At 40.9% G+C, this 72089-nt stretch overlaps 2 protein-coding genes across 10 annotated transcripts in view; both read left to right on the top strand.

Annotated features, from left to right (window-relative positions):
* The window catches only part of LOC102933568 (toll-like receptor 13), a 5282-nt gene extending 1193 nt beyond the window's left edge, over positions 1–4089 (top strand). The window contains exon 1 of the mRNA XM_007062372.4: positions 1–4089. This exon is cut by the window's left edge and continues 1193 nt beyond it. Coding sequence (XP_007062434.3) covers positions 1–1728 — 1728 coding nt within the window. The 3' untranslated portion in view covers positions 1729–4089.
* Positions 4090–15327: 11238 nt separating this feature from the next.
* On the top strand, positions 15328–66898 carry CSNK1A1 (casein kinase 1 alpha 1). 9 transcript variants are annotated; one of them, XM_037907551.2, is made up of 11 exons: positions 15344–15971; positions 16762–16868; positions 35701–35827; positions 37748–37846; positions 40370–40453; positions 44454–44593; positions 48165–48243; positions 49268–49342; positions 50789–50895; positions 51869–52017; positions 65412–66898. In XM_037907551.2, the coding sequence occupies exons 1-11, from the start codon at positions 15849–15851 to the stop codon at positions 65417–65419; spliced, it is 1098 nt and encodes a 365-aa protein (XP_037763479.1). In that variant the 5' UTR covers positions 15344–15848; the 3' UTR covers positions 65420–66898. The 9 variants fall into 9 exon arrangements, with proteins under 9 accessions (XP_043408921.1, XP_043408919.1, XP_037763479.1 ...); XM_027824732.3 differs by having other exon boundaries at positions 15390–15971; positions 51869–51981; XM_037907553.2 differs by lacking the exon at positions 65412–66898 and adding an exon at positions 58537–60488 and having other exon boundaries at positions 15390–15971; positions 51869–51981.
* Positions 66899–72089: the final 5191 nt, after the last annotated feature.

Raw genomic sequence — 72089 nt, 5'->3', positions numbered from 1 at the left:
CTGAAAAGTCTGGATCTCAGCTTTAACCAAATTAGGAAAATTGTCCCAAATGACTTTGCCAATCTAAAGAACCTGGAGCACCTCAATCTAACTGGAAACAAAATCACTAAGATCAGCTCAGATTTGTTTTCGGATCTACACAATTTGTTGGAATTAAATATCAGAATGAACCTCCTTTTGGAAATCTCACAACCTTTTTCAGATAGTTTAGGGAAGCTGGAAAAAATGGAACTAACAGGAAATAAGATGAGCTCCATCAAGAAAGAAACTTTTAGGAATCTGACTTCTCTGCAGTTTCTCAGCCTGCTGGACAACCAAATTAGCACAATAGAACCCGGAGCCTTTGAAGGTCTGAGCCACCTTCAGACACTGCTTCTTGCCACAAATAAGATCACCAAGCAAACCTTCCAGAAAGGCATCTTCCAGGGACTAACCTCATTGGTTGACCTTCAGCTTTTTGGAAATTACATCTCCTATGAGACATCTGGAGAACTTGACAACCCTCCCTTCATTCTCCTGAAGTCCTTAAAATACCTCTCTCTGAACAGCCAACGTCGGAATGGGCTTCTGAATTTCCCATCTAACTTCTTGCAAGGGTTGGAATCAATAGTGAGAATCCATGCTGGCAACTTGCCCGTCACTAATTTGGATCCAGCCACCTTTAGTTACACCCCTATGCTTGAAGAACTGGATTTGAGCAACAATCCTATCAGTCCCATTAGCCCAGCTCTGTTCCAGCCTGTACCGAAGCTGAGAGAGCTACATCTCAATAAAATAGGGCTGCAGTCCCTTGATTTTGTTCTCCAGGTAAACTTTTCTAAGCTGGTCATACTCAGAGTGTCTGGAAACAAACTAAATGTAATTGAACTTAAGCACATAAGGGCTTTATCTTACCTTACTTTTTTGGATCTTAGACAAAATCCTTTCACTTGTTCTTGTGATAACCAAGCGTTCCTCAATTGGTCTCTTCATGACTTAAAAACTCAGGTGATCTATTTCTACCAGTACACATGTGCTTTCCCACTTACCAGTAAGGGAAGGAAACTGTGGGCCTTCCACACCTCCTCCTGCACAGTCGACAATGAGTTTATTCTGTTTGTTACGAATACAATCACAATTATTTTACTGATGATAGTCTGCATCTGTTTTCGCCGGAGGTGGCAGGGGATTTATGCTTACCACCTGCTCCTTGCCTATATTCATGACAAGAGGTACAAAAGGATGAGGCAACATAAAAAATACGAGTATGACGCGTTTGTCTCCTACAACACGCATGACCAGGAGTGGGTGGTCAATGAGCTCCTTCCCACACTGGAAGACAAATACCACTGGAGGCTATGTCTGCACCACCGTGACTTTGAACCAGGGAAGTGCATCCTGAAGAACATTGTGGAGAACATCTATGCCAGCAGGAAGACCATTTGTGTCATAACCCGCCATTACCTGGAAAGTGAGTGGTGCTCTAAGGAGATGCAGGTGGCCAGCTTTCGCCTCTTTGATGAACACATGGATGTCCTGGTCCTAATTTTCCTGGAACACATCCCCAGTGATAGTCTATCACCCTACCACAGAATGAGAAAGCTGGTGAAGAAGAAAACATACCTCACGTGGCCCCAGGAGGAGAAGGAGATTCCGCTGTTTTGGCATAAACTCAACATGGCCTTGAAGACAAGTGAGGGGAAAGAGGATGAAGATCCTATTTTGTCTTCTGGTCTCCATCTGGAATGACCCCAAACACAGTGGCCTGCAGTGACTCTCTCTGTCTGCTTATGACATTTCTGATGGGCCCATCTCTGCGATTTCTAGATATCAGCCTGGATATTGAAGACATTTGTGTCCAGTATTTGAAAATATTTGGCTTCCCCTCACTGAAGGGGACTATGACAATGGCACTTGCATTACAAAGAGGTCAGTCCTAAAACCACCTGCACATTGCCAAGCCACGGCTGAGGCTTATAGACTGGGCTAGTGACCGTATGTGAGTGAAGCTTGTTTGACTCTATGTGCTCCTTTACCTGTTCTGTGGCTAAACAGAAGCCTTGAGTCTGCGAGGCCATCAAGCTTAATTTGATGAAATTTGTTAATTGGGTTTTAATGTGCTTTAAAAATGTAAAAAAGGAAAAAGAAAAGAAAGAAAGAAAGAAAGAAAGAAAGAAAGAAAGAAAGAAAGAAAGAAAGAAGAGCTCAGTAGCAAAGCTAAGTAATTGTGAACCAAGGAGAGCAAACCTGGGGTAGAAAAGAATGATGGAAACAACCTTTGCAAACCCAAAACGAAAACTTAACAAAATTATGAATGCCTTCCTGTCTGCAGCTGTTTGGCACAGTGAACATATGACCTTTATTGTGAAACTATTTTAAAACAATTTGCAAATCACCTTTAAGAAAAGGTAAGGTGCAAACTTTCATTTTCAAACTCCCTGAAATTATGTAAATCCAGCTTTGAGGCAATTAAAGAGAACAACTGCATGGAGAAAAAGCTCTACTATGAACTTTTAATTATCTTTACACTTGTTAAAATCTAATGTTTAGATTAATTTCTACATTTCATTTTTTAATGTTTAAGAACTTTAAATGTTTAGGTTAATTTCTAGATTTCATCTTTAGAACAAGAGATTGATTACCAGTGTCAATCTGGACAGGGAGAAAATATCCACACTAAGTTCTGTTCTATACACTCTTTATACTGGTAGAACCATGTTGGCTGGTTTGTAATTTTTAATGAAATAATTATACTGGTACAACCCCTAGAGTGGATGCAGTTATAACCGTGTAAAAGTGCTTGTATCACTATTGCTTATTGTGCTTCCCATTCAGGAATACCAGGATATATATATAAGGATATACCAATATAGCACTGTTTTATAGATATATGGCTCTGTCCACATTAGAGGGATTGTACCGCTTTAGTTACAGCGGTGTCATTAAAATGGTACAACTTTTGTGTGTACATAAGACCTAAGGCTTAAATGCAGTAAAGCATTTAAGCACATGCTTAACTTTAAGCAAGTGTTCAGATACTATGGTGATTAGCGAGATCGGAGAACCAATATAGAATAGAAGCATGTGAGTAGTCCCACTGAACTAAAGCTGGATTTTTCAACAAAACGGTTTCCTTGGAAAATGCCAATTTGTTGAACTTGAAATATTTCACAAAAACATGAACCACACACGGGCAGGGCTCTATCAGAAATCCACCAGCTCTGGGGCCTGCAGCTCTGAGCAGTCTCACTATGCGGACTGCCCTATGGCTTCCAGGTCTCTGCTCCGGACCCAAGAGCCTGAAAGGCTTTGGGGGCTCTCAAGGCTTCCAGGCTCCCAGCCACAGAACTGGAAGACTGAGCGCCCCGGCTCCTCAGCAGCCTGATGGGGAGTCAGGATCCTAGAAGCCCTGGGAACCACAGTTGAGCCGGAAGCTCAGGCTCAATTTCACTTAGAAGTTTTTTAAACAACATGTTTTGATTATTTCAAACTGATTTTTTTTCCAGATTTTCCCTTTTGCAGGGAATTTCGAAATTCTATTTGCATTTCTAAACAGAACTTTATTTTTTATTTTGGAATTTCCCACAGAATGAAAATTCCGACTTTCAACCAGCTCTAGTCTTAATGGCTTTGCTAGATTGGGCCCTTACTTCCTACTCGGGCATAAGCAAATGGATTGAGAGGGATTCTCTGTTGTTACAAGAAGACACCTTGTGATAAATGAAGGGGTGGGGTAGCTCCCTTTTATGGACACCCACCCAGCCAGTAGCTATAAAATCCCTCACAGTAGCTGTTCTCTAATTGCTCTACCTGTAAAGCATTAAAGAGTCTCACTGTTATGCATAGGTAAAAGGAAGTGAGTGGGCACCTAGCCAAAAGAGTCAATGGAAGGCTAGAACTTTTTAAAATTGAAACAAGACTCCCCTTTGTCTGTCTGTTGTTGTTCTCCTGGGGAGAGGCAAACAAAACAGAGCTCTGCTGTAAGAGTTTGGGCCAGGTATGAAAAAACCATCAGTATCATACCTAGAAACTACTCATTTAAAACCTGAGATATGTAAGTAGATCAGGAAATGTCTAGGAAGACGCAATTAGGTTTATTCCTTGTGTTTCTTTATGGCTTGTGGACTCCTCTATGCTAAACCCAGGTCCTTTTGTTTTGCTTGTAACCTTTAAACTGGACCTCAAGAAAGCTATTCTAGATGCTTAATCCTTGTAGTTTTTTTTTTTAAATCTAGCAAATGCCTAAATTCCCAGGTGTATTGTTTTTTATTAATAAAATTTACTTTTTTTAAAAACAGAATTGTTTTTTTGTGTCTTAAGAGGTTTCTGCACATGTTGTTTAATTATCTGGTGACCACAGCTGATTTCTTCTTCTTTTTTTTTTTCTTTCTCAGCCCTTCCCAGCAGGGGTGTGTGCGTGTGTGTGAAAGGGCTTGAGGGTACCCCACAGGAAGGAATTCCCAAGTGTGCCTTCCTGAGTTCTCAAAGGGGTTCTGCATTTGGGTGATGGCAGTATCTACCAGTCCAAGGTCAGAGAAAAGCTGTCAGCTTGGGAGTTTAATACAAGCCTGGAGTGGCCACTATTAATTGTTGGAATCCTTGCAGGCCTCCACCTTCTGCACTCGAAGCGCCAGAGTGGGGAATTAGCCTTGACACACCTAGACAGACAGTGTGAGTTAACTGGATGGTTTTGGTAGTCTAATTTGGTGATATACAGTAGTGGAATCTTTGTGGATATCCTCGCTATAGCTCAGCATTTAAGAATCACTACAGGATGTTTTAAATGAGCACATTCTGTTGCATTTTGCTGAGCATATTTAGTAGCTGCTGTCTTAATTCTTTAGTATATGTTAGAAGGGAATTTTTTAATAAAACAAGGTGGATGATGCAGTGTTTATGAAAAGATGAATGAATAACACTCTGGGTCACATCCACCACTGCAGTGACTTCCGTGGAGCTGTTCCCATACTCTGATACTTGGCTCTTGGCCTTAGTGATCTGTTGTGACAGTGAGCTCCACAGATTACTATGGGTTGTGTAAAATGATTTTCTTGTATTAGTTTTAAGTTTGCTGCCTTTTCCTTCCATTGAACATCACTTTGTTTTTATATTGAGAAGGCAACAAATTTGCCTTCTCTCTTCCAGTCCTTATTTTGATGCTCCCTGTTCTTTGTTTCCTCTCAAAAATAGTCCCAGAGTTGTCAATTTATTTTCTTACGGAAGCCTCTCCAGGCATTTAGTTACTACTCCCTGCCTCTGAACCCGCTCTATTTCTGCCATATCTTTTTTAAGATGGGCTGATCAGAACTAACACGCTATTCCAGCCGGGGGAAGGTGTACCCTGGATTTATCCAATAGCATTAGAATATCTCAAGCAGTATTTCCTGTCCCCTTCCTCATGCACCCTGACACTTTCTTTTTTACTGCCATTTCACACTGGCAGAGGCTTTCATTGAGCTGTTCACAGTGATATCCAGACCTTTTTCCTGGTTAGAATTAGGGTCTGATTCTTCCACCTTTACTCATGCTGAATGGCTCCTCACACCATGAATAGGATCACTAGAAACTGCCATCACAGTGGCACCAGTTGACACCTTTGCTGACTGTCTCAGTAGATAGCCCAGTGACTGAATGGGCCACAGATACTGAACTCCCCTTACTCTAGCAGGGATCTGTTGTATTAATCTCCAGGTCAGGGTTGAGGCACATGGATCAGAAGCAGAATTTGGCCCATTGAATGTAACAGCCATTGTATGGGGGCGATTGCTGAACTTTACATCCTGTCAATAACTTCAGCAGCCCAATATTCTGGGTGTCTGAGCCCTGCTAGTGGCTATCAGAGCAATAATGCTACCTCTGGTTATATCCCGGTGTCTTGCCCTTGGCTGATGTTTGTCTGATTTGGCCCCTAGCAGCACAAGATTCTTGTCTACAGCAGCAGCCCAAAAAGCTGTGAGCAGCTCTAAAAATAGACCAGTAAATGGCCTACTCTGTGCTGTAAAAAGCCCCCAGCTGAAGGTCATAGAAAAGCTACAGACCTGGCCACCCTGCTCAGAAGGGTGCCCTTGGAAGTTGTGCCCTTGTCTCAATGACATGCTCCTGACATAACAGCATGGGCAGTTGGGAAAGCACTGAGATGCTGAGGCAGAATGGGTGTCCTGAAATGAATATCCCAGTGAGTCTGCAAAACCATTCATCCAGATCTAATTTGATGCATAAATATTGTAGCAGTGCCAATAACACAGGAGCTGGCCCGTCTCTAATGCAGAAGCACGTAGATGTTAGCCATGTTACTGTTCTTGTATCAACAACCTTTCCTAACTGCATCAAATAGGCTGTGCTGCCCGTGATTGGGTATATGCTATTTCATAGGTCTCTGCAACCTGATATTTAACCCACCAGTCAGACGGAGAGGCAGTGTTATTTAATAACTAGACCAAGGTACTTGAAGTCTGGTGATCTGAGATTTATACCCAACTTTGCCAATGACTTCCCGTGTGACTTTGGGCAAATCACATAAGGCTTAGGCTCCCTTTGTGCCTTTGAAAATCTTTCCCCTCAAATGCTGGGGCCCGCAGGTTCTGTGAAATGAGGTATTGCTACTTTTCTAGTTCATAAAGTTGTTGTGGAGTTAAATTCATGAAAAGTCATAATGTGATTGGAGATCCTCAAATAGCAGGAGCAATACAAGGACAAAAGGGCAGATCCTGATCTCATTTACATCAGTGTAAACCTTGAGTAATTCACTGGACTTGCATCAGGTTTACGTTGACATACCTGAGATCAGATTCTGTCCCAAAGTCTTTGTAATCGTTATGCTATTTGTGAAGTGCTCCACCCTAGCTCTGATGTTAAAATTGAAATTTGAATTGAATCTAGACTCTCCTCTCTGACACTGGGTCCCAGCCCCCTATTGCCAACAGCAGCAAGCAGAGTGAATCCCAGTAGGGGGCTCAGAAATTAAACACCCAATTATCAGCACTCACAGGCCACCCATGAGGAGATGTGCTTGACACTCTGACCTTTCAGATCACTGCATGGTGTAGCTTGTCAATGAAAGGCTTCCCCCCCAGTGCTGTTTGGCAAGAGTAGGGGATATCCCTGCTGTCCAGGAGGATCTGTTCCCTCTCTCTCTGACTTCACAGTGACAGATTCACCGGCACTACTGCAAGTATGCTGCTAGATCTGTACTGTATAGAACAGCTGTTTCATTATGGTGTGCACAGCCCCCCTCCCTACCCTGGGATCAAATTAAAAGCTTTGGGGACATTCAGTTGCATAGGAAGAACAACTGAAGTGTGAGCAGTGCTGGGATCAAGGTGATATTGAGCTAATTGTATGAGAACGGTTCTCAACAAAGCAGGAAGTTCAGTGTATGTAATGGAGAGAGAAGAAAGGGGATTTATTCCTTTTGCTTTATCTGGTGATACAGATGTAAACATCTCTTCCTTGCTTCATTGCCCCTCACAAAACAATGAAATGCACGAGACTTAGAGCATCTCAGAGCCTTTAAACAGAGAAAATATTAAAGGGCTGAGGCTAAAAAGTGTGGTGTATTGAAAAGTGCGTTAAAATTATAAATTTTTACATTCTCAGTAGTTTACCTTACCGGTGCTGCTTGCTGACAAGGGTACTCTGTAGGGAAGCGTGCAGTAGTAGCCAGTCTGCAAAGATCCATCCTAGAGCAAGGTGGGGTGACTTGAAGAAGATGGGGTGACTGCTTAAATTGCAGAAAGAGAAGTTTAGGTTGGACATTAGGAAAAACTTCCTGTCAGGGTGGTTGAGCACTGGAATAAATTGCCTAGGGAGGTTGTGGAATCTCCATCCCTGGAGGTTTTTAAGAGCAGGTTGGACAAACACCTGTCAGGGATGGTCTAGATAATACTTAGTCCTGCCTTGAGTGCAGGCGATTGGACTAGAAGACCTCTCGAGGTCCCTTCCAGTCCTACACTTCTAGGGTTCCATCCGATTGATTTGTCTCAGGCAATTTTTTTATCGTATTTTGTTGATGGGGGTGTGTAGGCTGATAGTTTCCAGTTTTACGTTTGAATTAAGCAATTACTTTTTTTCTCTCAGTTGTTTGCAAAACCACCTTTGAAGCTGGGAATGCAGGCTTCTTTTGCTGATCAGACTTGTCCATCTTCCTCTGACACACAGTACAAATCACCTTGCAACTCATATTTACAATGCCGCTAATGCTCCCTGTGGTTTCAAAAAGAAATCCAAAGCCAGAAGTTTTCATCAATTCATTTTCTTTCTGATACTGACAGGCTGTGCAAATGTTATTAACATTTGTGTAACTCGCAATTTTTCTCAAAGTCGCAGAATGAGAACATGGATGTAGAGGCTGTGGCTGCATTTCTGAAAGGCCTGGATGGATTTTTGACTGTCAATATCACTCACAGCTCTGTAAACTAAAGTGAGCTGGTATGGGCCGATACAGCATACCGTTAAGAAGCCGGTACCGGCCCATACACAGCCCATGTTAAAGCACTGCCGTGGCAGTGCCTGAACGTTGCTGCCCCTTCCCCCATCCGTCGGGGCCCTTCCGGTAGGGACCCTAGCGGCAGGGCTGCCGATGGGGGAGGCAAAAAGGGCAACGACGTTAAAGCGCTGCTTGCCCCTTTTGCCCCCCCCGGGTGACCGACGGGGGGTGTCAAGTTTCCTTCCCCACTCTGAACTCTAGGGTACAGATGTGGGGACCTGTATGAAAGACCCCCTAAGCTTATTCTTACCAGCTTAGGTTAAAAGTTGCCACCACCAAAGTGTTACACAAAGAATAACAGGGGAAGTGTCCACTTGGAAACATCTCCCCCCAAAAATATCCCCGTCAAGCACTACAACCCCTTTCCTAGGGAAGGCTTGATAAAAATCCTCACCAATTTGCATAGGTGAACACAGACCCAAACCCTTGGATCTTAAGAACAATGAAAAAACAATCAGGTTCTTAAAAGAAGAATTTTAATAGAAGAAAAAGTAAAAGAATCACCTCTGTAAAATCAGGATGGTAAATACCTTACAGGGTAATCAGATTCAAAACATAGAGAATCCCTCTAGGCAAAACCTTAAGTTACAAAAAGACACAAAAACAGGAATATACATTCCATTCAGCACAACTTATTTTATCAGCCATTTAAACAAAACAGAATCTAACGCATACCTAACTAGATTGCTTACTAACTCTTTACAGGAGTTCTGACCTGCATTCCTGCTCTGGTCCCGGCAAAAGCATCACACAGACAGAGAGAGCCTTTGTTTCCCCCCAGCCCCTCCAGCTTTGAAAGTAACTTGTCTCCTCATTGGTCATTTTGATCAGGTGCCAGCGAGGTTATCCTAGTTTCTTAATCCTTTACAGCTGAAAGGGTTTTTCCTCTGGCCAGGAGGGATTTAAAGGTGTTTACCCTTCCCTTTATATTTATGACAGGGGGGCAAAAGGGCAGCTGCCCCAGGGCTGGCAATTTAAAAGGGCTCGGAGCTCCCGGGCATGGCTGCTGCTACCGCAGCAGCGGCCGGATAGCTAGGCCCTTTTAAATCGCCACCGGAGCCCCGGCCAGCGGGGTCCAGGCAGCGTAGATGGGCTAGCTGGCAGAGGCTGACCTGCAGCCCTGCCCCTTTTGCCAGAGGCCCCGCCCCTTCCGGGGGCCAGAGCCGGCCCCCGTACTGGTATGAATTTATGATTACTTTCATCCCTGGCCATGTTTATCCATGGAAAAGCTGGAAAGAGACTATTTCTCCTATTGGGCATGACAGCTGGAAAGGTGCATTATCAAGAGTGTTCATCTTCCTCTGAGGTACCAGATATTGGTCACTACTAGAGGTAGGATTCCAGAATAGATGGATCTATGGGTCTAATCCAGTATGGCAGAAGGTAGGGTACCATACTAGACGTACCTGTGGATCTGATTTTATATGGCAAGGGGCAGAATACCAGCTTAGGCCTTTGAGTCTGATACATTGTGCCAGAGCTGGATACAGGACTGTATGGACCTGTGGATCTGATCTGATATGGGTAAGGCGTGGGATACCTGAATGGATAGCTCTATGATTTTCATTCAGCTCCTATGTCCTTACTAATCCCATTCACTTAATGTGTTGAACTCCTGCCCATCCAGAAATTAATTTCTCTTTCTTGTTCTTGAGAAAAATATTACCTTCTTGCTATTGTAGAAAGATACATACACAAGTACAGCTCATAAACTGCCACGACCCAAATCTGAAAACTGGCATTTAAAATGTGAACAGAACAGTAGTAGAAACAGGAAATGAGCCAAGGTCATTTCAGTATCATACATCTAGACTTGGAAGAATTATATATTTTTTAAAATAATTTTGATGGCTAATATTGATTTTTAAGCATTTTTTCCAATTTGTATCAATTTAAATCTTCAGTTGTGCAAAATTATGGGATTTAAACATTTTTTTATTGTTATCGATTTCCATTTTCACAGCTGTAGGAAAGTTGGGGGGAATCAGAAAGTAATTGTTTAAGACAGTAGACATTGAGATTTAAAAGGTTAAAGCTTTGTAACTGTTAAAAACCAACTGCCAGAATCACATGTCAAAATACACAATATAAATATCCGTAAATCAAATTCTAATAAGTTCTCAGGCAGCATTTTTCTTCCTTTGCCTATTTGTAAATTTCAGTTATTATCTATGGAAATATTTTTGCAGCTGTGTGTGTGTGTGTGTGTATAGAGAAATTGACATTCCCTGATAAAAGTTGAATCCTTCCAAGCCTACATACATTCTGCGATGTTCCTTGAGCCTCATGCACATGAGTGACATGGTGGAATTGTCCCTGTGATCTTGTGTGCACATGTGCATTGAAAGCGTGTGTGTGTGCATGTGTATGTTTAAATAGTGGGCAATGCATATGTTTGTGTGTGTATGGAATCAAAAGGTTACCTGGGGAGATGATTGTATTGATGTTGATGCCTTTGCTAACTAGAAGCATAGACAGATAAATAGATCTATTTTCTTTCTGTCCAGATAGCCAAAACTCCCATTCAGCTTTCATCATATCCCATCTTCGCTATTGTGGCCTCCCTAACACCCATATCACCGTACAAAATGCAGCTGTTAAGATCATCTTCTTTGTTTTGACCAAGTCCCTTTGAATCTCCTCACTGGCTCCCTTGGTTTCATGGCACCAAGTTTAACCTTCTTGTCCTCACCTTCAAGGCCTTTCAGAGCTCTATTCACCAAATGTATCTGCTCTTGTCTCTTCTTGCATGACTCTTCCTCCATTCCAGCATGTTCGTCAGCTTCTCACACACATCTCCGTGCCTTCTTCCTGGCTGCCCTCTATGCCCAGAACATCCTTCCTGAACTGATCCTCTTTCAAATCTTTCAAAACCTCTCTCTGCTGTGATACCTGTAAGAAGTTAGCTTGAGGGACAGATGGGGATAACTGGCATTTACCTTATATATTTAAAATTATCAAGAGAAAAAATAACAAATGTCTATATGTATATTACAAATTGTGTATGTTTCATCATATCCCCCTTCGTATGATACTTGTCTTCTTAGATTGTAAGCTCTTCAGGGCAGACACAGTGTCTTCATGGGATTCCAATCCTGATTGGAGTCTCTGGGTGCCACTGTAATATAAATATTCAGGGGTGCTGGAACAATTTTTATAGTGAGGGTGCTGAGAGCCATTGAACCAAACTGTAAACTCTGTGTATAATGGAAACCACTTCAACCAGGGGCTGTGGCAGCGCCCCTCAGCACCCAAGTTCCAGCACCTATGTAAGTGTTAGTTTTAAACAGTAATAATAACAGTAACTTTTCAGGTTTCAGAGTAACAGCCGTGTTAGTCTGTATTCGCAAAAAGAAAAGGAGTACTTGTGGCACCTTAGAGACTAACCAATTTATCTGAGCATGAGCTTTCGTGAGCTACAGCTCACTTCATCGGATGAAACGACGAAAAGCTCATGACGAAAAGCTCATGACGAAAGCTCATGACGAAAGCTCATGCTCAAATAAATTACCAGCAAGAGAGTGAGTTTGTTTGTGGGGGGGCGGAGGGTGAGAAAACCTGGATTTGTGCTGGAAATGGCCCAACTTGATGATCACTTTAGATAAGCTATTACCAGCAGAAGAGTGGGGTGGGAGGAGGTATTGTTTCATGGTGTCTGTGTATATAATGTCTTCTGCGATTTCCACAGTATGCATCCGATGAAGTGAGCTGTAGCTCACGAAAGCTTATGCTCAAATAAATTGGTTAGTCTCTAAGGTGCCACAAGTCCTCCTTTTCTTTTTGTCAAATAAATTGGTTAGTCTCTAAGGTGCCACAAGTACTCCTTTTCTTTTAGTAACTTTTCAGCCATCAGATGGCAGCATTGCACAATTTTGCAGATCTAGAGCAGAGAGGTCAGTAGCACTCAGATACACCCATATATGGTCTATTTATCAGACAACCTGTTTTTCCAGCTCTTCCAAATAAATGTGACTCAAGCCAAACAACTTCCCAACTGCTCAAATCCCTTCAAGAGCAGTTATTAAAAATCCTGTAGAGCTTTAAGTGCTTCTCAGTCCTCCTGAGCTGTTTGCACATCATGATCAACAGTAACAGCACTGGCAATAGGGGACACAAAGCTCCTTATTTAGAAATGAGTTGAGGGAGTTGTTCTGAGACATCTCAAGTGCCCTTGAAAGTCCAGTTCCCTCCTCCTGTGATATGTATCCGTACTCCTTGGTACAAGATCAATATTCACTTTCAGTGAGAGACCAGTGCAGATATTCTTAATTATGCAAAGAATCAATTACAGAATTTACATGGGAATGAGTTTTGGGTTGACTCTAACTTTGGGCATCCTTACTGATTCTAAAGTATGTGGATTAGTCCAGAATGTGATCAGTGTTGGTTAAGATCAGTTTTATTTTCATTGCAGGGAGAGATGGGACCAAAGCAGATCCAAATACCCTGAAGCACAAGAAAGTTTGGAGCTGAACTTTGCCGTTCAGGATCATTGCTAACTGCAAGCTTCATCCCCTACTTGGACTTTGCATTCCTCTTGGTTTCCTGCTTTGCAGCCACCTTATAGATAACAAGGGGAGACCAAATGAATTTAGGCAAGTCTCAGAGTTATCACATAGTCACAGCCAATACTTAGGGCTTGTTAACAGAGAGTTCTTCTACCACTATAACTAAACCAATATACAACTCCTAGTGTGATTGCAGATATATCAGGGGAAAAAGCTTTACCGGTATAAGCACCTTTATACTGGTATAATTGCATACACACTAGGGGTTGTACCACTTTAACCATATCAGTATAAAGTCACAGTCCTAACCAAAGTGGTTAAATCGATACATAAACTGTGTGTAGAAAAGGCCTTAAATTAGGCTCCTTATCATTCATAAGCATGTGGTTAGCAACCCCACCAGCTGAGCTGAAAGGGAGCTTCTGTGGCTGATCCAGTTAGCAAGAGACATGCCAAGCTGGCATCTAATGTATGCTGCTCTTATAATTTGGCTGCATTTCTCTAGGTACTTTCTCAACAGGGCTGGAGGCCTAAATCTTCTCCCAAATTTAGTCTTGCGCGATGGAGCCCATCCTGACAGTGAGTAATAATGAGTCACAAGGAATTCTCAGTTTCATACTCTTGCAAAAGAACAATGCAGAGAATGGATCGAGAGGACAAAGAAGGAAAGAACATTTAAAAAGGCAGAAAGAAACAGCAGACCCAGAATATATCTGGCTGACACAAAGCAGCTGGTTAAAGAACTCCCAGCAGAAATCTGCAAGGCATCTCCAGGAATTAGTGCTACACACTTTACAATCCAAAAAGACTCATAGCTGAACCAAGGTTACGAGGTAAATCAAATCATGTCAGACCTACCAAAGAAGGATGATAAAACAGAGGTTGTGTATGCACAAAAGCACAAGACAGCTCCACTCCATTCTTAATTCACCCCTATTGTGCTTCTGGGCCTGAGATACTGCAGCAAGGATCTCAGAATAGCAGGGGGACCTTAGGTGCCACATGTTACTCTGAATTTATTTTTCTATACAATGAAGTCAAGCACTTAACATTAATGTACCAAAGGTTTTCGGATTTGATTTGGGATCTGATAAGTTGTCAGCAGAGCTTGGATACAATCCACTTTGGGCAATACTCAGAGCTGATGTAAAAGGTGATGTGAATTACAGGTCATGTGTGTACTGGTCAGAAAGATGGTGTAATTGACACACTGAAGATCAAGAAGGGGGTATGTAGCAGGAAAATTGACTAAGAGGATGGGTACAAGAATCAGATCTATGAATACTGCATTTAAGCACAATGTAACATTACTGCTGCTTTCCTCAATGTGACCCCAAAGCATTAATTATTATTTATAACGCACCTAAGTCAGGTACCTGCTCCAAAGAGGTTCTAGAGGAGATCCATCCACTTATAAAAAGGGCCAAATGTAAGCTGTTGCAACTCCTTTGACTTCAGTGGGAGTGGACCCATTTACACCTGGTCTGACTTTTAGGCCCTTTATATCTTCAAAGTATTCTTCACCTAGGGTCCTCTCAGCCACTTTACAAAGAGCCAACCAACCAGCAATATTTAGCAGGCATTGGTTTTTTTTCTAAAGCCCCAGCACCCAGAGTCACGTGATTAATTGAAGATCTCAGCTTACATTTAAAAAATTGTCTCTATCCTTCATGTCTGCAGAGACAACTTGGAAATATTAACCTTAGAGGCTCAAAAAACAGATGCCAAACAAAAAAGGACTCAAAATTTAGACTTTTTAAAATCTCATCATTTTTAAGCCAAACTTGTGATTTTTCTGGGGCTTGACTCATGATTTTTGAATACTCAGCATGAGGAATACTGCCAGCTAGAGACATCGTGGGCCCAATTTTCCAGTGCTGAGTACCAATTGAGAAGCTGCCCCTAACTGCACTGAATGCTGCAACAGATGCTGAAGATCTCTGAAAATCAGGCTCCAGCTGTCACAAGCTGGGAACCAAAAACGGAAGCACCCACAATCAGATGGCCCCCTCTGAAAGTGACTGATTTCTAAGATTACTAGCCCAGGACCATGGCTCTGCTTTCCCCCAAACAAGGTTGGCTGCCAGAAACAGGCTGCAAAGCCCCACGTGCCCCTCCCTAGCCCCATTCCCACCAAGTTGGCCATGTCAAGTGACAGAGGCCCCTTGTGATTTTGAAAGGCCACTGGCCCTTTAAGGATGGAGGGGGGGGAAACAGGTGAGGGAGGACGGGCGAGCATGCACCTTTTCCTTTTCACCCTTCCGCCTGGTTTCCGAATAGGGTTGTGCGCATGTGCACTTGCGGAAACTGACGCTGCGTGAAGAGCCGAGCTACTCATTGAATTTGAGTCAACTCCGTCTACGCATGCGCGCTGGCTCAACGTCCTCGCCTGCCCTCTTAGCTTGCACTTGCGCGTTTTGTGTCCTGTCGAACATGCGCAGTAGCTGCCCCGCCCAGTTCCCAGGGTGCCCTGCGCGGTGAAGAAGCGGCGGCCGCAGAGTGGAGGCATTTTGTGTCCGTGATAGCAGCCGCGCGATATACAAGATGGCGGCGGCTGCTGAGTGAAGTACCAGCGGCGGCGGCCGGGATCCGGCGGTGCCAGCTGCGCTTGGACCCCCAGAGCCTCCCGGTGCCACTCCCGTATCTCTGGAGCGGGCAGAGAGTGTAGTGGCGCCCGGCCGGGGAGTAAGGCAGAGCCGCGGAGGAGGACGCCCGCCGCAGGGGCCTGGCCTAAGCTGAGCGGCGGGGACCAGATTCCTCCTCCGCTGCTGCCTCCTCCCGGGCGGCGTAGAGCCCCCCCCCGGCCCGTTGTGCCAGCGTAGGGCCCCCACCTCACTTCCCCTCAGCGCCGGGAGGGCCGCGAGCCGCCCCTCACCATGGCGAGCAGCAGCGGCTCCAAGGCCGAGTTCATCGTCGGGGGTAAATACAAGCTGGTGCGGAAGATCGGGTCGGGCTCGTTCGGGGACATCTATCTGGCCATCAACATCACCAACGGGGAGGTAAGGGCGCCACGTAGCCCCGCAGGGAGCCCCGGGACTCATCCCTTCAGGGAGTCCCCGCCCCAGTGACCCTCTTCGAGCCGGCGTCTTGTCAGCACAGGGAGCCCAGGGCCCTGTGGTTGGCTTCACCAAGAGATTGGGCGACCCGCGTACCCGCTGCGGTGGTTAGGCCGCTACCAGAGGGAGGCTGGCCGGCCCTTCGCAGGAGAAACTTACCGGGTGATAGCACATCGATTCGGGGGATCTCCACTTACCCTGGGGATGGGTGGTAGAGTTAGGAACTCCCCCCCCCCCCCCCCCAATGGGGATATGTCCCTTGCCATCAGTAGCGCAGGGGACCATCTTCCCCTCCCCCAGTCATCTATTCTTTTCTGCTTTGAGGGGGCACACACTTACATGGCACTCAACATATGGTGAGACACACGGAAGGACCCCCCCCCCCCCTTACCCCCACTCTTCGGTTTTCTTCTTTTTCCTCTCTCCATCCCACATTTTTGTGAGCCAAGAAGAAACAATTCCCATCTCGATTAGTCGTATGGATCTGAAGACTAAACATTTCTAGTCCTATTTCCCTTCCAGGATGGATATTTATGCACAGATCAGCACCGTGTGGATTTTATTTGCAGAGCCTGCTGTTTCTCCATATTATGGATATTGAGCTAGTGTTGTGAGCACTAGAAAATTTTCCCAAAATTTACTGCAGCAGAGCTCTGAGTGGGAGTGGAGTGCTGTGTCCTCCTAAACCCCTGTGCTTGGTGGATGCTCTGATCCCTGTTCCCTCTCACTGCAGGAAGTGGCTGTGAAGTTGGAGTCTCAGAAGGCCAGGCATCCCCAGTTGCTGTATGAGAGCAAATTGTACAAGATTCTGCAAGGGGGAGTTGGCATCCCACACATAAGGTAAGAGTCAAGCAAGCTGTGAGACACCAGTATGGACTCTTGTCCGGTGCATCAGTTTGTGATGGGGCTCCATGGTTAGAAAAAGGGTGAGTGTTTTTACTCAGGGTTGATTTAGGAGGTGGAAAAGTGTGTATTCGGTAGAATTAGCAGGATCTCTCCAACCCAGCCTTCCCCATTCCCCCTTACTGCCCTGTAGATTTCAGCCCTTTATGCAGCAATCCCTGAGGAGGGGGAATTCCTGCAGGATTTGTGTTTGGGAGTGTAGGCTGGCTTCCGGGGAGGCAGCATTGGAAATGGCTGCTCTCTTTTGTTGTGTTTTTGTTCCAACATGTCTTCCTTCTCTGCTCAGAAAATGGCGGATGGACGTGACTAACCCTTCCCCCATCTTCTGTTGGGACATGGGACATGCTCTGGCATGTACCTCTCCCTTCCATCACATTTGTGTGTCTGGAAGGCTCAGGCCTGCAGAGAACCTCCAGGGGGAATGAAATGGCAGCCCCTTTCTGTTGCCCACAACAGATGCGTCACTGAGCCCCCTAGAGATACAGTGCCAAGATTATTCCTCCCCCTTCTATTTGCTTGTTATGCAGTCTCCGTGTTTCAGGCTAGTTATGAAAACATGTTTTAATACATCAGGGGAGGCTTAGTCAGAACTATTTTTAAATTTTCTTAGTAGTGAAGCATACTTGAGAATTGGATTAATTTACTAATACTGGTAGGTCAGCCAGGTGAGCAAGAATAAAGCAAAAACTGGTGGGTTCCCCTTACTTCAGTATAGAGATGAATGGAAATGTAACTATCTTTATACAAAAACTTTTTATAAAAAGTTGTCACTTTTCAAGAGCCTTCATTAGAAGCTTATCGCATTTAAAATTCTGTGAATTGTGTTTAACATCTGTTGTGTGGTGAGAGTGAAGAAAATCAAAGCTATGTTGTTGGAGTCAGTGGCTACATAAACAAAACTTAGGGGTTTACAAAGGATAGGGTATTAGTAATAGTTAGGATTGGAAGGATTAGATTATTATCGGGCAATTTTGATAAACATCAATTTCACAGTGTACACACAAACCAAGGAAAAAATATTTCCATCAATAATAGAAATTTACAAATAGACAAAGTAAGAAAAATGCTTCTTGAGAATGTAATTTGATTTAAAGATATTTACGTTGTATATTTTGAGGTGATGTTTTAATGATTTTGAAGCTTTAACTTTTTGAATCTCAGCGTCTGCTCTCATTAAATTATTATTGTCTGATCCCCTAAAATTTCCCGCAACTGTTAAAATTTAAATTGATAAATATAGAAAATGTTTAAAATTCAATATTAGCCATCAGTTGTAAAAAAATGAAAATTGAACTCTGACAAGCCTAGCTATAGTACATGCTGACAAGCCTAGCTATAGTACCTATTCTTTTCCTTGTTTTTATAATACGTAATGGGTATAACCCAACAGATTTTGTAGGACATTGTGACTCGCCGCTGTTATTGTAGGACATGTTTTGTAAATCTTATTGAATACTAATTTAATGCTTTCCTTCATTTAAAATAAGGACATTTGTGTGTGCCCCCAGTTATGAGCAGTAATATCCCCTGCACACATGCCATAACTATATTGCCATAGGCTGTGTTGTCCTATATATTTAAACCCTTTGTAAAATCAGTATAGTCTTATGTAAGGATAGAGCAAATATACCTGGATGAAGCAAAAAACCTCTAGCTATAAGTGTGAAATCAGAGCTGCACAGATTACGCAGTTTCAATATCCTTTTCAGTTTTAAAAATGAAAGCCTTCCATTGAAGAAATACTTGACGTGGTCTATTGAAATGCCACTACTGAAATAGTTGAACATTAAAATGATAACTTGGAAAAAGTGCCAAAGTGAACAGGTACTTAATATTTCACTACCAGTCTGAAAAAACAGGTATTTTTAGGTAAATGTAAATTGTTATTCTTTAAGTGAAAAACATACCTGTTATGCTACCAACAAATCCTTAATTTAGTATTCTTTCCATGTAGCAGAAGTGAATTACAGTTCAAAGAGATGTCGTCAGGCTTGATCAGTGATAAACAATTTATTACTGTTTTTTACAAGCTGAGATGCTGAAAGTCGACTTAAATAAGATTCTTGTATAAAGCTTACCTACTGTTTGAAGATAACAAGATTGATATCACTGAAAGAAAAAACTTGTTTTTAATATTTAGTTTTTTCTTTGTGCATTGGACAGTATTTTATATATCCCATTTCACTTTGTATATAGTGAGCAATTTCCCCTTTGCTTGTTTTAAATGTTTTTTTTCCACACAACAATAGGGAAATGAACAACTGTTTTAAAGAACAGGAAATGATGGGTAATACCACAAAAAATTGATTGGGAGATTTGGCAACTGATATGGTATCTGAAACTACTCAACTCACTACTTTTTTAAACTGAGGAAAGTTCAGGTTGAGCAATCCCTTAGATTATGTGACTGAAACAATCTCTGGTCAATTTCACTTTCAGGTTCTCACAGTGCTAGTCCTGCCATACAGTGTTCTGCAAAATGCTACCTTTCAGAACATCTGCCCTCATTCGAAATTCTTCCAGAGCACTTCTGCTGGGTTTAAATCTTGCGTGGGGGGGTGTATTCTACTTTTGGCTGGCATCCTGCTCGATGATATCTGGTGACAGTTGCAGTGAGAACCTAAAATAAAGTGCTTCTTATTTTGCGTTTTCTACTTTAACATCAGAGAAGGGCAATAACAATTTGTTCAAGAAAGTTCTTGTCCACAAACATTAAGATGATGGAATTTGATTCAGGCCAAATACTTGTTTCTGTGAATGAAGATGAATAACCTGACCATGGAATGTGTCACTAGAACACCCATCAAGGATACGTACATTGTACAAAGAATTAATTTGTAACTTTGATCCTGGTGATGTCCATAGAGTGTGCATATTGTGCTTGATTTTCCAGTATATCTCTTTAGACGCATGTGATCTGATACTCTTTAAATGCACTCTTGTCTGGAAAATGTTTGACTTTTATATTTAGTGTAGTTTTCGGTTAAATATTCTGACAGTACACCACATCAGCACTATGACAGAATGTGTGTATCTGAACAGTTGGAATAGAATTGAGTTGTGCTCTGCTGGAGGAGAATGTTAAGGAAAATTTAATCCTTTTTTTTTCTTCATAAGTCAGGCAAGCTTTAAAACTGTTATAAAACCTTACAGCTGCACTCTATTAAAGTAGTCATAGCAGGAGGCATTGTGATCCAGTGGATAGGGCACTTGACAGGGAATCGAGAGCTCATTCCTGGCTTTGCCACTGGCTTGTCGTATAACCTTGGAAATGTCACTTTATCGTTCTGTACTTCAGTTTCCCCATCTGTAAAACCGAGGTAATACTTTACAAAAGAATGCAAGATTACATTCGACAAACTGAGGAAAGGCCAGAGGAGTGCTACAGAAACAATTAAAGTTTTAGAAAACATGACCTATGAGAAAACATTGGGGGGAAAAAAAATGGGGATGTTATATCTGGAGAAGAGAAGATGGGAGGGGGGGAGGACATAAGTCTTCAAGAATGTAGAAGGTTGTTGCAAAGAGGAGGGGGATAAATTGTTCTCCTTACACACTGAGGACAGGGCAAGAAATGATGAGCTTAAATTGCAGCAAGGGAGATTTAGATTAGACGTTAGGAAAAGCTTCCTAACTGTAAGGGTAGTCAAGCACTGGAACAAATTATGTGGGGAGGTTGTGGAATCTCCGGCAGTTGGAGACTTTTTTAAGAACAGGTTAGTCAAACATATTGGGGTGGGCAGACTATGGCCTCGGGACCGCATCTGGCCCTTCAGATGTTTTAATCCGGCCCTTGAGCTCCTGGCGGGGAGCGGGATCCAGGGCTTGCCCCGCTCCATGCGTGCTGTGGCTCCGTGCGTCTCCCGGAAACAGCAACATGTTCGCCCTCCGTCTCCTACGCATGGGGCAGCCAGAGAGCTCTGCTAGTTGCTCCCACCCCAAGCACCAGCCCCGCAGCTCCCGTTGGCTGGCAACCGCAGTCAATGGGAGCTGCAGGGGTGGCGCTTGTGGACGGAGCAGCGTGCCGAGCCGCTTGGCCGCGCCTCCGCGAAGGAGCCAGAGGGGAGATGTACCGCTGCTTCTGGGAGCTGCTTGTGGTAAGCGCTGCTCGGAGCCTGCACCCCTGACCCCCTCCATCATCCCTTCCCTAGCCCTGATTTCCTTCCGAACCCCTCAGTCCCACTGTCCTGGACCCCAGAGCCTGCACCACCAGCCAGAGCCCTCACTCCCCCACCTGCACCCCAACCCCCTGCTCCAGCCCGGAGCCCCCTCCAGCACCCTGAACTCCTCATTTCTGGCCCCACCCCAGGGCCCGCACCCCAATCCCAATTTTGTGAGCATTCGTGGCTCGCTATACAATTTCCATGCCCAGATGTGGCCCTCGGGCCAAAAAAGTTTGCCCACCCGGTCTAGATAATACTTGGTCCTGCCTCAGTGCAGCAGCCTGGACTAGATAACCTATCGAGGTCCCTTCCAGTCCTGTGTTTCTATGAATCAGTGTTGAGACCTGTGTATAAAAAACACTAGATAAGACCTTTGTTATGCTTATACAAGAAATAAAATGGTACGTCTGAGTTACTAATGTAAAGACTGTGCAGGCTAGTTTCTGAAAAACATGTTGGGCTTTCTTAGGCCTAGCCTACAGTAGAAAATTCGGTTGATTTAACTGTGTCCATTGGGGTGAAAAATCCAAACCCTGGAGCGGCATTGTTAAGCCAACCTATGTGCCTGTGTAGACAGCTAGGTTGATGGAAAAATTCTTCTTTTGACCTACCTACCACCTGGGGTGGTGGACTACCTGTATTGACAGGAGAACCCTTCCTGTTGCCGTAGGTAATGTTACACTGAAGTGCTACACTTAAGTGTAGATAAACCCTACATAGATCAAAGCAGTAAACACGGAAGTGCAGTTATTAATACTTTTGCAATAAGAGGAAGTCTCTGTTTAATATTCAACTCTCTTGCACCTTAGATGCAAGCGCAGAAACATGCTTAGATACATCCAGTAAAACCAAGATGACTAGACTTGGTCTTCCAGATATGTTAAGATAAATTAGCAAAAAAAAACCCCTTACATGCGTTCATAATGTATAAAGAAGCAAAAGGGCAAAATCCAATTTTAAAATACATTTTTGAATGTCACCTCAAAGAGCTGAGAAAGCTGACAGTACATGAATCCTCAGCCATCACTATAAACAGGACAGGTTGGAGATTTTGCAATCCTTATGTTTAAGATAAAAAAAACAGTCAGATTTGGGCAGGAAAGGTTTTGCTTTATGGTGTAAAAGAAATCTTGAAAAAAGGGCACAGCTGTTATTCCATACTCCCACCATGCAGACCCCTTCAAATTCTTAAGAATTTGAAACTAGTTCAGAGTGCAAGGAACTATATAAATGCGCTAGTAGTTAAACAGTGTAATGTGTGTTATTTACATTTATTGTGCAACATGAATTTCATTTTTGGTTGACAGAACTTGAATCAAGGTCACACTTCTTTAACTGATTTTGTGCCCTAAAGCAGCTCTGATGGACTGAATGAAATGAAAAGGCCACATTCTTCTGGCAGGTTTATCCAGATGGTTCTAGGGCATTGTCAGTCTGCTTCTTGTACTGGCAGTGCATTTTCATCTGTTACTTTCTTGTTTAATTGATCACATTAATTTGGGGTATTTGAGTTTGTACCAGATTCCTTGGTTCTGGCTGGCTGTATATTTGGCTGGTGACTTGTTCTGAACTTTTTCTTATATTAATTTATTGTGACTTAAATGTCTTTCAAGATGCACCCTCTACATATTTTTAAATAGGTTTTCTTTGGGTAGAGATTTTTCTTGAGGATTAGTTGTTCAGATGAATTGACAGGATCTGGCTGTATTTGGAATCGATGAGGTATCTGCTCCTTGGTTACAGCCAATCATGTGTAACATGTTAAATGTTGCATTTATTGAGGGCAGAACTAAGGCTGTGGCTACATGAGGAAGCCATTGCTCTTGTGTAGATAAGGCATAATAACATACATGGATAGGTGATAATTAATGGCACTGAAAATATACAATTGGTTCTTTGAATTCCAAGGGTACTGAAAAAATATGTATTGTGTATATCATAGCTTTCCTTCCACCCAGCTTAATGTTCAAACCTGTCGTATATTGTACAGGTGTTGAGGCATGTTTATGCCAATTTTCATATTCCTTGTTGCAGGGGGAGTGGAAGGAGAAGGTTGAAGCTTCTTACCGCTTCCCACCATCTTCATGGAAAGCAAATTCTAGAAGACTGTTATGATTAACCTTATTCTCCTGATATGACCTACCAGTTTAGAGAAGTCTGCACTGTGTTCTCACTGTAGGAGTCTTAATACCCCACTAAGCATATGAAGCTGACTAAAGTGACATTTTAATTTAGTCGTAAGTAGAATCACACCATTGTATGGAGCTATTCAAATTTAACATTTAGCATGGGTCCTTCCTAACTCATAAAATGAGTAAAACCTACTCTGGCATTAAGCCTTAAGAGTGCAATATGTGTAGTGATGTAAAGGACATTGGAAATGTATTAATTTAAAACCATTCAAATTTATAAATATTATAGCTTATGATAAAGCACCCTTCAAACAGGGTGTCCTGAAACATCTTAAAAATGTTCAAGGGTCTTTTGGCTTTAGTGTTCACTAGTATCTCCCATAATAATGGACTATTCAGGGAAACGGTGAAACTGAGTTACATAAAGTGCTGTTAAATGCACAAACTAAATTGAAAAAATAGTTACTTAATAGTAATCCTAGAGTTTTATTAATAATAGTACATGAATAATTTTCAGACATCTTTTCAAGTGAATGTCCCTTTAAGCAGTGTTTTATACAAGTTAAATATTTTAATCGGTGAGGATGCATTCTCAGCTTGGAACTGCTTATAAGACAGGGCTTGAAAAACAGACCTGCTAGCCAGATACTAATATGAGACATGGAGAGGGCACAACTATAACTTCCACTGGCAGCGCTCTGGTGAGAAAAATCCATTTTTGTGAGCTGCTGGAACGAGGGAGGGTCCTGTCAATGGATTCTGTTTCATATTTGTAGGCGTGTATGACTCCACTGCCATTTTTTTTCTCTTCCATTAGCTGATGCTTTTTTTTTGTGGCAGAGCCTTTTGGCTGACAAGGAGGGTAATCTCTTCTATTGAATAGGGATAGCTTCAGTCTTTTTTAGATCTTCTCTTATACTTGTTTCTGTCTGCTTCTGCTCACACCTTTATCTAGCAGAAGCAGATACCAAGGTAGCCAACGGTTTTGTCAGTTTCAATATATGTGGCATCCTGTATGCAGTAATTAAACTCACCAGTTTTGTCAGTTTTCATCCTGCTTGGGAAAGCTGAGCGGCACTAGAGCAATATAAAGACTTGGGATGAAAGCACTCCATGGGTTTCTCCTTATATTGGAGGATTACCTTTGCAACCAAAAAGGCAGGAAGGTTTAATTTCTGTAGAAACATACATAGAAACAATTTACCAGGTGTAGATTTTCTGCCTTTAGCAGTTAGTAAAATAGCAAGTCAATCACTTAGAAGTGCATATTCAGCATGGAGAATTCTAGTCAATTTAAACCATCAGGTTGCATGGTATTTATGGGAATGAGTTGCACTAGCATACTTCAAATATTTGAAATGTCTTAGCTGTGCAAAACAGTCACAATATTTTATTTATAGTAACTCTTTAACTTTCCTATAGAGTTTAGTTGCCACTTCTTAATTTAGTACTTGGGTGGCCTAATTTATAACTAATGTTAGTTGCCACAGTGAGTGATATCTGCTAAATATTTCACTTGACTGTACCAGTTATCCCATATTATGTTAATTGCATTTGTATTCCTGACTCTTAGTTGGTCAACAATTAACAATTGTTTTTCCAGCTTTATGGAAGAGAACATACAAGTCAATATGGAGAAGCTAACACATCGGTAAATTGTAAAATACTTAGGCAGTTCAGTCTCCAATATCTCAGGGTGACGGGCTCTATTTTTCTTATATACACTCTGTGCATTACATTATTGTTGTCTCTGGAGAGGTTGAATTAGCAAGTGTAAAGAATCCAAACTTTTGGTACATTGGCATACTTGTTTGCCGTGAAATTTTCCTCCCTCTTTAATAGTTGAGAAGTGACTGCCATAATGAAACTGAATATTTGAAACGGAAAGATGTTAAAGAACCATTGCTTGGTGCCAGTCAGAATAATTGTAGGCTAAAGCAGTACAGGATACTGACAAAACATAGGGAACCAAGACAAATAAATGTGTGTAATGTCCTGGTAGAGGTATGAAATCCATATGCATAAGTTGTGCTGGATGTCAATAAGTTATCACTGATATTTTCAAGTAGTCCGTTTCATTAGATGTAGTCTGAGATAAAACGAATTTCTATTTGAGTAAACAAGATCTAAAGCTGTAGTGATATGTTTGAACTTTAGTTAACTTAATATCTACAATTTATAACAGCTTTGTTTGCATTTCCTCATGCACTCAAATGCACAATTGTGCTTCTTGTGTCTAAGACTGCTAACATGGCTACTTTCTGCTTCAGTTTTATTGTATTTAGTAACATGATGTACTTCATAACTGTCACTAAGAATGCCTTTGAGATTGCTTTGAGACCTTTATGCCAGTGTTTGAGTTCTAAGTTTGTGCCCCAGTTAAGGGCAGATCTGTATGTTTGAGAACTCTTAGATGGGTATTTATCTGAAGATGTAATGGCTTTTTCTGCTCCTTGAAGTTATGTGAATGCTGTTTATACTTGCCTAATGATTTGGAATTTAGCTCTTAACTGCTATTTTGTTGAACGGTGGAAGTGGTACAACATGATCTGAAATCAGGCCTAGAATTTCACTGGCTGTTTGGCTAACATAGAAACAAGTGGTTTCATCTACTTCTGCTCCAAAACGTGGCTTTCGTCCTTCTCCCTCTGTTAAATACTCTAGTGAGTTCTTCCTCACACAAGATTGAATGTACAGTCTACTTTAGGAGGTAACATTTGACCATAAAGTTACTGCTTTGATAATTGAACAGAATTGTTTTTTGTTAGTAAACTTGCTATTGTGACATCTGGTTTCTCAAGATGTTCTACATATTAATTTGTCACTGGCCGTATTCTTGTAACATGTATTCACTAACATCAGGGTTTCGAAAATGAAAAGTTCCAAAATGTACGTTATAGCTAGGGCCCTACCAAATTCACTGCTGTGAAAAACACGTCACTGACTCTGAAATCTGGTCTCTTGTATGTTTTTACCTTATACTATACAGAATTCATGAGAGAGACCAGCATTTCTCAAACTGGGGGTCCCCACCCAAAAGGAGGTTGTGGGGGGCGGGTGTCATAAGGTTATTGTAAGGGGGTTGCGGCATTGCCACCCTTACTTCTGTGCTGCCTTCAGAGCTGGCTTGCCGGAGAGACGGTCCCAGCTCTGAAAGCAGTGCAGAAGTAAGTAGGGTGACCAGATAGCAAGTGTGAAAAATCTGGCAGAGTGGGGGTAATAGGAGCCCATATAAGACAGCCCTAAATATTGGGACATCTGGTCACCCTAGAAGTAAGGGTGGCAACCTAACCGTCAGAAGAGTGAAGTTTTGGAATAGCCTTCCAAGGAAAGCAGTGGGGGCAAAAGATCTATCTGGCTTTAAGATTAAACTTGATAAGTTTATGGAGGAGATGATATGATGGGATAACATGGTTTTGGTAATTAAATATTCATGGTAAATAGGCCTAATGGCCTGTGATGCGATGTTAGATGGGGTGGGATCTGAGTTACTCAGGAAAGAATTTTCTGTAGTATCTGGCTGGTGATTCTTGCCCATATGCTCAGGGTTTAGCTGATCGCCATATTTGGGGTCGGGAAGGAATTTTCCTACAGGGCAGATTGGAAGAGGCCCTGGAGGTTTTTTTGCCTTCCTCTGTAGCATGGGGCACGGGTCACTTGCTGGAGGATTCTCTGCTCCTTGAAGTCTTTAAACCACGATTTGAGGACTTCAATAGCTCAGACATAGGTGAGAGGTTTTCGCAGGAGTGGGTGGGTGAAATTCTGTGGCCTGCGTTGTGCAGGAGGTCAGACTAGATGATCATAATGGTCCCTTCTGACCTTAGTATCTATGAATACTGTGACCCCCTTACAATAACCTTGCAAACCCCCAGCCCCTCCTCCCCCCGTTTTGGGTCAGGACTCCTACAGTTACAACACTTAAAATCTGAAATTTCACAATATCTGAAATCATGAAATTAACAATTTTTAAAATGCCATCACTGTGAAATTGACCAAAATGGACCATGAATTTGGTAGGGCCCTAGTTGTAGCCAACTTAAAAGCAGTTGCTGTTTAAAGGATGATGCCTTGGTGGAACTAAGTACAGTAATTGTGTACCTACCACTGTGGTATCAACACTTTCATTTGCTTTCCTCAAGGTTAGTCATTAAAGAAATAAAAACCATGGGTTTGCTGAGTAAGCACTAAGGTGAATCATGTGACTTGGCATAATGCCTGCTTGCCCATCTGGGAGCTGCAAACCAAATAGTTTCTCACACCACAGTATCACATGACTGAATTCCCCAGCATAGTGACACAGACATTGAAACACAGGAGGTTACAAACAAGTTTTCCAACTCTGCTTATGTATGTTACATTGCTTTACTGTAGTAAAAATGTGCTAATGCACATATATGACTGGAAGGTTTGTATATTTTTGCAAGTCTTTGATGCCATGTAAGGCTTTTTAATTTGAAAGTTTGTCTTTTTAATCAGTACCTTTTGAATAGTTCATTTTAATGAATATGAAATTTTCAGCCCGTTGGAAAGTAGGGATGTGTGCAGGGATGCATACAGTTGTAAATCTAACTGACTACTGCCCCAGCTCTGCAGGCCTAAAACTCTCAATGCTACCTCAATTTCTGATCGCCCAGATTTCTTATCCCTATAAACAAGGTGTACTTTACTAACTTGAGTGCAGCCTATATCTAGGGTTGGCAGAATTTAATTTTTCTTTTTTGATTATTTTGACTGATAATATCAGTATTTGTGTTTAAGTGTTAGATTTTTATCAATTTAAATTTTTCAGTTGTGGAAAGCTGTTTGCGGAACAAGACAATGGGGAGGTCAGACAGTAATTGTTTAACAGTAGACGTTGATTCAAAAAGTTAAAGCTTTATAACTGTTAAAATGCAAATTGTCAGCATCACATCAAAATATACAAAGTAAATATCCTTAAAGCAAACTAAGTTCTCAAGCATCATTTTTCTTTCTTTGCCTATCTGTAAATTTTGATTATCATTGATAAACATATATTTTCATTAGTTTGTGTGTGTACGGTGAAATCACCATTTATTGACACTTACTGATTAAAAATCTGATCATTCCAAGACTACCAGTAAATCCGTAGCCATGTCCTGAAGTAACATGACTGTTTAGCTAAATGTAAGTATACTTTCCAAGGGTTTGCTTGTGAGAGCCAAGTTTCTGCATTCTTTACTATTAGTTTCCAATAGTAGCAGCTACCAAACAAACCTTGAATGGACAAGATGTAGCCTCACTTCTTAATCCAGTTTTTCCTGGAAACATCACAGGAAAATGAAGTCGTTGATTTGCAGTGTTTAGCAAAGCCAAACACTGAATATTTCAGATCTCCTTTACCAAACCTTTCAAATTAACTGGTTATGTGAATCAACAGGAATTATTTCTGACATGTTACAATTTAAGAAATGAAAGTGGTGGTGAAATACTACAGCATTTTCCAACATAAATTCCTTTTAGAAAGTTGTTGCAGAACTAGCTTTGCTTTAGACCATGGAGACTAAATATTAAAAGCCTGTTAAGAACCCTTGATAAATACTGAAATCATTTATTTTAGAATCGGTTATGAGGACAGGGTTTTTTTCTGTGGTTTTTAAAAAATCCCCCCCAAAAATCTGCCTCTTGTGTATTCTAGAATGCCTGCATATGACCCATAAAGGACATAATCCACCCAAAACATAGTTTGTTTTGGTGGGAGGGAGAATATGTTGAGATGTTAGCAAAAATCTAAAACTAGACTGTAGTCTGGGTTAATGATCCTAGTCCACTTCTTGATAACTGTCTATTTAAAAACAAAATCTATGCCTTGTTAGAAAAAATCCTATATCTTCCAACAATTCATGGACCTCACTGAGATATGCCTGCACGTTTTGTTTGGGGTCAGTTACCTTTTTATTTTTGATAGCAGGAATTGAGCATATTGCTTCCTTGCTTTGTATAATCCGTAATTTAACTTAAATAAAAACATGGCTGAAATTAGCATTCAGTTTCTACATTTGAGGTAAACCTAAGCACTTAGTGAAACATGTTTGGGCAGAAGCGAGGTGGAGCTATCCTAGTGAATCATCTATTTGCTCATACAATGTATGAGCGTTGGATGGAGGGATTGAAATGATTTTCAAAGCAAGTAGGAAGCAACTTCTCTGGAAAGTCTACGCAAACGCTTGATACCTCTAAATATACATCCCAAAACACACTGACCTCTTATGTCTTATGTTGAATTAAGCAGCTTTTTTAGTTCTAAACTAGTTCATCAGCTCCATCGTTAATGTGCTCATTTCCTGTGTTAAGTTTTAAATAATAGAAATGTGGGGTTGGAAGGGATCTTGAGAGGTCATCTAATACAGCCCTCCTGTGCTGAGTCAGGGCCAAGAACACCTATATCCGAGGTGTTTTTAAATCACATCCCACCTTAGCATTGTTTTTCCTGGACTTGTCCCTCCCTACCCCCTAAAATTTGCTTTTGAATGAGAGGCAAGCATCAGGATGCAATGCCACAGTACCCCCTACATTTACTATAATTACTGAACTATTAGAAGGTTTGTCACACCCCTTAAAAGTTGGACCCCCTCCCCAGGTTGAGATGATCGGTCCTAGACCATCTCTGATACGTTTGTCTAACCTGTGCTTAAAAACCTACAGTGATGAGATTTGTTTAAAAACACTTGGATTGCAGGATGATGCATATATTTTCAGTATGCTTCACTGTTATTTGACATAAAAGGAATGTGGACTCTGAAATTCCAGGTTCTGAAGGGAATATTCACAAGTGGCTTCAGACCTTTCTGTCCTGACCTCTCCAGCCTGTTCGTGTCTAGTCTCTGCCCCCTTAGCTCCTCATCCCTTTGCATTCCAGTCAAGTTGTTCCCCCTTCTCCTTCTTAGGTCCCAGCAGGGGGAGTGTGAGAAACTCAGTTCCCAATGCATGTTGTGACAGTGGCTCTTGCCAGGTGGAAGGAGCAATAGCAGGAAAGTCTGTTCTACCCCTGCAGCATGCCCATTAGAGAGAATCTTTGGAGAATGTAGCTGCCAAACTAGGTGCTGAGACTTTCAGAAGCTCATAACTTGGCCAAATTTCAGTTGCTTATAACTTTACCAAAATGTAACTGTTTGGGTTGAAAATGGTCTTACAATGGACAGTGTTGGGTAACCTTGTCTGTTTTAGACTGTGCAGGTAACAATACCTATAATGCACACAAAATATAGTACTTTTTGAAAGGGAAACTGGAACCTAAAAGCTTCTTACAGTGGTCTTGACTGTTTTATGTGTTCTGTCAAAGGCAAAAACTGACTCGCTACTTCAAAAACTAGTAGATTAGCATCTATAGGGCATTGCATAACTACTGTATAGTGCTGGCTATGGTGCTGTCTGGGTTTCTTCTGGTCCTACTTTCTGTCCTGAAGTAGGTGAAAAAATTTGACATCAAGAACTCTACTTAAAGTTTAGAAAGTGGACCCGTCCAAGAGTTCCAGTAAAGAATTTAAGGTCTGATGCAGGGGTCGGGAACCTATGGCACGCGTGCCAATTTTTAATGGCACGCTGCTGCTAACCGGGTCCCAGCTGCTGGCCCCACTCAGCCCGCTGCCGAACCCAGGCCAGCAGCTGGCTGAGGTGGGCTGGCGGCCGGGAGCCTGGCAGGAAGCAGTGTGCCATTAAAAATCCTGCCCGCCCCGGCCTGCTCTTCTCCGCCCCCCTGCAGGGGCAGAGTGAAGAAGCTTGGTCCTGCCGGCTGCAGGGCAGGCAAAGTCCCCCCTCTTCTGCCGGTGTGCTGGGTTCCTGCCCCTCCTCCTCTCCCTCCCTGCCGCTGATCAGCTGATGGCCCTTGCGAGGGAGAGGGAGAAGCTGAGCCGGGAGCCGCAGTGTGCTTGCTGCTCCAGGGAGGAGGTGGAGAAGAGGTGGCAACGTGGCCTTGGGGAAAAGGGGTGGAATCGGGACATATCACCTCCAGCCCCTGCCATGAGCTGCTCTGGGCAGAGGGCTGGGAGCACCCCCAGCCCTCTGCCCTGACCCCTAAACCCCCCAATCCCTGCCCTGACTGCTGCAGCCCCCACACATACCTAGCCCCTCCCACACCCCATGCCCTGACTCTTGCGCCCCCACATTCCCACCACCACCCCGAGCACCAAACGGGAGCTCCTGCAACCCCCGCCCCCCCCCCCCCACAAACACATTCCCACCTGCACCCCTAGCACCCAATGAGAGCTGCCCTGGTAAGCAGTCCACACCCAAACCTCCTGCCCCAACCTTGAGCCCCCTCCCTCATTCTAGCTCATGGCCAGACCCTACACCCCAACCCCCAGCCTGCTCCTTCACCCCCAGCCCTGTGCTCAGTGCACTCCCACCCACAGCTCAGTGCAGAGAGAGAGGAAGAGAATGGGCTAGAACCAGGGAGAAGGTAGTACCCACTCTATGTGGGCAGGGCCAGGATCCCAGACCAGCAGCGGGCTGAGTGGGGCCGGCAGCCGGGACCCTGGCTGGCAGGAGCCGGCGGACGGAACCCCAGACCGGCAGTGGGCTGAGCCTCTCAGACCACTGCCAGTCTGGGGTTCTGGCTGCCGGCCCCTTGCCAGCCAGGGTCCTGGCCGCAGGCCCCACTCAGCCTGCTGCTGGCCTAGGTGAACGGAACCCCAGGTTGGCAGCGGGCTGAGCAGGCCAGCAGCATAAGATCTATATTTTAATTTAATTTTTTAAATGAAGTGTCTTAAATGTTTTGAAAACCTTGTTTACTTTACCTATGGCAATAGTTTAGTTATATAATATATAGGCTTATAGAGAGAGACCTTCTAAAAAACATTTAAAATGTATTACTGGCACGTGAAACCTTAAATTTAAGGGAATAAATGAAGACTGCACACCACTTCTGAAAGGTTGCTGACCTCTGGTCTAATGGCTAATTGAGCTTTTTACTATATCTTCATAAGACCATCATGAATAACTGGTTCAGAAGCTTCTATGCCAAAGAACAGATAGACTCAGAGTGCCTGGAATTGTTGTACCACTAAAGGATTCTTTGAAAAGTAATTTCAAGTTTCATTATAAGACAAGATAGTTGGTCCCAAGCCAAACTGATCTCTCCTTCATGTCAGTCCAGTTGTTCACTGCTCAGGAGTGCCTTTGCTCTGCTTTAAACTTTATGGTGTAATGTGTCTAGGTAACATGCCAAATTTGAGTGATTTGCCTAGGTAATATAGGTGGTTCATTATTATTAGGATGCCAGCTTGTATAGGCTTAGTGGTTGGCATACTCAGTAATTTGTACATTGAATCCAGTAGCCTGTAGTTGATCTAGAGCTTACCTTCCATACATCCAGTATTGACTTAGACCTGTGTTCATTGTGAATCAACCACATCCCGTAGTAAAGTATTCCAGTGGCTAATTACTTTCATTATAACAAATTTGTGCCTTATATCACAACTGATTTTTTTTGTAAAGTCAGCATCCAACCATTAGATTTCTTTATGAAGTCTCTAGACCAAGGGTTCTTAAACTTCATTTCACCACGACCCACTTCTGACAAAAATTGCTACATGAACCCAGGTGGGGGAACTGAAGCCGAAGCCTGAGCCCTGCTGCCCTGGGCAGGGGGGCCAGGACCAAAGCCAGAGCTCCGCTGCTCTTGAGGGAGGGCAGGGGGAGTCAATGCCTAATCCCTTCAGCTTCAGCCCCAGGCAGGCGGCATGTAACCTGAAGCTACCCCCACACACACTCGGGGCTGGAGTGCTTGAACTTCAGCCCTGGGCCCCAGCAAGACTAATGCCAGTCCTTGGCAACCCCATTAAAACGGGGTCTTGACCCACTTTGTGGTCCCGACCCACAGTTTGAGAACTGCTGCTCTAGACTAAAGAGCCTCTTACATCTTCTCCCTGTGTATGTATTTTAAGAATGTGATCAGTTTGTCTTTCAACCTTCTGTTCCATAAACTATAAATTACACTTCCAACCTCACTGTATGGCATGTTTTTCTGATGTTGAATCATTCTTGTGGCTCCTGTTTAAGTCCTTTCAAAGTGTTGACACCTGCCTGGTGGTGGTCTCATCAGTGTCGTATACAGTGCCTCCTTAATCCTCCTATTCATGTTGGCCCTCTTTAGCTGTAGCATCACACTGGTAGCCTGTATTCAGTTGGTTACCTACCACAACCCCTAAAGTCCTCTTCAGACTCTGCTTCCCAGGATATAGACCCCAGCCTGTCAGCATGGCCTGTACTTGGTTCCTAGATGTAGGACCATGCATTTGGCTGTACTGAAACACATGATCTGGGTTGATGGAGTCAATATTGATGAGGACAGATCAATCTGTGATAACTTACTTTCCTAGAGTCCTCTCCTTAAGTGGGTATTTGCTACAGGAGTTATACAGACATATGGTAGTTGGGGCTTAAGTCAGAACTTGATCAAGTCCTCTGTTCACCTACCTTTATTTTGGGGGTATTTATTATTAATGCTATGGCAAGGGCCATATTAGTCAGATCCCAGAAAAGTTAATCTTATTTTCTTCGCTTTGTATGACTGAAGTTTCCAGTGTCTGACTGTTTGTCCATTGAAAGACCTAGGTACAAAGTTCCAGTAGTCAAGTCTGAAGGTCCCAAAAGTACGATTACTGTGGCTAGGTCCATCTTTGAGAAGATGAGGTGCAACCTCTGGCTAGTCAATGGCAGAGGGTTTTTGTCACGACCATTTTGTCAAGCACTAATGAGCAAGGAGGACATATGTGCTGTAAACTGCTGAATCCTGATAAGAACCTTTTAAAGCATGTCCCTCTTCCTGACTTTCATCCAACCAATTATCTTGGTTAGGCAGAGGAATTATTTGGAGAGGTGCTATTTGAACTGGAGAGAAAGTGGTGGTTGTCACTCCTTCTTTCCTCTCTTCCCTTCCCCTCAAAAAGATGTTAAACCTAATGGGAGGGAAGTATTAAGATTTGTGGGACTTCGCAGTTGAGCACTCTCAATGTAGATGAGCCCATCGCCATACTGAGCATTCTGAAGGGAAGAATTGGAATTATTTTTAAGTGCTCCCATCAACCCCTATTACATCTGGTAGGATAATAGTATGCAATGGCATGAAATACCATAGACACATTAGCAGGAATACTGTGGATGGGAAGAGATCTTCTCTTGGTGCTGAAAGGGTAGATATGCTTTTTGTAAGTCGTTCCTTACTATTTCTCGATGTCCTTGCTCAGAATTGTGAGATTAGACACTCTGGTGGCTTGCAAGATCTGCCTGGTCCAGAGTAAAGTAATTTAGTATTCTATTTTAACAGTGCCTTTAGATTTCTGCTTTTGGAATTTTAAACTCCTACTTTTAGTAAAATCTTAGTTTTGTCTTAAGTGTAGCAAGGATCTCTCACTAGATTTTCTATCAGCTTCTTCTACTAGAACAGAATGTATCTACTGGGTGCTCAAATGCTGGAGAGATGGCTGCCAATAAAAGCCTGGATGAATGTGTAGTGAGGGAATGTCTAACTTCTGCCCTGTTGTGATCTAGTGAAAAAAAGTCATAGCTTGAAAAAAACTGTACAACTCTCCTCTGGAAAGACTGCTTATATGTGAACTTTCTCTGGGGTGAAACTGGAAACTACAAGAAGCAACACCAAAAATGAGGTGATACCTTTGAAAGGTGCTAGTCCAAACATGGTTTGAACCTTACTGTTCATACAGCTGCCTCTGCTTTGCTCTGTCATTTTAATTTGGTACACTGGTATTTTTCAAATGTTCTTCTGTCAGAAAGTGGTAGACATCGAGTTGAAGACTGAGAGGGATGGGAGAGTTGCAGGTGGAAACTGACACTCCTTTGTTTGAAGTGAAAATTGAAGGCACACCTTATTAAAATACAAACAAAACCTTTTTGCTCAATGTCCTATGAAAGTTGAGTGCTTTTCCAGAAAGTAGGGTGACTCAGTAAGTTGCTGTAGAGCTTTCTGTTGCTGCTTGCTTTACAAAAAGGTATTCTATTTAATAATAATTAATAATAAAAATTAAACTATTCAGCTTGTAAAGGCCAACTGCCAGTGGCTTGTTTTTAGTCGGTGCTTTTGGTGGTTAATAAGACAATGGGAGTTAACATCGTTAAAGGCCAGCATTATGCATTGCTTTCTGGAAATCAATGGCAGGAAGAACAAAATGGGGCTGATCCAATTAAGACTTAAACAAAACGAATATTCTAAAAGAAATGCATCATTGCCACTAATCTACATCAAAGTAAATTACTGTCACAAAAAAAAACTCCGTATCTAATGGTAGCCAGGGCTTGCTTATAAATACTGAACACTTTGTAAAACAGTCTAGTTAGTTGCATTTATGCATCAACAATATCAATTGTTATTTTGAAGTGGGAAAACGTAGTACTACTTGGCATCTTCTAAAATTTAAATATTAACTGGCTACCTCACTGTTAATACTACAGATTGTTTATCTTAAACAGAATAACTTAGACATCTCTGTGTCATTGCAGGTGGTATGGTCAAGAGAAAGACTATAATGTTCTAGTTATGGATCTTCTGGGACCCAGCCTTGAAGACCTCTTCAACTTCTGTTCCCGCAGGTTCACAATGAAAACAGTACTTATGTTAGCAGACCAGGTATGTGAAACTTAAATTTGCGTTGTAAGGAAAATGAAGCAAATAATGTTCCTTTTAAGTATGTCAGAATGTGTGCAACTCGGTACTCTGTATACTCAAGTGACTATTTGACTTGCATAGAAGCAAAAAATAGGAACAGTGATAATGGCAGTTTCATGGTATAGCAGAGCGTAAGATTAGCATTGTAGAGAACTAAGAATGCAACACAAATATTAGTATTCTCATGCTAGTGTTAACGCTTTATAAAATCATGCTCTTAATTTTATTTTACTTACATCACAGATGTCAAGTACTGGTAATGGTAAAAAGCAATCCTCAACATTTTGGGTTAATTTGATTAAATGAAGCACTCCAATAGGCTTCAGCCAAGCATGTTGTTGGCAGGCTGTATATAGACTTCTCCGTCGAGCTCTGCCACTGCACGTCAGTGTGTACCTGTTACATCCTTGATATCCTGACTTTTAGTCTTCTCAAATTTGAATGGTTTTGGGATGTCTGCTGTCCTTTAGTGACAAACATGGGGATGCCAAACTTCTATCTCTTAATTCAAACCTCTAGAGTTGAGGTTACATATTTAGTGGTGAGTGCCTTAGAAATGACTTATCTTCACTTGCTTCTCTATTTAGGTGTGAAATATTCCATCATAGAATGTAGGGCTTGGTCTACACTTAAAAATTAGAACCATCTAGCTAAGTCACTCAGGGCTATGAAAAATTTCGTGCCCTGAGTGCCAGGGTTAGATGGACCTAAATATAGGTGAGTTTAAAACTTGTATTGAAAATTATCCAAGATTATCCAACTGATGTTAGTAGTAACTGTCACTTTGCCAAATGGTCATGAAATCCCAGGCTGTCAGCCAAGGAAGGGTAGAGCATTTCTGAGTGGAGATAGGTGTCAACTGTCCTTGTTCTCAGCTGCTTTTAGTCACTGATGCTCACTTCAGAGGGAGAACCACTCTTGGCTGCTGTGGTAATAGCATCTTTAAATGTTGTAAAACAAAAGGTTATTCTCGAAGAATCAAAACCTGAGTGTCTATGGGACAATAGGAATGCCTTCAAACACACTGCTGGATAGGAACTTTAGTACAGTAAGTTTAAAGGTGGCCACTGGGACAGAGTCCACTAGAATTGCTACTAGCTTAGAGAGATGCTACAGTATTGACACCTGTAATTCACTAAGGCCTGGTCTACGCTTAATTTAGATCAATATAGCTGTCGCACTCATGGGTGTGAAAAAATCCACATGCCTGAGCATCATAGCTATGCCAACCTAACCCTCTAGAGTAGGTGCATCCAGGTTGATGGAAGAACGCTTCCATTGACTTAGCTCTCATTGCTTGGGAGGTGGTCCTACAGCGACAGGAAAAACACCTTCCATTGCTATATGGGGTTATACCAGCATAGTGATGGTGTTGTAGCTATACCACAATAGTCCCCATAATGTAGACCTTCCTAATGCTATAATATTATTGTCCAGCAAATTAAGATAACCAGAATAGCTAAAAGGCATATGTGGAGTAACCAACTGTTAGTTCCTAATCGGACAATATCAGGAAAAGATTCTAAAACAGTCCTGTAGTAAACAAAGTAACTTTAGTTAGATTGCTTGGGTTTTTTAAATTCGTGAATAAATCAGTTGTGAATACAACTTGTGCTACTTATAGTGAAACAGTTGGAGGCTTTTACACTGAAGACCTGTAGTATTGGTCAAGTGATGACAGACCAGTGATTATTTTCATCAAACTGTTTGTCGCGTCACTTGACAAATCTATTTTGTGATTATTTGTTAAAATGTACTTGGTTAAATACTCAATTTATAATTAATTCATTAGTAAGGAAAATGAACTTGAACTAAACCACTTGATCTTTAGCTTTCTCTTTCTAATGTTAAATTCTCATTATTTTTTTCTTGTATTTACAGATGATCAGTAGAATTGAATATGTCCACACAAAGAATTTTATACACAGAGACATTAAACCAGATAACTTCCTAATGGGTATCGGGCGTCACTGTAATAAGGTTAGTCTAATGCTCTTTGCATGTAAGCACAAGGAGGGTAATGCCTCTAAGAATGGTACTGATAAACATTAGATTTTGAAAAAAGCTATTCAGCTTGAGTTAACTGTTTGTTTGTCATTGCTGAAATGGATATGCCAAAAAGACTAAATCAGTTTAATTCTTTGATGCCAGGTGGTGGGATTTCCTTACGTGTATTGCTAAATGCAGTAGCATGAACATGTGGGCCTTTGACCCACCCCACAAGGAGGATTTAATGACAGGATTGTTTTTAAACATAAAAATCTGAAGTGTAAACTAATTTGATTACGTAAATATTCTCTGTCCAACTATGGTGTTTCATTATTCAAAGTTAGTGAATATCCGAATAGCATAATTTTTTTCCGTAATGTTAAAATCAAGTCTTAACTCTTGGCTCCAGGACTGATATCTTGATGCAAAATGTATTTGCACCAGTGTAGGAGCTCCTGACCTACCTGTCACCAAGGTGTTAAAAATTTGCAATGATTGGTAATGAAACCTTCAATCTTCAGGATTATGCATACAAACATAACCGTCAGCCTATAGATGGTAGCATTGTTGACTTAAACTGTGTTTGTAACTGAATTTCTGCAAACCTTTCAAGTTGGAGAAGTACTAAAATGTAGATTAGTTGAATGTTTAAAGATCACACACCAAAACTGACTTTACTGGATCTTGAATACTTTAAGTTAAATTGGGAGGACTTCTAGTTGCTAACTTTAAACTTGGGGGGGGGGAGGGGGGGGTTAATTTAGCCAGAGATGCATGCTTCCAGTTGGAAACTTTGCACAGAGAAATACTGTTTTCAATTACTAGTTCTGTTGAGTGAAATGTTTCATTCTCAATTGTTATGTTGAGCTCGGGCAGACAGGCAGCATTGGCAATGCAGTAAGCATGCTGTTTAATAGAAATTTTTAACTTCAGGACAAATGTACATAATTAAGCTTTTTATTGGAAGCAAGATTCCCACTTATGTTCTTTATATGCTATCTGAGGATGTTTACTATCTTTGGGCACTATTAGCTATAAAATGTTTACCTTTGTTTGCCTGTATGAATGCCAACTTGAAGCCATTAACATTAGAAACAAAATTGGTTGCTAACATGAGAAACATCAGAGTTCTGTCTGAAGGGGTGCAGTGCACAATGAACATTTAGATTAACTGTTTTTGTTGGAAAATCTTTTTGTAACAGTCCAATTGAAAGGTAAAGTCTTCATGTAATCCTTTTGCTGTTAAACCTTGCTCATTCCCAAGTTTCATACTTTTACTCTATAGAGCTCTATTTTTCTCTGCTATGAAGCAGTCAGGTTCTTTAATTTTCTGGCAAGACCTGGCAATATAATTATAAAAAATTAAAATAGCTTGTTTTAATTTTTTTTTACTAGTTTCAGTCTCTGATTTCCAACTTCTTTCGTTTTTGGCCGTTTTCCCACACTTTTGCACAGTCATGCTGGGTTGGCATTGTAGCTCCTTGTTTTACCTTGATATGGAATAATGGCCTAGAAAATACTGCTGTGCTCGTTTTATTAGATGAGCATGTTAGTCACATCAGCTGAATGGAAAACCTAAATTGTCTGCAGACCATGAATTTTTAGTCAATGCCACTTGCTATCTGTGTTAGGGAGCCACACAATGAAATAGTGGCAAACACTCTTTGTTGCGGGCATGAGTTTTATTAAATAGTCCTTGATGTAAGAATGTAAAATTGTTGCTTTACCTAAGCAGAATTGAAAAGGGACATTTTGCTTCAGTTTTGGACTAATGGCTGCTCCATTTTAGAAACATTTGCTTCCAGATATAATACACTGTTTTGTTCCTTTTCTTTGTAGCTAAGTGCAGCTACGTATTTAATAGTTTTGTACATACTCCTTGAGGACATGCCAGTCACAAAAAGACTAGGGTGCCATGGTAATCTTGTTCCAGTAGCTTCCTGTCAATTATAAACTATTTTTTTTTAAATGTAGTCACAGTTTAAATTTAAGTGATCAATTTTTAAATTATTCTCAATTTGATATTTGGGAGTAATTTGTTCCTACCTTAAAAGGTAAACTTTCAGCTCTGCTAGAAATTAGCCCTGCATGCTTATGAAAATAAACTTTAAGGTGACTAAATGCCTTCTACCTCTTCCTTACTGAAGATTTACTTTTTCTGAATGTCTTTTGGGGAAGGGCAGTTTGTGGTACCAAAGAATGCTTTTTGTAAGCAAAGCTTCAATTTCCTTTTTTGATAGAGCCAAATGTCACCATTGCTATCCCTGTTTAAGGCAGTGCCATTATGGAGTGGCTCGTATTCAAAAATTATCTTGCCACATCTTTCAAAATTCTCTTTAAAAAAAAAAAAAAAAAATTAACTATTTTGGAAAACTACAGTGCTTGGTGGAAGAAGGATGGCATTTGGCTACCCTGTTCTTTCTCTAACGCCTCGGTGTTGCCTGTCTGCGCCGGCCATTGTTGCAATGTAAGCAATACTGTTTGATGCACTGCCACCCTCTATTGTTTGTTCAGTGTTTAGAATCTCCAGTGGGGAAGAGGAAAAGAAGCATGACTGTTAGTACTTCTCAGGACCCATCTTTCTCAGGATTAAACCAGGTCTGAAACTGTCTCCTATTCCAACCTCAACCCCAAATTCATGTGCTTTATTTATTTTTTTTTTGTTTTGTTTCTGGACAATGTAGACCTTGCAAAAGCACCTCTTATGTTGGCATTATTCAGACATACTTGGCAAACATGTAACATTTCTAAGATGTTTCCCTGTGGCACTTGTCTAAACTGTAAAGTGTTTTCTGTAAACTTAAATGTGAAATGGGTTATATGTACATGCCTTATATTCAAATGCAGAAATTAGTTTTAGTTTGGTATATAAAACTTTAGTGCAATTCGTTGCATGTCTTGACGTGTCTAGGTTACCCCTTCAAAGTGGTAGCAACGTAGCAGCAGGACTTGCTGCATAGGGCTGTACATATGCCCACTAAGCAGGGTGCATGCTGTGTATCTGAATGCGTTCAGATATGGGGAAATCCCTGTTGATCACCTCAGTCAGTCTCCCTTCCTTTTGCTTGGTAAATCCATTTCAAATGGTGGTGTGAGGTCACTCATGACTTAAGACTGTGCTCATAAAATGAGGCTACCCTGATAAACCTGTCTCTTGGATAATCCCGTTGCCTGTTGCTTTCAAATCTTAAGTGTAGGGTTCCTTGCTGCTAGGAGGGAGGACATGGTTGGAAAGGGAAGGCAAGTCTTGTGCCTATTTCTAACCATGCAGTTGAAACTAAATGGAAATTGATCAGAAAGCAACTCCTGGGTTGGTAAGGTGTACTATTCTGGTATGTGGCTTGCAGAAGCAGTAGTCTTCACTGCTTGTACTACAGAACAACTACCTATGCTGCACCTCACTGACAGATATTAGGAATCTAGTTCTGAAAACATGTCAGTCAAGGCAATCTTTATTCTACATCTGCAGCTGCCCTACCCTTCTGCCTCAAATCAAATTAAGATGCTATTGAACTTGTTTCTATGATGGTTCTTCTGTTAGTGCTGACTGGCATCTGATGGAAGAGTCTGTCCCTGTTAAAATTGGGTCAGAGGGTGTTCTGAAGAGATCCCAGCCTCCTACATTGAGAGATACTACTTTACTCCATTGAACCCGTAGTAGTCTAGAAGGGAGGTGGCTGAACTTGCTGTCCTGCTCTTGGAGACTAGGTTAAATTCCTGAGGGGGGAAAAAAGTTAGTGGAATATAACAGATTCCAGTTACTTGGTCAGTGTAAAACAGGACTATACATCACTGGATTAGGCCATTTTTAAATAATTGCTATCTGTAAATTTTAAATACGAGTAGGGAACAACAGCCATATCAGCCCAATATGCATTTAAGCAGGTCTATAAGAGTTGTAGCAAGAAGCATGGAGTATCACAAAATTCCTGCAACTAAGTGTGGTTTTTTTGTTTTTGTTTGTTTTTGGTTTTTTTGTTTTTGTTTGCTTGTTCTTTTTTTAAGAAGCAGCAGCAGGTAGGCTTTAAAATGCCATGTGGAACAAAACTACAGGAAAAAATACAGAATTTGCCTAAAGAACTATAAAGACTGCTGCTGTATGCGTGTGTTGCTATACCTTTTATTTTGATCAATATCATGAGGCTGTGTTTCTTCCTGCACTTGCGATTAATGGCAGACCCCAAGGATTACAAAAGTGCCTGTCATATCAGCTGAGACTTTGAAGTATTTCCAGTACTTTGTAAATTCCTTGTGTAGTTTAAATGTTCTGATTAAGTGAATGTGTGTAGTCATTGAGGAATAAAATACTTATTTTGAGACATAAAATACTTATTTGTTGCTGGAAGGGGGCACTCTAACAAACAGCTTTTGTGATCAAAGCATCATATTGGTGGTGGTCATGTGATCACAAAGCTTTAAACTTTGAACAGTGGATGGGAGTCGTCTTTCTGTGTGGAGGCCAGCTATAAATTTACATCAGCACTTAGTTTTTCCTATGTCAAAGGTAGGTAGCACTTGTAGCATGCTAATACAAGTGTAACCTTACAGCATATACTTTAGGACTTATTAAATTGTCCCAGTAGTTCTAAGAATTTGATGTTTGTGCTCAGCCTGTGAGGTGTTGTCTCTACCAGTAGTTGTGTTGTGTGCTTAAGAATAGAGATTTTTTGAGACTGGCAGTGGCTTCATCTGGTGGAACACGAAATAACAGCAACCCAAATTACTGGAAGAAATTTCAATAAGGCAAAGCTTTCCCTCAAGAGAAAAGGAAGAAAAAATTTTCATGCAGATTTGTGTGAAAGCAAGTTCTTAAGATCATGGTCTTAAATATAAAACAAGTATAAATTATGGCAAAATGTCCCCAAGTTGTTCAGCATTAAACATTACCCCTTATCCCTGCCAACTTAACACCTGTCTTCAGGCTGCTAAAGAGTACTCTGAATTTGATTGCTCTCCAGAAGAAACTATAGTTAACAAATCGCCAGCCAGCCACCCTAGAGTGGAGCTTCTTCGCACAGTAGAATTGTTGATTTAATTTGTGTTACCACCTAGATGTACCAAAGGCAGCCCTCTCTCCTTATACTAGGGTAAAACTATCCTTCAGTCTTTTCCTTCCCACTTGTTGAGTGAATTTAAGACCCATGTCCTCTATCTTAGTTACCTGGAATAATCTTTTGAACTTAAGACCCTGAATGTGGTTCTCTTGCGAATTATTTAGGAGTCGCAAAAGCCCCCTTAATAGCCTGACACTCAGCCACTTCAATCCTTTGTCATATGTATGGACTGAGACCCCAATCTTCTGTTGGCCTCTGGATCTAATCTATGGCAGTGGGATGTCACATGTTATCAGGCTGAAACTTGAAGGTTCAGCTAAAAAATTATCTGAGTATCTTAAAGGAAAGAAAGGAACAGATTTAATTGTTCAGCACTGAGACAGAAAAGTAATATTCCAGATCTATAACTGAAAACACTTTTTTTACATACCTCAGTCTCATTCTTCGCTGCCAAATTCTGCCTGAAGTTTTGCCACAAGAAAATACAGTAACTGTTACCACACTACCTGGAATCCCGTTAAACATACTTCCTATTTAAGTTTGATAGTTAGGGAGGTTTAGTTGACATGGGCTTTGTAGAAATAAATCTTAATCTGATCCTTTTACTAGGCTAGAGCTGCTTGGCTATGTGAATATAATCAACTAGATTTAATAAAAGCATCTCATGCTTCTGTGGTACTTAGCTTGCTGACTTCTGATCAGTAGCTTAAAAATATGGGTGTATGGCTGAAAGCAATATATCTCATTGCTATTGAAGTTGGCCTTTTATGCTATGCAAAATGATCTTTGATAATTAAAATGCACAAACGCTAGCACATCAAAACAATTGAAGGGTTTAAGTTGCTGAGCTGCCATTAAGTGACATATCTAAATGTATGTAGTGCAAAATTGCTTCAGATAAAAACATTTTTGTGATGCATATAGCCATACCATATTTTCATTTCCCTTCCTAACTAATAATCACGTCACAGATCTTGAGTAAGGGCTTGTCTATACTGCCCCACAGTTCGCACTACGGGGGTGTGAATAGCCATGCGTGTCAGGGTGCTGTTCTGTGACTCCTCCGTGTGGCCGCTGCTGACACCAACTAAAAGGTTCTTAGTGTGCATTAATGTAATCCTCTTCAAACAGAACTACATGAGTGCAAAGTAAGAACGCTTTAGTTCACACCCATAGCATCTGTACAAGGGAGTTACAGTGCGCACTGTCCACACCCCCATAGTCCAAACTGTAGGACAGTGTAGACATAACCTTAGTATAATACAGATTAGAACAGTAGTAAAGTATGTTTAAGACTAAACCTTTGAGTTGAGTAGAACAATCTAGTCCTTCCCACCTGGAAAAGGAAAGGCTTAAAAAAACTGAATATTAAAACGTCGAGTTTGCTTGTTAGAGCAAGTAAGACTTACTGTAGTGTTACTTTGCTTCCTTTAAACTATTGCCTCTGGTTTAACTACAGACCTAATGAAACAAAGTACATATTGGGTGGGGTTTCCACATACTTGCATCTGGAAGAAATAACCTACTTTCATTTCTCTTTTAAGTTATTCCTTATTGACTTTGGTTTGGCCAAAAAGTACCGGGACAACAGGACAAGGCAACACATACCATACAGAGAAGACAAAAATCTCACTGGCACAGCTCGATATGCCAGTATCAATGCACATCTTGGCATTGAGCAGAGGTGAGTTCAAGGGGATTACTGCAGTGCTCCTGAAGGCTATGGCTGCCCTCATTCATAAGACTCAGAAGTCTCTAAACTAATTTCACTGAAATGTGTGAACACATCCCTTGGCAAATATTTACCTTTCTGCCTGCTTCTGCCAGAGTATGAAAGCTAATTAAGTGCTTTATTTTCTTCCTTGAAGAAGAGTGAGTCTTGCAGGCTGAAGAAACACTTGTTCTGAATAAAATTTCAAAGCACAAATTTTTTTCATTGTGCTGGCACTTGTTGTCACTTTGAAAGGTCTTGGAAGATCCACTTCCATAGCCCAGTTTTTTGTTTCAGTAATGGGAAAAACTCTTAACTGGCTTCAGGGGCCTTTTTGTACTGACTTTCAGTGCTGGTATTTTTACTTTGTTAGGTTATGAGGATCACGGTACCCCTGCTTTCCTCCTCTGTTCTAGTCTTTTGCATGGTTCTAGTAGTATCACTGTTCCTAGAAGGGTGAGAGCAAGCCACCTTCTCCAAAGCAAATATTGAACTTCATTAATCAAAAGGGTGGATTCATACCACCTCGAGCCAGAGTGCATCACTTGCTCTGTGTGCGTGAGCGCCACTCCTCCAGAAATCAAGTGGAAAGAGTGCTCACTCCTCTATCTGTTCAGTACACACAGAATTCAGACAGTGTTTACTACTAAAAGAATAAAACAAATCTTGCTTAAACAATGTAAAAAAAAAAAAATTCACTGTTATAATAGACATCAAATCTCTTTTGATCCCTTGCTTAAATTTCAGTGTTAAAACCTCTATTTAAATTTTTTTTAATCTTTTCCCTCAGATTATCGCAGTTTGCTTTTTCCCCCCCCACCCACAACAAAGTACATTTTACCTGCTCCTGCTGTTATTTCAGTGGGTCCTGCAGGACTTAGTTTAGAGCCATAATAGGTCACATCCTGAAATAGTTAGCCTTTCCTGAATTTTTGCTCCCTGTGGTCTGTAGTCAGAGTTTGAACATTATTAAAACATAGCTTGAGCAGCTGTTTTATCTCATCAGTTGTAACAAAACTTATAACTGACTATTCAGAGCTTGTGGGAAGGGCTTAGTACCATAGACTTTAGGAAAGGTCCATATGTTTCCATATTGACCTCCTTCCTCTATGGCTTTTTTTGTGTAGCAGTCATGATTAGCAATTTAAATATGGTGGTTCTTCTCAGACAATTTTCTAACATCTTAGACATGTGGGGCAAACAGAGAAGGTGGGCATTAGAACTTCTGATGTAAACACATGCTCTTAACGCAGGTTTTGATACATTGCATCCCAAGTAGATTTGTATAAGCCAGGATCTGAAGGTAGAGGCAGCGATCATAAAAAAGACTATGCATTCTTTGGGGCTATTTTTAGTAGTTTGTCTGGCAGCTCTCCCATCCTCTATTTTGGTATTTGGAATTCTAGTTTAATGGTAAACTTTCTTTTACCCCTCTCTAAGAATTACTAAAACATTCAGACTAAGCCAGTAGTGAAGCCACTAAGTGATCCTCTGCTGTAAATCAAGCGAAGATGGAGGAGACCTGAAACTTGACAGCAGAACCCTTCATCAGTTACAGTACTAAATTGAGACTACTGCAGGGTTTGCTCTGTCAAGTGTAGTGACAGCTGTTACTGAAGTAGCATAAATACCTAGTATAACAGAAGGTGATATCATCTCATCCTTTACAAGCCAGATATCCTGGAGTCCACTTACATGCATTTGGATTCTAATGAAGCCTTTATTAGGAAATGTCAGTACAAGACTGTAAATTCCAGGCTTCATACTGTACAGCTATGGCATTGAAAAATCCATTTAAAACAAATTACAGAGGAGGTGCATGCTGCCCCCTCACTGCCTGGGCTCAGAGAAATCTCCCCCAGAGTCCTACTGCCACCACCCCCATATAAGCTCTTAAGCACATCATGTCTATGCACGAGGTCACTGGGCTTTGCTAGTGCTTATTTTAAAATGGAAAAAACAAATGATTTTAGAACCAGCACATTTTGCACACTGGTCTAGGAAACTGCACAGTCTGACTGCTGTCACCCTCATTTTTTTTCCATCCCACCTTGTAAGTACATTCACTGAGTATTCTGTCAGGTAGTAAGCTCTGCAGGGCAGGGTTGTCTTACATGCACATGTGGATTCTTTTGGAATCTACTTATGTAGATGCTCCTTCACTACAGTCTCATTAAATAACCCCCCCCCCCCCCCCCCCCCAAAAAAAAAAAAAAAAAAAAGCTCTCTCTCATCTCCCCTCTCCCTTTAACCCCTAGTGGGCGGAAGGAGGGAACCCATTGCCATCTAGCTTCCCTGCAGAATAACAGCCTGGCAGGAGGTGTGTTTGATGAACTGGGGTTTGTGGGTAGACACACACAACTAGTTGGTTCAGACCATGTTAAATAGGCAGCATTAGCAGGCTGGCATATAGAAGGGCAGAGGCCTTCCCTGCCATTGCAGAAAGGACATTGCCAAGACGGAAGACTGGTGGAGCAGATACCTCCTCACTGCAGTGGATTGCACCTGTCTTTAAATACTCACACAGAAGAATGATTCAGGAAAATGTTATCTGTGGAGCATGTTTGGTGTGATGAGGCTGAGGCTGCTTAGTGGTGCTGGAGCATGTCTAGTGGAAACAATGTTTCAGCAGCAGGCTCTTAATACAGTCTGCAAATAGCACTGGAGCTTCCTCTTACATTTTTTCCCCCTTTTTTGATGGTTTAAAAGTGTTTTAAATATAGGAGTCACATCTGCTCCCTGTCTAAATATGGTGATAGTAACTGAACATCAGAATCTACAGTAAGCTCCATAATAAAAGCAGAGTTCAAGGAAAAACTGTTTTAAGTAGGTCAAAGATGTAAATAAGGAAGACTATAGAAGTCTCTTAAAATAGCACTAATTCAAATCAGTTTCCTGCCTGAGTTACTTAAGGTGTGTGTACACTCCAGAGACTATACAGGCATAGCTCTGTTGGAAAGCAATTTTAGGGATTTTGTCCCCACATGACCATAATTAGGTCGATGGAAGCATTCTTCTGTTGACATCGCTGGCGGTTATGTCGTCATAGCTACGTCAGTCTCGTGTGGATTTTACAGACTCCTGATTTAGGTTTGTTGACCTGAATATCAAGTGTGGACCGAGCCTTAAAAGGAGTTAATGCATCTGTGGTTATCAGATTTTTCACTTTGGTTTTCTGGAGTTCCATGGGAACAAATTTTCATAGATGTGCAGCTGTTTAGTCACAACTGCAACTAATGTCAATAGGAGATGAATGGGAAAGTCACTTTCCTTGCTTTGAAAAACTAAGTAACATTGGAGCCTTCAGACTGATTGTTACATGTTTTCCCTAAATTTCAGTATCTCTAAAATGACTTGTAGAGAAACATAGCTTAATCCCAGATTTTTCTCCATTTTGCTCATTGATTCCTTGTGTCATTGTTAGAAATAGTTTGAACAAACATGAGACTGTTTCTAGTTTAAGGATTCTTATGAACACTAAATGGTGCAATCTTAATGTTCTGATAACATTTGCAGTTTTTAAAATTGTCTTTTTTCTCTACAGTCGTCGAGATGATATGGAGTCTCTAGGCTATGTATTGATGTATTTTAACAGAACCAGCCTGCCTTGGCAAGGATTAAAGGTAGGCCATGCAGTCTGCAGTCTTACTGTAGACTCTAAACATGTAAGAGCTGGTAATGGATGCTCTTGACTACTAGCCCGCATAAAATGATTTGTGCAGTTCTAACTCAGAGCTCTTTTCCAAGTTTAGTTTTACTGGATGTGACAGGAGAAGGCCTCTGCTTTTTCTCATGCAGTATGCAAAATGTGTATATTGTTTCACTTTTGCAAGGCTGATGTAAGCCATTGTTTAGCATAAATTTAAAAAGTACTCTTCCTATCCAAGGCTGAGGTCATTTTGGAAAGGGAGACATAAGATATTAAAGATTATTTTAATAGCCTCAGTAACTATGTAGGATATGAAAGTATAACTTTAAAAAGAGAACTTAAGTCTCGTTTGTGGGTTAGCTGAATGGCTATCTTAATTGAAACATACGCAAAGCTTAACTCAGGTGTGCATTTGCATTACCCTGTGTCAGAACATGAGGTCGTCATGTAAAAGCATGGTGAATTTGTGATTTGAATAGTGTAGACTTATTCTTTACTGTATTTTAGTTTTCTTTCCAATATGGGAATTGTGCTGTTCAGGGGGCGTTATAGCTGCACAACCAGTAAGTTTTTAAACAGGCAATCTGATGGTGAAATGCTAGAACTTTTCAGCTGCAATCTAGTGTAATGGTTTCTCACTAAAAAGTAGAGGCAGCAGTTGAATGGAGTTCAGGAATTGGAATTAATGGAACTTTTGCAAATGGATATTCAAGTAGGGTCTGAGTGGACAAAAGCAGCAGCTAGAAAGACACGAGTTGTGCCATGTGATGGAAGCCTTAGACTGCAATAAATGGTATTAAACTGTGTCCAAATCTTAATACCAGATTGACCTTCATTCCCTGTGCAATAAGTATGTGGGACTTGGAGATTTCACATAAAAAAAACTTCTGGTTGACAAAGGGCTTTCCCTGTCAGTTTGATTTTTATTTTTTGCTACTGTCCTTGTTAATCCAGTGTTGCACAACATCTTTTTATATTGTGACCCACATGTTCCACAGGCTGCAACAAAGAAGCAAAAGTATGAAAAGATTAGTGAAAAGAAGATGTCCACTCCTGTTGAGGTTTTGTGTAAGGTAAGAGTAAATGGAAATAAGTTTATTTCACCGCATGACATCATTCCTTAGAGACTCAAAGGACATGTCCAGTGCGTTGGACACACGGTCAAAGCACTTTAAATAAACTGCATTCTCTATTCACTTGAATTCTCCTGCTAGCCATTGCTACTTGAACAGCAGGTGCAGCTGGCAATCTAACAAGATCCTTAATTTGCAAATATAAATAAGGCAGGCATAGCCTCGGATTGGGGGGTCTGAACAATATAAATCTTCACTTTTGCCAATTCTTCTTGCTCTCACCATGTAAACGCTCAGTCAGGTTTTCTGGGTTGAGTGTCATCCAAATTCTTCTCAACGTATTTCATTGAGGTACAAATAGAACACTTGCATCACGGGAAAGATTGGATGAGATGAAGCTACAGAGGTCTCTCATCCAGTGCTGTGAGGGAACACTCAGCAGCCTGTGTTTCCTAATAGTCTCCTATACCTGTTGAGTAGAAGAAGCAATAGAATGGACCCCTGTGGAATCCCACTTGAGAGGCCTGACTGCAGAAAAACAATTATCCAATACTGTCATCTGGGATTTCAGAGGACCAGCTCACTGTACCCTCTCCAGGGCTGCAGATGTCAGCACCTCATGGCATCAAAAGCAAAGGCATAGATGCCTGCTTTTTACCCATTTCCAGGGTAAGATTATGTTGTTGGTTAGGTGTCCTCCAAGAGTCCCTTGGGTCTAACTCTGCAATCCTGCAAATCACCATATAGTGAATGTTGGAAATGTAGTTCTACTTCCTACAGATGACAGATTTTACAAGTATCTGCCACTGAATTCTCCCTCCTCTTGCTTTTTCTCTTACAACACTAGAGCATTAGTTTATGCAAATAACTATTTTATTATTAAGAATAGGGCGTTTAAGCAGCACTTATTATGTAGAAATTCACATTATGATGCCAGTTCTCAAAGTAGACTTTTAATGATTAGGTCCCAAGGAGCATTAAGCAGTATCTTCTGTTTTTACTTAGAATACTCCAAAATAGCCTGTACGAGTAACTTTGAGTTTTCTGAAGAACTGTAACCACTTCTGTTGGGGCAAAGGATTTTTAAGAACTAAGCATAACTAGAATAAAAGGGGAAAGGTATAAGAATAAAGCATTTGGTATATTTTCAGTTTTAATTAAATGCTGCTGTTTGTATATATCTTTATTTTTATTTTGCATACATCATATTAAGGTCCTGTGAATTAAGACAGGAAAAGGAATATATTCTTGGGTGTCTAGTGATCAGATGAGCATCCTGAGCAAAATGGGTCCAAAACAGAGACTTACGTTATTGCCTTCTCCTAAGACCCAAATCCATTTTTAAACTCTGCCTTTAAACATTGGCTATGGCTTTTTGATTTCTGAATCCTTACAAATGGCTCCTCATATTGCAGGTCATAGTTTGACTAATGCTGTTGCTTACAGGGATTTCCTGCAGAATTTGCCATGTACCTGAACTACTGTCGTGGCCTTCGCTTTGAAGAGGCACCGGATTACATGTATCTGAGGCAATTATTCCGTATTCTTTTCAGGTCAGTCTAAAAATATAGCATAATTTAGAAATCTAATCGTGTCAGCATTCAAATGAACAATAACTGCTTCATGAGTCTTCTGCAGAGATTTTTTTTTTTTTTTTCTTTTTAACTTCCTGGAATGGGGAGACTTCTAAGTTTACTTCAAGAAATCATTTAAAATTAGAAACAGCGTGCAAACTACAACTTTAGAAAACCAGGAAATGTGGCACAATATGAAACTGGCTGTGAAGGAAGAGGATCTTTTCTATTTGATCTGTTCCGCCCTGGCGATGACGTAGATCAGTGACTTTGATTCCTCTTCATCCTCAACCCCCAAAATGGCTGAAATTGTCCAACATCCCACCATCTCCAGCAACTCTCAGTGGCAAGAGGATTATGGGATTTGGATCATGAGAAGAAGCAATGGGAAGCTTTTGGGTGCGGTGAGGATTGGGGCTACATATAGATCTGCTGATGGTGTCCTGGAAGTTTATTTGAGGGGAGGGAATGGTGTTTTAAAACCCATTAATGCTTCTTACACTGTAAAGAAGCAAACAAGAACATAAGACCAACTGTTTTCTCTATAAAGTGCCTTTAAATAATGGAAGTTGGTGTTGACCCTCTATAATCTGAGCCCTTTGGAATCTTACAAATCATCCTACATGAATTTATAGCACCAGAAATCTCTCCTATAAGACAATATAAAGGAAGAATCATGACTCCAGTGCAGGCAGGAGGAGAAGCTGGGCTGTGCAGAAGTACTTCTACAGATGCAGATATCTGTGTGAATGAGGGAAACAGACATTACCAAATGGCTTTGACTTACTCCAAGGATTCCTTTCAGTTAGTAATATTTAGGATTTGTACACTGCTCTTAATTGTTTTTTGTAAAGTGCTTTGAAGATTAACTTCTAGCTTCATTTCTCAGCAGACTGGCTTGAAATTCACAGTAAGGTAGTCACGTTGCAGTAAGTGTTCCCCTGTCTTCTAGGACCCTGAACCACCAATATGACTACACATTCGACTGGACAATGTTAAAGCAGAAAGCAGCACAGCAAGCCGCCTCTTCCAGTGGGCAGGGGCAGCAGGCCCAAACCCCCACAGGCAAGCAAACTGACAAATCCAAGAGTAACATGAAAGGTTAGTAGCCAAGAACCAAGTGACGTTACAGGAAAAAAATTAAACACTAAATTGGACAGTGCCAGTGATTTAAGTGTTAGATCAAGGAGGTGGTTTAAAAACACACATTTGGCTGTTTGTTTAAAAACAAAAGACGTCCTTGGAGAATTTGACTACTAACTTTAAACCAAAATGTCCTTGTTCTTCATATCATTTCTTTTGGGGATGTTGGGTCATTTTAACCACTGCATCTTTTGCTCCCGCATTAACCCCTTTTCCAAAACAAGAAAATGACTTGGTGTTGGGAATGTGATAAATGATACAATCCAAAATCCTAGACCTAACACTTTACAGCGATAGTCCTCATTAACTAGGGCCAGTATCTGGAGACTTTGGGTTCTGCTCTGTTCCAGCTATAGGAGTGTTGTGGGTTTTTCTCCGCTCTGCATCTGTCCAGCAGTGAAAATGGAAAACTGTGAATGATATGGTTTCATCACTTGGCTTCCTCTAATGTTAATACATACTGCATTCAGCCTCACTTGGCCCAAAGTCCAGGGAAAGGACCAATAAGCCTGGAATGTCTTGCTCAAATTTAGGTATAATCTTGAACTGCTGTTGTACTTCAAGGTTTTATCCCAGAAAGTCACAATTTTCCATCTTTTCATTTCAAAGTGGCTGGACGTTCTTGGTTTTTAGACTTCTTGGTATAAAACGTTAAGTTTTTAGATGATGATTTTGCGGGGAAATGTTGTGAAATGTTCAGATGCAATTGCTGTCCAAAACTTCTTTTTTGAGACTAAACATGCTTCAGTTTGAACACTGTTGAATTCTTCTGGAAAAGCCCTAGGGACTACTTTGAATGTTTTCTAGCTGCTTTTAAAACTCAGCTATTTGAGCAAGGAAATTATTTCAATCTTACCTTCACAATGCATATGCTGTATTAGATTATATTCCATTGATGCAGTAACAGTTACTACTGTAGCAGGTCCTTGTGCCAAGCATGGCTGAAATAAAAGAGAAACCTTGGATAATGCCTGGTTAGAATTTAACCTACAGTGAATCTAGGTGTGAAGTCAGTAAACTAGCAGGTTAAGTTTTAAGACTAATAATGCAGGGAAGTGATGTGAAATCCACTGCACAATTCTGACTTCCAGCATTCTCTTACTTGTAGACCAATGTGGGATATTAAAACTTGTTTTTGAGGTCAGTGCTGCACTTGCCTAGCCAATCAGTTGAAGGCCTTAACCACTGTCAAGTATTCCAGCAAGAATAGTCTGATGTAGCTGGCATCCTACCTTTTTGATCGCATCAAAACCATGATGCCATAAGTTAGCTAGCCAACTTGAGCGTATTGGTTGCTCACTCTACTACATGCTAATGCCACCTGTTTGCGGGGGGTGGGGTTGGAAGGTGAAAGTTGAGCATCTTGACTGGTTAGAACCTTATAGAACAAATACTCTGTGTGTGTGTGTGTGTGTATTTTTCTTTGTATACCAGGCCATCAATGTACATGGCTGTTTATAAAGTACGTTAAACAAATTTAAGACATAGTCCCTACCCAGAAGAGCTTACAGTCTACTCTAAACTGACCAAACGTAAGAAATTAACTCTGGAGTTAGGGAGGCAGTCATTAAACTTCCTTCCCCAACACAAAGAGAAGCTACACAGCCATTAAACCTCTCCCTAAACAAAGAAAAGAATCTCCGCTATTAACCCCCCCACACACACCTTTCCTCACCTCAACAAAGCAAACAGCAACATTAAATGCCCATGTAAATAAACTTCCACTAATTCCTTCTCAACAAAAATCTCCTTTATAATGCCCACACAGTTAATCCCAACCAAACCCTGCCAATAATCTGAAAAGTCCTATGCTAATGAGTGGATTCTGATATCACATCTCAGTAAAGGCCTCTCCCTTCCTGCTGTGTTCCTCCTCCTGCTGCTGCCACCTATGAATCCATTGTGTTTGCTGTAGGGAGGAAGAGCTGTCTCTCCCTTTCATCTGATCTGGAATTCTGTAAAGGTCCCGGGAGGGAGAGGGCAGCATGCCCAAAAATGTTTTGTTTCGCTGGATTCTTCCGGAACAGCAGCAGATAGAAACAGAATAAATTGGCTACTGGTTGGTTGAAATACAAGAGATACTTCATAATCTGGAAAGCATTCCAGAAGTAGGAAGACATTAACAACAGTGACATAAATTATGCAGAGTTGGGGAAAGCCAGAATCATTTGTATGGAAACTTCTTTTTTACTAGACATTAACATGGAAAAACCATTAAAGCGAAGTGCAAGTTCTGTTCTCCTGAGTATGACACGTAGATAGAATGGAGAAACACTGATGAATTCTCATAATGTGTCCAGCTACTAGCAAAAACTATTGCAGTCAAACAGCAAGAAAGGGAAAACTGGTCTGCATCAAAATTTTTCTTCTGTGCACTCCAACTTTGTCGTTGGCAGCATCATGAAGCATGCAGGGATATTTTCTGTTAAGAGTCATATGGGTGAAAGTGAAGCTAATTCAACTTCTTAGTCTTCTGATAAGTATTTTGATACTCCACCTGCTTCAACGTTGAAAACACCTACTCCTGGAAAGTATTCAGATGTTCATAATCGTTTTTAAGAGGCTTTTGGATAGAATGTGCCATGATCAGAAAAAACCTAACTTGACTACATTTGGTAGAGGTGTTCATGCCAGCAATATACCATTTCATACCATCAAAAATCCTCATATGCTAGAATTTTTTCATAACTTGCATCCTATTTACAAAGTACCAAGTAGGATACAGTTTATAGGAAGTCTTCTGAATGCCAAAGCAGACAATGTGAAAAAGAATTGGTGTACTTACTGTGCAAGTTCCTCACGTGTCTCTCTAGTATTTGATGGATGGGGCTATAGTCAGAGTGCTCCATCAACTTCATGATAACTCCACAGTGCTTTACTCATTTCAGTGCACAACTGAGAATCACCACACAGCCCAATATATTGTTGACCAGTGTAATAATGTAATCAATGAATTGACTCCAGGGAAGGTTATTTTGGTTGTGCCAACAACATGGCTAATATGAAAGCTGCTTGGGCTTTAATAAATGTGTCCACACCTTCTTTGTTTATGTGCTGTCCATATGATGCAGTTTTTCATTGGCGAGATCTGACAATTTCTCATCATGTGTCAAAAGTGAAAAGCATTATCAAGTTTTTGAAAAAACAGCCATTCTTCAGTTATTGAGTACAGGACTCAGTATCATCCACACAGAGTAAGCATAGTCATACTCGATGGGCATCTTCTATTAAATGTTTCGAAGATCTTCAGATATTCAAGAAGGTCATTCAATAAGAAGCTGTTGGAAAAAGGGGTGGCCAAGTGCTGCCCCTGGGTACTCTGCACTGACAGTCTCAATATCTTGAATATAAAGCTCAAAGTTCATTTCACTGCTTGTACCCCATAGCTCAGTCCATTCAGACTATGGAAAATTATAGTTAAACATTAATGGTAAGAATGAGTTGCTGATGGATAAATTTTTTGAGAATACTGAACACAATCCACTTACAAAAGCTGAAGAGGAAAGGTAATAGACAAAACAGTATCATGGAAAAGCCAAGCGATCACATAATGCTGCCTACCTTCTTGATCCACATTTCTAGAGCCAAGACCTTTCTGGTGACACATTCAATTCAGTTTGTGACCTCTTAGTGACTGTTGCAAATCTTAAAGCATATACAAATGTGCAAACAATTCTGACGTGTACAACTGCATGTGCAGAACAAAACTTGTCAGTTTGGGGAATCCTCATCCATTCAGAAACCAGAAATAGACTGAAGACCGCCAGTGCTGGGAAGCTGGTGACCATGTGTCACGATTTAATATTAGAGAAGAAAATGGCAGATTAAGAGTTGACTCAGTATTCATCGGATGAAGAGGAAAGCGATACTGATGAATTTGGTGGCAGAAATAGATGAAGTGGTTGAAGCTGAAGAAAAAGATAAATAAAAAGCCAGATGCTTGAAGAGTTGGCCTGCTACTCACTAGCATATGTGCATTTAAAAAATGACTTTTTACATATGCTATTTGTTTTCTGTTTAATTGTTTTTATAACTTTTCAGTCTTGCACTGTTGTATGCAGTGGTGTTGTAGCCCTGTTGGTCCCAAGATATTAGAGGGACAAAAGTGAGTGACGTATTATCTATTATTGGACCAACTTCTGTTGAGGAGAGACCAGCTTACACAGAGGTTTTCTTGCATAACATTCACATTGCTAAAAAGGTAGTAATTCTATTTATTAGAATGTTTTCATTGTGCTTCACATTTTTCTAAGTTAAATAACTTTCGTCTCGTAATTAGGCACAAGTGTTTAAAGCTAAGCCTATTGAAGACCATAAAGTGTTACCTTTTTGTTGTTACTATTCTGATAAATTAGTGCTTTAGTGGTTTTCCATACTTGCCATTTTTTTGAATGTTTGACCAAGTCAGTTGGCCAGTTATTTTGGACTGATCGAATGCTCAACCCTAACTGCAGTTGATGCAGTTTCTTAAAGCTTGATTTGCAAGTTTGATCTTCACTGAGGGAAACAGTGAAGGAAAGAATCTTTGACAGTTATTCATGTCACTTGTTTCAGTAAACAGCTGCAAAAGAACTGTTCTGTGGTTCTCCTTGCTAAATGGGTGAGTGAATTTTTTTTGAAAAAATACAAAAATAGGATTTTTAGATTTTAAATTTTTAAACAATTTTCTCTTTAAAAATAAACCTGTTTTAAAATGAAGTTTGAATTTACTCCAAAATATGTTAAGGCTTAAACTTGCTGTAATCTCTTAACACTTAAATAAAAAATACATATGCCGAATCCATGAGCCTCTATCAAAAACTGAGTTAAAGGATGCTTTTCTATATAAAATGTTTCCCCCCGATTCTAACTTTTGAGCTTTATAAATGATGTAATAGGTCATGTACTGTAACAGCTTGATCCTATGGTGGACCCACAGGCTGTACTACTTGGTGCAAGAGACTGGCAGTCATCATAAATGTTGGACCAGGCCTCTAACTTCAGGAGATCCTGTATCTCATCAGGATCATCCACTGAGCCCACCTGGAGGTCTCCTCCTCCTGTTTATAGCTTGGGTTGTCAATTCTTTTGTTTGGCTGGGGCTGGGGCGGGGTAGAGGAGTTTTGTAACAAGGGAGAAGGAGCAGAAGGGTGCAACACTGGAGTGAAAACAGGACACTGGGGAAAAGGGATAACATTCTTCGGAGTGCAGCCTCTAGCGCAGTGTTTTTCAAATGCAGCCACTGTAGCCACATGCAGCTACTGGGGCTTTTCTTGTGGCCACAGCCTCCTGGGCTGTGATGGGGACGGGGGAGGGGGGGAGGAGTGGCGAAGTAGTGGCCCCTCCCTGTTGCTCCTGGATGTACCGCCTTGGTATTGGTTGGAGGACTGCCAGTAGGGGTTGGATCCTGCCCCCCTCCGGTGACACCTGGGGCACAACGCTGGAGGAGGAGGCAGCCAGTGAGTTCCCCACCTTCCCAGGGGCAGTGGGGCTCAGGCTTTGGGCTTCAGCCCTGGGGAGGCAGGGCCTAAGGCTCTGGCCGTGTTTCGGGCTCCGGCTGTGCAGCAGCAGGCACCAGGCTCCAGCCGCACAGCTTTGGGCTCCATCCCAGACCCCATCCCCTGTCCGTTTCAGGATCTGGACACACGGTTTCAGGCTCCAGCCTACAAATATTTTAGGGAAAAAATATGAGTAGCCACCAGCAAAAGTTGGTGGCCGTGCTATGAGGCCACCAAAACATTTATCCTGAGAACTCCTTCTCTGTTCATTTCAACACTTGGGAATAGAGGAGGAAAGAGACCTGCCATGGCTGCAAGTCATATTTACAAAACAAACAAAAATTGTACCTCCTGGGTATAAAAGTAAGCAATACAACAGAGATGCAAGGTCTGGTTATCAGAATGAAGCATGATGCAAAATGCTCTTCAGAAGGCAGTGATTTTGAAGATGATGTGGACATATCTGAACAATCTGGATTATCTGGTTAGTAAACTTATTTTTCCACCATTCTTATGGACTGCCTACCATGTCTTACTATGTTAGTAAATGATAACTTAGCTTATTGTCACACACCAGTGTTTTGGGTAGATTACTTACTTACCAATTTCAAAGTTTTTGTGTTCACAATATAATTGGTATATTTGTTGGGGGAATATTTATCGATTCCATTTTTACTGTTACTGGTGGACTTCTGAAATGACTTTTTTTATTGCGCAGTATAATCAAACAAAAGTAGAGTTTGATTAGGCATTTATGAATTTTTAACATTTAAAGGGGTTTTTATTTTCACGCTGTCTGGTATGTTTCTAGAAATGAGGGTTTTTTAATAGATTTGGATAATTCTCATGACTTTTCCAATAAAACTAGGTTCGGAATAAATTATTTAAACAGTGGAACAAACAGGTCCAGTAGGATGCGTGTTTCATGTGTTTTATATATACTTTATTATAAGCAACACTGAGTAATACTCAATTAGTGACGTTTACCATTTTGTTTCAGGGTCCGTCTTAGACAATAAGGGTTTGTAAACGCTGCAGACAGATGTTCATAACTTCAGAGTCATCTGCCGGTACCACTAGATTGCCGCAACTAAATATGCGTCAGACAGTAAATTACCTGAATCAAGAAAAGACTTTCTTCATCATCCAGTAAAACCATGGATGCGTTAGTAATCAGGATCAGCCAATTCCAGCCAGACTCCTTTGGTGACAAGATTGCTTGGTTCATTTATGCAATAAATTCTCCCTTTCGTCTTGTTCAGAGCAAACATTTCATTAATGTGGCGCAGTCGTCATGATGAGGCTACACACTACTGGCAGAGCAGACCATGCTGGAACGTTACTGGACACAGAGTGTGAAAATGAAATTGAACAGTGTGCAAAAAAAATTTACGGGAAATTTCATTAATCTGAGTCTTGATGAGTGGAGCAACGTACACAATGATCCAATAATCTGTGCTTGTGTGACAACAGAAGATGGGGTTGTCTATCTTACAAGAACAATTGATACATCAGGAAATATCCACGTAGCAGAATACTTACCAGTAGCAGTAAAAGCTATAACAAGTTGAACAAAAATTAAAGCACGTAGCATCATAGACAATGCTGCAAATGTAGCAAAGATGAGAAGATATCCAGAAGAAAATAATGAAGGGACCCTAAAACTTATAACTTAGGGTTGCAGTGCTCATTTGATTAATCTTTTAGCCGAAGTTCACCTCCAGGAATAAATGAAAATGTTGAAATTTCAAAATAATTCCCTAACAACCACTTCGCCTCAGCTTTGCTGAAGAGAGGAGGAGGATCCAAACCAATTCTCACCCAATATGTACAATGGGATTAATAGTTGACTTTTGAGGTATTTATTAAGAACTGACCTGTTCTGATGACTATTTGTGAAGCAAATTGTTGGTAAAATAGATGGAACTATCACAGCTGAAGTAGTCAACATCAGACTGAAGAGAAATGTAGAATGCATGCTGCATATGCTGAAACCTCTTTCTGTAGCCTTGGATAAACTGCAGAAAGATTGCTGTATTGCTGATGCTGTTGAAATTTAGAAAGGAACATCAAGAGACATTGAGGAAAGGAAATAATGAACAACAAATTTTAAATTGCAGGCAGTAAGGAAGCGGATGGATCAATCATTTACTCCATCTCCTTTTCTTGTCAATATTGTCAATGCAAAGTACCAGGGTAGATGCTTTAACTGCTGAAGATGCTACTATACTATTGGCATCTAATAATCACTCATCAGTCATGCCAACCACAATAAATTTCAGGCCTGGAGGTAAACCATTCAAGCCATACACGTTTGCTAATGATTTAAACAAAGTCATACCACTGAACTGGTGGCTGTCACTAGTTAAGCACCTGGAACCAGAGTTATTTGAAGTGCTAAACCTGCTTTTGACAGCAGTAGCCTCTTCTGCAGGCACAGTGAATATTTTGCTTTATTTGAACTAATTCAAATTTGAGAAATCAATTGGGAGTCGAAAAAGCAGGAAAGCTAGTCCCTCTTCTAGTCTATGAATAAAAACGAGGGGAAGGGATGAAATCTAAAAGTTTGAAGGAGGGCCTAAGAAATGTAGGAGACTCTTATGTTCAAGAGACTTATGCGAAAAGGAACTTCAGCCTGGGCAAATGTGCCAAAGTGAAAGTAATGGGAGCTGACCTGAAATAATTTAATCACTGCTAAACGCAGTTAATCCCTCTGTAATCCCTCTGTTTCCTAAATCATTTAGTTGTAAATGTGAAATATGTTTTGATAAGCAAAGTTTTGTTGAATAAAAATGCTGTTTTCTGTGTTTAAATTCCAGCTGCTGTCCTAATGCAGCATGATTCAAATTATGGGCAAAAGTTAATTATCCAGTAAATTGTACATTTTCAGTATGCTAAAAAACAGTGAATGATATTGCTTAATCTGAAACTATTAAACTAAAATTGCTTAAATAAATGTGTGTATGTATATATGTTAGGGCTGTTGATTAATCGCAGTTAACTCAAATTAATTGCACTTTTAATTGCACTGTTAAACAATAGAATACCAATTGAAATTTATTAAATATTTTGGATGTTTTTGTACATTCTCATATTATATTCTGTGTTATCAAAATCAATGCATATTTTTATTACAAATATTTGCACTTTAAAAATGATAAATAGTATTTTTCAGTTCACCTCATACAAGTACGGTAGTGCAGCCTTTGTTGTAAAAGTGCAACTTACAAATGTAGATTTTTGGTTTTTTACATAACTGCACTCAAACAAAACAATGTAAAGCTTCAGAACCTACAAGTCCACTCAGTCCTACTTCTTGTTCAGCCAACCGCTAAGACAAACTGGTTTGTTTACATTTACGGGAGATAATGCTGCTCTCTTATTTAGTGTCACCAGAAAGTGAGAACAAGCTTTTGCATGGCACTTTTGTACCCGGCATTGCAGGGTATTTACATGCCAGATAAGCTAAACATTCGTATTCCCCTTCATGCTTTGGCCAACATTCCAGAGGACATGCTTCCATACTGATGACACTTGTTTTAATTAAATTTGACAGAGTTTCCCCCCCAAGGAGTTCAATGTCCCCTGCTCTGTTTTACCCACATTCTGCCATATATTTCATGTTAGAGCAGTCTCAGATGATGACCCAGCACATGTTCATTTTAAGAACACTTTCAGAACAGATTTCAGAAAACACAAGTTACCAATATGAGATTTCTAAAATAGCTACAGCTCTGGACCCAAGGTTTAAGAATCTGAAGTGCCTTCCAAAATCTGAGAGGGGCAAGGTGTGGAGCATGCTTTCAGAAGTCTTAAAAGAGCAACACTTCAATGCAGAAACTACAGAACCTGAACCACCAAAAAAATCAACCTTCTGCTTGTGGCATCTGACTCAGATAATGAAAATGAATGTCGGTCTGCACTGCTTTGGATTGTTATCGAGCAGGACCTGTCATCAGCATGGACACATCCTCTGGAATGGTGATTGAAGCATGAAGGGACATACGAATCTTTAGCGCACCTGGCACGTAAATATTTTGCAATACCAGCTACAAAAGTGCCATGAGAATGCCTGTTCTCACTTTCAGGTGATGTAAACATGAAGCGGGCAGCATTATCTCCTGCAGATGTTAACAGACTTATCTGAGCAATTGGCTGAACAAGAAGTAGGACTGAGTGGACTTGCAGGCTCTAAAATGATTTGTTTTTTAAATGCAGGTTTTTTTGTACATAGTCCTACATCTGTAAGTTCAACTTTCAAGATCGAGATCGCACTACAGTACTTTGATATTTTACAGTGCAAATACTTCTAATCAAAAATAAATATAAGCTCTGTATACTTTGTATTCTGTTGTAATTGAAATTAATATATTAGAAAATGTAGAAAACATCCAAAAATATTTAAATAAATGGTATTCTATTGTTTAACAGTGCGATTGATTAATTGTTAGCTAGTGATGGTCAGTCCTAGGGCTATAAAGTAAAACCGTAGTCAGCTAACTGGTGGGTAGGGAAAAGTAGTTAAGAGGGAAGCCAGGAAACCTTCTCATCTGAAGGCCACTTACACTGCTCTATGCAGAGAAAGGTAGTAGACCGCAGGGTCTCAACAAACTGTTGGGACATGCTTTTGTGGGAAGACATTGTGGGGAGGGATAGCTCAGTGGTTTGAGCATTGGTCTGCTAAACCCAGGGTTGTGAGTTCAATCCTTGAGGGGGCCATTTGGGATCTGGGGCAAAAATTGGGGATTGGTCCTGGTTTGAGCAGGGGGTTGGACTAGATGACTTCCTGAGGTCCCTTCCAATCCTGGTGGTATTCTATGATTGTCCCAATTCTCCCATTTCATCCGAGGACTGGACAGTTATCAGAACCAAAAAATGGATCCTCTTTGTGTGGTGGGAGCACCTACTCTGTGCTCTTTTCTTCTTCTTGCTCCAGGAAGTGGAGGCAAAAATTATCTGAAAAAACAGCTTTTAAACCTGAAAGCTTCTCTTGTCAATTAAAATATTACAAACTGGTAGAACGTCTGATGTTAAAGCCTAAGAAGGCCAAGAAATGGCAACAGTATTTTCCTTTGGTGTTTAATGTTGGTAGTACTTGTATCCAAAACACGACATGCTGTTCATAGATCAAGGCAGTACCTAAGACCTAATTGAGCAAATTCTGATACTAGGCAAAAGTGGCGGTGTAAAAATGTGCTTTTGTTTCCTTTCATATTTTCCCAGATTCAATAAAACTTGTTCTGTTATTTAGTGAGATGTTTTCTAGCTTTTAACACCAGAAATGCAAAGAAACCTGCTCAAATTCACGTCTTATCATCCCCAGTAATCTGCAATTTGATCTTTGATGGGGTTTTTTCATGACACGGAAGACCCCAGCTCATCATGCCATAGCTGTATGGACTCCGCAGTGCTGATCACTATAAACTGGCTGCTTTTTTCAGAGATGAGACTCAAGCATACACAGCAAATCTACTGAATGTCATTTTTAGATTGCTTTCCTTACCATAAACTCACAAACTAGTGAATCTAGTTCTGGTCCCATGGTTCCTAAATGACTATTAGCATTTAGGAAGATTCCCAAACTTACACTCTTTGACTTCTCCCCTCTCTCATTTTAAGACATGTACTACTGATTGTCCTTAGTGCAGCTTGACAACTGGAAACAAAGAGCTGTTGTCACAAGACTAGCCAATTTGGTGATCCACAGGCCACAGTTTGGTCACTGATGTAGAGTATCCTGCGTTGCTTAACAGTAATACAGAACACAGGAGATTCATGTGATTGTTGCATTTTGTTTCCTTTTGTTTCATCCACTATCTTCCATAAATCATTTCTTTATGTCATGCTGTTCATGTTATCTTGTACATTGAGTATCTGTGGTGGAGAGTTGATAAAAGCTCTAAAGATGTTTGATTTCCTGAGCATAAGAACTTCCAAAATGCAGTGAATCTATAATAGTGGTAGGTGTGTAGTAATAGAGGCACCTGAACAAATGATATGGCAAAATGGCACTAGTGTTGGACGGTATTGTGACCAGAATGCAGGGGTAAGTGTACATACCAGATTGTGGTTGCCAGTCTTATCAGCATGACATCCCAAAGTACAGCCCCAGTATCTGTGTAACCACTGCTGAGACTGTAGGAAGCGTTGGTCAACTTGGCTAAGGCTTATCACAACAGAAGGACACAGCCACACAGCAAAAATGCAGAATGCACAACGGTAGTTTTTCCTGCAGCTTTTAATGAGGGTGCTTAAAAGTCGGTGGTGTAAATGCTGAGCGTTTTAAATGCTTTTCAAATTAGGTGCAGTGCACTTCACATTCTGATAGGCTGGTAAAATAGTCTGAATAGTCTGAAGCTGGGTAATGATTTGGCACAAAGCATGTCAGATGGGCCTTTATCTTTCAACTAAAAACATACAGCTGCAGTCATTTGGATAAGGCATATTAAAGATGAGTTGCAAAGAAGAAAAGAATCTTTGACTCTAATCCGTTTTGGCTTCTTTAATTGAAGTTCAGTTTTCTTTACAGATCATAAAGTGTGTTTTGCTTGTTTCCGTTAGAAATCTAAGTGCTGTGTATTCTGGAAGGCTCTCTGACTACAGAACTAGTGAAATGGTGACATCACAAGAGCTAAAAGCTGAGCCGTTAAAGGAAAGGGATTTTTTTTAATCACTGGCTTTAAAATTCTTTTTAAAAATCTGTTCAATGATTGACTCTGGTTAAAGAAAATTTGCTAGTTTCAGCGTTCTAGTTCCTTCAGTAAGTCATTAGTGTTCAGACTTCCCTCCAAAAAAAGTCAGGCATTTCTAAGTTCAAAAACAAAAATAAACAACCTTTCAGGCTTTTATCCCTCATGAAATAGCAATGGCCGCAAGTCCAATTTTAAAATACTGGTCACCTTTAAAGGTTTTGGGGTATCAAAATGACCTCATGGGGGTGATTTGATTGAAGATTTCTTGTGTAGTAAATGATCTAATGGCGGCATCTGTTTGAGAACAGAATTTCAGTTTTCCAGTAACTGCTCTCAAATGAATTGTGGGGGGGAGGGAAACTATCAGATGGCCAGAGACATTCATTCATAAACAAAATGCACCTTGATTTGTGAACATCTCACTACAACACTTCAGTCTACGGTGTTCCTTAGAGTCTGGGGCCTGCCTACAATTCTTAAACCTGAGCATTTCCAGTCGCACCATTATAAGTAGACAACTACAAAGGGCTTAAATGGAGCCCTGAGGGATCTGTAAAAGTAACTGGTGCCCAGCCGAAGCAGTAGCTCCCTCCAAACACAGCACAATGTGCCTTTTTAAAATAAGGATCTGAAGCAAACCAGCTGATAGTTTCTTCATGGAGTGAAAAGGCATTTTAAAGTTTCTGCACGGTTCCAAAACGGTTCTAATCCGGCTGGCCCCAAAGAACGGGATCAAATCTGCTTCCTGCCACTTGATGCTCCTCCGAGAGACTGTCATCAGGTGACCGGTGGGGACATTCTGCAAAATACACACACACAGCATTACAGAAAAGTAGAAAACAACTCTGTGAAATTACACCCTGCTTCCTAGTGGCAAGAACACATCTTGTTCTTAAATTATATGGCTGGCTGCCAAACTGAATGGCCATTTGAAGGACTTTGCATCTAGTTAGTGCATATGTGTACTGTTGCTATAAATTTATAAGCATGTGATGTTGGTTCGGAACAGTGATCAGTCAAACCATGTTTAGCTTTAGAAAAGGAAAGCACGGACCATACCGTTCTAAAATGGAACAACATTTTCTCTGTAAATGACCATAATTATTTGTGTTTAACCCTGCCATCCCGGAGGCTGTTCCGTTTCTTTTCAAATATCAGTAAGTTGCCTTTGTTTATCTTACAGGTTTCTGAGCATGAAGAGAGGAACAAACAAAGCAGAGCAGATCGGAGCAGGACTTGTCACTCCCCAAATCCTAGAAATTTTAGTTCATACGTACACTTGCCAGTGGTTGTGGGCAACCATTTACTTGGTGTAAAGAACTTAATTTCAGTATAAACTGGCTCTGGGCAGCGCTGGTGATGCTGCACTTTGAGTTGTAGCAGCAGCTGTAATTGTGAATTACTGAGAGAGTGAAACATGGTGTCCAGTTTTCTATTGCATTTTTTCAAGTGGAAAAGTTAACTAAATGGTTGACACAAAATGGTGGAGAAAATTGTGCATATGCCAATTTTTGTTACCTTTTTACTTTGAACTACACTGCTTATGAGATCTCATTGTTTTGGAAGAATGGCATGAACAGTCTTCAGCAACAGTTGTGATAATTGTAAATGCTCACAACTGTGCACTCTTTCTGGTTATTCCTCCCTGGGTTTTGAAAGTTGTACACTTAAAACATTCTTAAAATTGTTGGCTTCTATGTGCAACATACCAAGCCAGCTGACATGGTAGTAACCAAAGATTCCAGTTTTTAAGCGTATGAAAGACTCTGCCTGCTTACCTGTGCTAGAAATAACAGCATCTAAAGTGAAGACTTAAGAGAAACTTAGCGACTACTAGATAATCTTTAGGACTCTGCATTAACTCTATAATGTTCTTGGTATAAAAGGAAAAACAGCATATTTGTCACAGAAATTTAGTTAACATCTTACAACTCAACCTGTATGTAAGTTGCTTAGATAAATGTAATCACTGTAAACATCTATATGATCTGGGATTTTGTTTTTATTTTGAAACGGGAGCTTTTTTGTTTACAAGTTCATTTAAAAACTAAAAACTTTCTGTAAGGAATTTTTTTTTTAAATTTGCCTTGTTAATTCAGTCTAAAGAAATCACCACCACCCCAGTTCTTTTTAAACAGGCAATTTCAAGGCCATTTGTTAAGCAAAAAGTCATTTTTCTTTCTAAATCATTTTAGATTTAGTGTTGTAATTCTTCCTCACTTTCGTTTTTAATTTTTTTTCTTGAGGGGAAAGGGCAGTCTTGCAATTTTTTATAACCTGCTGCATTGATACCCAGCCCTCTATAATAAGAGATTGGCATCTTTTGAAGACCCCAGTATTGGCAGCCCACAAGTGTTGCCGTTGTCTTGCATTGGCTGGACTGACTTGTGATGATTAGTTTTGAAAATTTAGAATGGAAGTGTTTGGAGGGTTTTAAACCAAGGCATTTTCTTTCAAGTTCTTGTGAAGTGGATATAATCAAATTAACTCTTGTTCTTGGACAGCCTCACACTGTGCAGTGTTCACATTGGTTACTGCCCTGGGCTTTCCTCCTCACTCTTACTTTAGCCCAGCTGAAAGAAAAGTACTTTTATTGCTGGTAATTCTTTAACAGTGTAATTTATTCCTTTATAGCATGTCAGAATAAATTAAAAAAATCTGAAAATGCTGCCAGATGCCTATTGTGTAAATGGTGTTTTTACGTTAGCATTTTTAGACTGTTTCCATACATATAGCAAAGTTTTTTGGCCAGGGGGCATATTTTTCTTGTTGGAAAAAATCTCTTAATTTGAAAAACTCTATTCCAAGTCTGCAATATATCCTGTGCACTCTTACTAAAGAGACTGAGATCACAATTATAACAGACTACCGCTGTTCCAAAAAGTGGGCAACCTAATGGGGGGTGGCAGGCGGGTGGGCTTGTATTCTAGTTTTCCTGATAAGATGTTAAATTCATATCCGGAGAAACCTGTGTCTTGTGAGCTGGCAACTATATTAATAAACACCACTTCAATAGTTAACATGGGTAAATATCTGTTTGGATTGGCGAGGGGTTTGAAAGTGTTCAAGACCTCAAATATATCAAAATATACTTTCAGTGCTTCTGTCTATGTATATGAAGGGCTTCATTTTTCTTTTGTAACTTTGCCTTTGAGTAAAGACAGTTTCTTGCAGCCGGGTGTGGGGGCGGGGATGCTTGAGAGCTACGTTTCCAGAGTGAATGGGGAACTGATTTCTTTCATGTATTTTTGGGGGAGTCTGCTGGGGTAGTGGTGAGGTTCTAGGTGGCATTCCTCTACTTCATATTTTGCCAAAGGAAACTTGAAATTCTAAGCATTTGACAAATCCCAGTCTCAGTAATGGATACAGCCATATTTCAAAGGCACCTGTTGCCATAGCATCTAGGCACATAATTTACAACTAGGCACAAACCAGAGTATTCTGAGGTATATCTAAACTTAATGGAAAGTCCCACTTCTGTAAGACACACTGGTACAAGTGGAAGATGCTGATCTGAAATGTAAGCTCCTCCTGGACAGCTGTAACGTTTCCAGAGAGGATTAGTTGATCTGAACTTCATAGGCCGCCAATGCTATTTCCTTGCATAAATGTAGCTCCCCAAAACTGTGGGGAGATGCCATCACAGCCACTGTCAGCTACTGTTTTGGGAAGATACGACAGTTGCGGGGGGGGGAGATTCCTGTGTAGCTATAATCTTGTTCTGTTTACAAATGAGTATGTAATGGATTATTAATGGGGGGATTCAGCAGTTGTGTAGCACTATAAGTGAAATCCATTCCTAGCTGCCTGCCTTGTTCACCTATCAGGAAAACCTGGATTTGGTGGAGTCAAGAGATCCTGTTAAACTACAAAAGTCATAGAATTGTGCTACTTCCATGTGCAGGAAAGGATGGAAGCTAATTGGTACTATTTAATACGTGTATATGGTTCTTGTTTGATGTGAAAACATGAGTCTAGCATGGGAGATGCTGTCATATGCAGATCAGACAGTATGGCATTGTTTTGGAAGGCACTTCCCACTCCTGCAGCCATTGGGCTGAACAATGGAGAGAATCTCTTCCAAAGAGGGTGGACACCAGCTGAATGTTGGATGGCTGTATACTGTGCAATACATACTGTAACCAAGATGTAAAGCTGAAGCCAAAGTACTAAACTCTGTGAATCTGGGCTAATGGCTTTCAGTTGCAGCTCTGCCAGATATGTCACATGGGTGGTTCCCTTACTAATATCCAGTGCCCTAAAGGGCAAAGCAAAATATTTTGCAACAGATTTCCAAGCAATAACATACCTACGATGGTCATATATATGGCACAGACTAAGACCCCATCCCATGCGAACTTGCCTCCTAGTGAGAACCAGAGTTCCTGACAATTGAGCATAATACAATAAAGAAACAGGTTTTAAGCAATTTTGTAACTGTTTAAATCACCAAGAGTGTACTGTCACTTTGATGCTGTTTTTAAAGTGTAGGCACATTACCAAGTTTGTAGGGCTCTGAAGTTCCATGCACTTTTCTGTTCATGTTAGAACAAGCGCCCTGCTTACTTCACTGGGTATTAGCAGTGGGGGTTCTTGTAAGAGATTCTAGGTTTTAACTGGGACGTGCAGGTTCGTTCTAAAGAACGGAGCCTGCCAAATGGTTACCAAACACATTGAAAGCCTGTTCAATGTATAACCTTGATGTACGCAATCTTTAACCAAGTTTATTCTCTTGAGGTGTCTGAGGGTTCATTCTGGTTTTTATTAAACTTTTGTACCTAAATTCAGTTGTTGAAGAGATGTATCTATTCTGTTCTACCATTGTAAGTGTGCACTTCTGAAAGGTTCCCTGAACTTGCATGCGGCTTTGTGGATTGTACACCTACTGAAGTGGGAATTTTGCACCAAGGAATCTTCAATGTCTAGTTCAAAACTTACATCTAGTGAGCTTTTCACATGGGATTTTAATTTCCCTTGACACTGTTCTCCAATTTAGAAGATGTTGCTGAGCCAGCCTGCTTCCTCAGCCCCATCTGCTCCTTCCTTAGAGTGAAGCTATCATGCTGAATTCATAACAGCCTAGTGTCGTAAATGCAAGTTTACAAGCACCGCAGACTCCAGCAGGAAGGTGAAGTTGTGCTGTGAGGAAGAGCTCTTAACTGCTGCAAGCACAAATGTCTCCCATAATTGTAATGGGACAAGCAAGGGACTATAGAAAACCACCTTTCTAGGACAGCTCCCTTCATGGCTTGCTCCAGTGTGCGACAGTATATCTTTAAAGTTCCATGGTCTAGGAGTAAACCAATGGGCCTTTGGTGCAAATCCTGTATGCAGTGAAGTCTCTTTGGGCTGGTGAACAAGAGGTGTAAGGCTGTCCAGTGCATGGCCTTGAGGACTACTTTGATGGACACCTTTCCAAACTACACATGTGAAGCTGCTTTGTCCCAAGTTGTGAAGAGAAAGCTATCCCCTTAACACATAATCTATCTCAAAGAAATTGGGTCTTTTTTGAAAAGAGTCTTGCAGGTCCCAAACATATTATATTATTCTTCAGCTGAGTTTGAGGTATTAAAGTTTTTATATACGAAAGCTTTGGTCTAGTTGACTCATTGAATGCATGCATCAAAGAGCATGTGCAAAGAAACTGTTCACAAGTGCACCATGCATAGTCTGACTGCCACCACTAGCCAGTGCTGGATTCGGATAGCTAGGAGTAATTTGTGGAGAAGAGATGAACTCCAGGGGAAGTAGGTAAATTAGAATCAAGCTTTCACATACTCTAATTATACAGCTAGATTATTGTTCAAAGTCTAAGTACTTTGTATTACTAATGGAAAGCTTTCATGTTTTGCTTCCTGAAGGTACTTGACCAAATTTTCAGTAAGTATTTGATCTTTGTGTTTTTGTTTTTGTTTTTTTTCCCCCTGCCTCTACTGTGACCCAATCGCTGCTTCTCCTGGGTTTATCAGTCTGAAATATTAATTCTGGTTTTGAGAAATCCTAAATTTCCCATTTGGGGGGCTGAATGGGGGAAGCTGCTTGTATGTCAGTGAATCTTGGTTCTCTGCAGAATATCAGTATTCATAGCTAAAGAGAGGAAAAGTCTCAAGTTTTTAAACTAACAAAAGTGGGGCAGCATTTTGAATGGAACTAGTACATATTTCAGAGGACGGGGTGGGAATCCTGAATTTAAGAACATACGAGGTAGAGCTTGCCAACTTACCTAAATTTAGCCACCTTTTGTTTAGTGGCAGAGTTTTGAACCATTTTTTTTAAAGGTACAATGAAAACAGCAATTCAGGATGTAAACAAACACCTGATCAGAAAACGGATTCCTCTTCTTCTCCCCCATCCCCCCTTTTTTTTTTTTTTTTTTTAAAAGATCACCTTTGACATAATGCCTGGACTGGCTCATAAGCTTCCCTGCTGTTAGGGAAGTTCCTTTCTCCATGCACCTGTGCAATGACCTACTCCTGGAGATGAGGGTTTTCCTCTGTATAAACAGCATTACATAAAGCAGTGGTTTTCAAACCGGGGTATATGTACCACTAGGGCTACTTGAGAAAAATCCTGCCTTCCCACAATTCCATGGGTGTGCCTAGAAGGCCAGACATTTTCCCACCGTTTGCTGGAAAAGACTCACAGACTGGCTCTGCTTATGGCAGTGCGACGAACTGTGGGATATCCCTGACTAAGTTCTAGCGCCTCATGCAGGTGAGTGCAGCATCTGTGTGGACCCAGTAACTTGTATGACAGTTCTACACAGCAGCAGAGAAAAGCTCAAACTGGAAAATACCAGAGGGGAGGTTCCTTCTAGCCTGGTTACTGGAAGCAACTAAGCTCAGATTTCCATGCTGAACTCATTTCTTTTTTTGGTGGCAGTTCCTCCTGCAGGAGCAGTTGGTATTTTAGAAGGACCACTTCCAAGACTATGCTGCTGTTGTGTCATGACATGTAAAAAGGCAAGCCCTGCTGATTAATATGTATTATAAGCATTTCTAGTATTTAGGGCAATTACAAAATCTAGAGTACTCCTCAATAATCCTTCAGGAGAAAGAGCCAGTTCTTCCTTATGTGACTCAGGTGTTTCCCAATTTATGTCTCAAATTGCAGTGGTGCTAGTAGATAACACCTGAAATTCACACTGAGTCACATCCTGGAAATATACCCCACCCTGATTCCCTCCTCAGGGGGTTGCAATTAGCCCTAATCAATGTACTTGTCACTCTTCTAGGTGCACTAAACTGGAGTCAGCAATATTTTTAATAGATGTGCTACAGTCACTCCAGTGCGGCAGTGCCCAACACTTATCCATGTTTTACATAAGTTTGTAGGGCTCAGTTGCAGTGAGCCCATCTGGCTTGTGATAATGGCTTTGTGGCTAGCATTAATCTGGTAGCAAGCCCCATAAACTGATTACGCCATTTTCATAAATCATTCTGTTGAATGAACTTTCTCCATGCTGACAACTCTTTAAATTGTATCTCATCTGACCGTTCCTGTACCTCTCGATAACACTCAGAGCCTCTCCGGTCAGCGGGCACATGTAGAGGGTACTATAGGGGCCTCAGCATAATAACGTGCTCCCCGCAATTCAGAGAGAGACTTGCTTTTCTTCTAGTATGTCATATCCTTGGGAAAAGATCTTTGCATGTGCCCAGAAGGCAAAGTGCAGCCTGAGCATGCAGTATCTCTAACCCTGCTCAGGCATGGTTTGTTCACGTGTCATGCAGCAAAACCTCAGCTCTTACACGTTACACGAAATTCCCCCCCCCCCATAGCAAATGATCTTGTTAAGGATGTCCAAATGTGGTTTGTCCCATGCACCTCTTCCCCCTTTTTTTGTGCTTGCATGTTCTCC

This window comes from Chelonia mydas, chromosome 8 (genome assembly GCF_015237465.2).
Source record: "Chelonia mydas isolate rCheMyd1 chromosome 8, rCheMyd1.pri.v2, whole genome shotgun sequence".
In the NCBI taxonomy this organism is placed as follows: Eukaryota; Metazoa; Chordata; order Testudines; family Cheloniidae; genus Chelonia; species Chelonia mydas.
The sequence above is the reverse complement of the archived record's forward strand: the minus strand, read 5'-3'. Positions and strand labels throughout refer to the sequence as shown.

What these genes read in the sequence shown, in the direction of transcription:
- CSNK1A1 (XM_037907550.2), top strand. Translation starts at nt 15,849, where the DNA reads ATGGCGAGCAGCAGCGGCTCCAAGGCCGAGTTCATCGTCGGGGGTAAA. An exon ending in TTATTCCGTATTCTTTTCAG is followed by an intron (nt 50,896 to 51,868) that starts GTCAGTCTAAAA and finishes CCTGTCTTCTAG; the next exon opens with GACCCTGAACCACCAATATG. An exon ending in ATCCAAGAGTAACATGAAAG is followed by an intron (nt 52,018 to 58,536) that starts GTTAGTAGCCAA and finishes ATTTTGTTTCAG; the next exon opens with GGTCCGTCTTAGACAATAAG.